This window comes from Melitaea cinxia, chromosome 23 (genome assembly GCF_905220565.1).
Source record: "Melitaea cinxia chromosome 23, ilMelCinx1.1, whole genome shotgun sequence".
Lineage (NCBI taxonomy): Eukaryota > Metazoa > Arthropoda > Insecta > Lepidoptera > Nymphalidae > Melitaea > Melitaea cinxia.
The window spans coordinates 8,732,494-8,804,582 of NC_059416.1; the positions used below are offsets into that span (position 1 = coordinate 8,732,494).

Consider the following 72,089-nt stretch of genomic DNA (forward strand, 5'->3'; position numbering starts at 1 on the left):
GAATTTTTGTCTGTTTATCCGTTTGTCTGTGCGTTTATGCACGCTAATCTACTGAGGTAGGGCACAGCAGGAATTTACTGCACAAAATCTGGAGCAGCCCAACTGGGGTAGTACCTCAACCTTACAAAAGATCACAGCTAAATAATACTGTTTTCAAGCAGTATTGTGTTCTTGTGGTGAGTAATGTGGCCGAAGCTACGCTATCCACTTACCATCTGGTAGGCCGTACGCTTGTTTGCCGACTTTAGTCGTATAAAATATGTAGTTTGATTTATATCAAATGTTTTAATATAATAAAAATATAAATAATAAAAATATCATATGTTTTATAACATATGATATTTTGGGGATTGGGTCGGCCACGCGCTTGCGATGCTTCTGGTGTTGCAGACATCTATAAGCTACGGTAATCTCTTACCATCAGGTGAGCCGTACGCTTGTTTGCCGACCTAGTGATATAAAAAAATAAAAAAATAACTCAAAAACGGCTTGTCCGATTTAGATGCGGTTTTCACTAATATATTATGATAAGCTTCACTTAAATTTAGTGGTATTTTTTTCATTTCAATCGGTTCATAAATAAAAAAGTTATACCAATTTAAAGAATCACGTTGAACATGTAAATACCCAATCGACGTTATTAGTACGCAATAAAGATTATTTCATTCTTCATAAGAATACGGTTTCTTAATTTTACATCTTTTTTTTCGGTTTTTAATAGAAATATAAATTAACGCATTTTGAATTCGATTCATTTGATTCAGCCAGTATTATCCCACTGCTGGGCATGCTCCACTGCGGAATGGCGGATATATTCCTTACTATGAGTAGCGATTGCCATCAAATGTAAATGGTAATAACCAGTGCCAACAGCATAATGTGCTCTCCGAGACCCATAATGACAGCTGGACCGAAAATAAATATTTGTATAAACGCAAATCTCCACTCCGTGCGGGGATCAAACACTAAAGCAGTCGTGAATACAAAAATGGAAAAAAATATTTTTATTACATACTCGTACAAATTTTAACCGACTTTTTAACAACAGTTTTATCATACACCAACATCAACCAATCTGTAATAAATAACAGCATATGAATATAGCAGCGTATTCGAATAATATTATTTTCGAAATTACTACTGCTGTTGGCTCAAACGGCCTTAACAGCGTCATCGCGTGGGAGGGTCGGGAACTGACACCCAGCAGAAACAATGGAAGGCCTCTTATAAGGGGTCTCGGGGTATAACGTACGTTGTCAGGGTGTCTCCTAATGAGAACTCACTTCGGCTTAAAAACGTAGGCGGTGATATTAGAATCAACTTAAAACGTCAATTACATTATTTTATTTTTAGCAACCTACTGTTCATATTTATTTATTTATACTTTATTGCACATCTACAAGTACATTAAAAAGAAACAAAAAAAAACCATACTGAATAAAGTGCAAAGGCGGTCTTATCACTGACAGCGATTTCTTTCAGACAACCCGTCGATAAAGGTAACATTTTTTGTAACAAATAATAGGCACACGGTGCAATTTATTATTCACATAGTATAAGATTTATATAAACAGCATATACAAACGTACACATACACACATTTACATAATAATATGCATAAAAAATATTTCTATACATAAACAAATAGTTATTAACAAAAAAATAATATATAAATATCATACAATAATAAATAATTGTTATTGACGGAATGTCGATACATAATATTTTTGACACTTCGCGTAAAAATACCCATTTTGGACACGAACTCGTGGAGGCCTATGTCCAGCAGTAGACTGTATTAGGCTAAAGTGATGATGATGAGTGATGAATAAAACGTAATGTACATATATAATATTCCAGATCTCAGGTTATCTACACACTAAGTTTATGTTATATTATTCCAGATCTCAGGTTATCTAACACTAACTTAAGGTTCTGAAGCTTCGCTTTAAAAGTATAAACACCCAAATACGCATATTTAACGATAACTCAAAAAGTAGATAATTATCAGATCTCAATTAAATTTAAATAGGACCAGATGACACGCGCAACCTTTCGATTTTAAAAAATCATCGAAATCTGTCCACCCACACAAAAGTTATGAGGTAAAATACATTTAAAATCAATACAGTCGAATTGAGAACTTCCTCCTTTTTTGAAATTGGTTAATACATGATAATTATAAATAATTTGCGACAAATGTAATTAACATGATAAATAAGAAGCTATCTCTCGACCCCAAGGGGATTCACATACCGCTCATGTAAGGTATGTAAACCGTATGTAACCGTACAACAATCTAGAGGTGCAGTTAAGAAAATCACTATTACATCTTAATGTAATCGAAATAAGGAACATTTTTATTAATAGTTTATTCTCAAAATAATAAAAAATGTTTGTAGAGCAATGTACTATAAATACTAGTGTAGCCTCATCAATATTGTATTCAAAATCAGTCTTTTAAACTGGTTGCTAAAGTTAATCAAAAGAAAAATACAATCAAAATGAAAATTTTTAACATTGTTTTCGTTGTCTTCGCTTGCATCATGGCTCTGAGCGCGGTGAACGCCGCTCCGTGGAATCCTTTTAAGGAATTGGTAAATATAATGTTAATAAGTATCGATTTCATACTGTACTAATAGTTATTTTATCTCCAAAAAGAAATTCGTATTCGCATATAATCGTTTCGTCTTTTCGCACCTGTAATCTTACATCAAAATAAATTTTATTGTAATTAAAACACCACCTGTTGTTACGCTTTTTATTGTTTACGATTTAATTTAAATTATAATTTCCAACATTGTTCCAACAAATTTCCAACAAAGCTTTATCGCAAGTTTTTTTTTTTTTTTTTAAATTAAGTCAGTATAATTAAAAAAAGATAATTTCATATGTTGTATAAATATACCTTCATAAAATGTACAACTATACACATGAGTTTGTGTGCTTAAGTCTTTATTTATTTATTTTCATTATACATTGTATTACACATAGGTTTATTATTGTATTACAAATAGGTTATTTACCATGTTCGTTGTTGGCCATTTTGAAGTCCTTGATTGATTGATTGATTAGTTCAGCCTGTAATATCCCGCAGCTGGGCATATGCCCTTTTCTCCATTTTAGATCAGAAGTAGGCGACGACCGTTCTGGTGAAGTGGTGCGTGTGTAATATATCTAAACCCCAGCGGCCGCGAGTTGAATTCCCGCTCGAGGTTAATATTTGTATACATATTTTTTTCCAGTCTGGATGTCTAATTTCCTTATATCGCCTATTAGTAATAGACTTGCCGTAGTAATATTATACATGTATAAAATATTTTTAATTTAATTTACAGGAAAGAGCTGGTCAAAGAGTGAGAGACGCTGTAATTTCAGCGGGCCCTGCTGTTGAGGTGGTGGGTCAAGCAGCATCAATATTGAAGGGAAAGAATTAATTAAACAACATTTTATTTTATACTAACATATCTAATGTGAGTTTCTTATTAAATATATTTTATATTATCTTATACAAGTTTTCATTTCTTAATGTAATCCTTATGTTAAGTAAACTGTTTTATGTAACAAAAGTTTTAAATGACAATTTTAATAATCGATTTGATGTGAATATGACAATTTATTTACCTAAAATTGGTTGCGGAAAAGTTAATTCGAATCATAATATTCTTATGTGTGTATCAATTTATTTCATTAGTGTCTGCAACGCTCTTGTGATGTTTCTGGGGTAGCACGTATCTATTGGCTACGCCAACCGCTTACCATCAGGTTGCAGTACGCTTGTTTACCACCTATGCAATAACTATAAAAAGTACCCGTTAAAAAATACCAATCGATCATTTTCTGGCATTTAAAGAATGAATTAAATTAGTCAAGCGTGAATTTCACCAGTAATTTAGCAGGATGCAAACGTTAAAGGACTGCGGTGACATGATACCGCGTAAGCTGACTCACGTATGATCCTGTTCATGTATTTCCATAAAAAATTATAATGATGAACCACTTAACCTGTTTCATGTAGGAAATTGTAAAATGTTTGGTTGAAGCGAATATTTTAAACTTTAGGTTTAGCTAGTCGTATTTTTTTTTTCATTCACACTAGTAAACAAGAGTAAATATATTTATTTACTAATACTTTATTGCACAATACATTAAAGAATTGTACAAAAGGCGGGCTTAATGCTACAAGCATTCTCTACCAGCCAACCTTAGGACGTACAAGAGCAGACGTTTGTAGGTGTGCAAAATCGAATATTAGTAAAATTCAGATAAAGATGAAAAAAGGGAGGGAGTATAAAGTAACGTTAGTGGCTTAATATATACATTAGCAAATAAATTCATATATATATATATATATATATATATATATATATATTATTGATTTAATATATTATTGAATAACAACTTCCGAATTGCTAATATTTTATATTTATTCAGAAAAAAGGCTATAATGGCTGTTATTGCCAGATAAGTCAATAAAACCAATAATCATTATGTATTCGAATTAAAGAATTAGAATATAATTAAATTAATTTATTTATTAGAACTCAGGATCTCATGTTCTGCTCAGTCAAAAGTTTTAGCTCAATATCATAAAGAAAATAAAAAATAAAATGTTGTGTAAATTTTTTGTTTAAAATTTATATTCATAATACACAAAGAATATTTTAAATAATAAGCATGTCAGAAATAAAATAACTTTTACTTAAATCACTTATATTTAAATAAAGAGAATATGACTAATACACAACTATTTTTTTCCTTTTAAAATATTTGACGCTTGGCCGATGACCTCAACTGCCGGTCCAGCTTTGATGATAGCGTCCCTAATTCTTTGACCAGCTCTTTCCTAAAAAGAAAATTTTTGAAAATGAAAATGTTTTAATGGACTAGAAATTAACATTTTTATATGATATGACCATGATCCCAATGTTATTGAACTTACGTTGACATTTACGGATATTGATTTCATACGATTCATAATAATTATGCTTTTAACCTAGGTATTTCGACTTTTTTTTCGACTACGTCTATACAAATGATTTTTTTTTTTTTTTTTTTTTTTTTTTTTTTATGACAAATAGGCAGGCATTTGACCACAATCTCACCTGATGTTAAGTGACGATGCGGTCGAAGGTGGAGCATGTCTGCCTAATAACAGCCTATTCACTCTGGCCTTGAAGGCACCCAGATTGTATCGTTCGGGAAACACAGACGCGGGCAACGAGTTCCATTCCTTAGCTGTGCGCATCAGAAAAGTAGAGCCAAAGCGTTTTGTGCGCGTAGGTGGCATATCGACGACATAAGGATGGAACGATCGACCGCGCCTAGTGTCCCGATGGCGGAAGGTTGTTGGGGGAATTAGATCGTGTAATTCCTTCGCACACTCACCGAAATATATTTTGTAGAACACCGACAGACGAGCTACCCTACGCCGATGATCGAGACTCTGCAACTTGGTGTCTGTCAGAGTAGGGTCACCTATGAGTCTCTTAGCTCGTTTTTCCACCGAGTCCAAAGTTGCCAGTTGGTATTTGGCGGATCCATCTTAAAGATGGCAGCAATACTCCATACAAGACCGAACTTGTGCTTGGTATAGTTGAAGCAGCTGTTCTGGAGTGAAGTATCGCCTGACCTTAGAGAGAATACCTAGTTTTTTTGCTGCAGTTTTTGCTTTGGACTCGATGTGTTGCCCAAAGTTCAGATTGGACGATAGCTCTACACCGAGGAGCTGTAGGGAGTCGGTAATTTCCACAGAAACATCCCGGAAAGTCGGAGCCAGGTGTAAAGGGCTCCGTTTAGAGGAGAACACACACGCCTGTGTTTTTGTAGCGTTGAACGTGACCAGATTGGCATCGCCCCATTCGGAGACTGCCTGGAGGGCGACGTTCAAGCGGCTGACCATATCCTCTCGACAAGACTGGATAACATCCTTACTAGCCCCTGCACTCGAAAAGTATCTGTCCGTCACTGTGCAGTCGTCAGCGTACCCAAAGGTACCGGGGACGAGCAGATCGTTAATATGCAGCAGGAAGAGGGTAGCGGACAAGACTGATCCCTGAGGAACACTAGCGTCGATAGCCTTTTGGTCCGACGAGTACCCGTCAAGGACAACTTGTATTGAACGTTCGCTCAGGAAGTCAGAAATCCAAGTGCAAAGGCCAGGTGGAATACCATATGAAGGAAGCTTGCTTATAAGGCTCGCGTGCCAAACCCTGTCAAAGGCCTTCGAGATATCGAGAGACACGGCAAGTGCTTCGCCGTGTTTGTCAATGGCCTCACTCCAAATATGTGTGGCATACACTAGAAGGTCCCCAGTCGAACGGTGCTGGCGGAAACCGTACTGCCGGTCGCTGAGGAGATCGTTACCTTCCAAGTGGGCCAAGAGTTTGTTGTTTAGTTCACGTTCCATAGTCTTACAGAGTATGGATGTGACCGAGATGGGACGGTAATTGACAGGGTCTGCACGACTACCTTTTTTGGGCACAGGCTGCACGTTGGCAAGCTTCCAAGACTTCGGCACTTTGCCAGTCTTAAGTGACAGGCGGTACAGGCGTGTAAGAGGTGGAGACAACTCAGGGGCACAGGTACGCAGGACTATCGCTGGTATACCATCCGGTCCGCTGGCCTTGTTTACGTCTAGAGTTTGCAGGATTTTAAGGATCTCCTTTTGGCGTATGCGTACTTCTGTCATAATGCAGTCAGCACGAGTTGAGATTGGTGGTGCTTTTCCTGCAACAACCAGACGCGAGTTCTCAGCAAAAAGAGATGCAAACAAATCCGCTTTCTCTTTTGCAGAATGGGCCAGTGATCCATCAGTCCTCAGCAATGGTGGAAGTGACGGCCGACAGAAGTTAGATTCAACGGCTTTTGCCATGGACCAAAACGCTTTGCTCCCAGAAGGGTAAGAAGCTAGTTTGGCCCCAATGCGGCTGATATGGTTGAATCTAGTCCTGCGTAACGTCCTTTTACATGCCTTGGCGGCTTGGTTAAAAGCTTTCTTCAAATTCCGAGAATTTGGAGACTTGCGCGCTCGAGCTTCAGCCCATGCAGTGTATGCCGACCGCTTTTTGGCTTCTGCACGATAGCATTCCGCATCAAACCATGGGCGAGCTTTTCCATTCGTCGCTACGTCAGAGTATGGTATAAAATATTCCATACCCTGACGTATTACCGCGGTAATGGCTTCAACGCAGCTCGACGGATCATCAGAAGAAAAGCATACCTCTCGCCAAGGATAGGACGAGAAAAAGTGACGCATCTCATCCCAATCCGCTGCCTTATATCGCCACACCCGTCTTGGGCCACATGGGGATTCTTCGGGTGGGGAACAGACGGATATTGATTTTACCAGACAGTGGTCAGAAGTACCCAGTGGTGCAGAAACTGTTATTGAGTACCTGTCTGGATCAGTTGTTAAAAATAGGTCTAAGCAGTTGGCGGTATGAGAGTCTACGTCTGGTACCCTGGTAGCACAATTTACAAGCTGGGTGAGGTCCAGCGTCAAGGCTAGTTTACGCACTTCTCTCCCAGCATGGTCGGTCACCTGGTATGGGTACAGCCACTCCTGGTGGTGGGCGTTGAAGTCCCCCAGGATGACTAACTGTGCCGAAGGGTAACGCTCTCGAGCCTTATCCGCCGTTAGGGTAAGATGGTCACATAACTGAGTTGTCTCCACGTCTCCACTGTGCGAACGGTAGACACAGGCATACAGGATTTTCTCCTGTCCTGTGTTCACCAGAACCCATAGGATGGAGTAACTGGATGTCTCAAGGTGCTTAAGACGCTTGATGCAAATGTCATCACGGACGTACACACAGACTCCGGCACGAGGTATGAACCTGTGCTCCAGAGAATACCCGGGGTAGCTGAGGTACGCCGTGTCAGCCGGACATCTGATCTGCGTCTCAGTGAGGAACAGCAGCTGCGGTTTTTCTGTTTCTAGGTGGTGGTGGACAGATTCGAGATTGGAGTGCAGACCTCGGATGTTAGAGAGGTGCACTTTCAGTGGGAGGACGTGCAGCCGCTGTGTATACCTTTTTTTATTTTTGTGTGCTTTCATGTGGAGTGAATAGGTGCTGGGGAATGCGAACTGGACGAGGCGGCATCCTACCTACCAGGTGTCAGACTCTACACCGCCGCACGTAGGGAGACTGACGCGGAGACTGCGGGGACGCCCGAGCCCCCCCAGAATGGCTACCTGGTCCTCCCTTCCGGTCGCCAACCGGCAAGGTAGAACATTCTGGGATTTTTCGTCAGGTGGCGGGGCAGCCTTTCACAGGTGGCTTTCCTGCTACTTGGGCCCCCAACTTCCTACGGTCGGCCAGCGGCGGCACCGTGCCTCGGATCCCGCTACCCTCCGAAGCCAGGCACCCGATGCGGCAGTGATGAGCAGACAGAATCGGTCACATAGAGTGCCACAACTACCCAAACACATCCCCCAAATAGCTGCTCTGGGACCCGCCCCGGAACACGGCAATTGCCGTTTGGCGGCGCGACTTTACCCAGAGGGTGGTAATTAAGCCACGGCCGAAGCCTACCACCTCAAGAATTTTGTCGGCTCTTACGACAGGCCTTCTTGCCGGGCCGTAGGAAATTGTATTCTACTGCCCGTCCCTACACGGGGACTGCCCGTCCCTACACGGGGATTAATATTGGAGTGTCTGTTTGTAATATTAAAATAACCGCTTTTTACTAAATGCATACGGATATTTACACAATACATATACCAAAATAACATTTTTTACAATTTTGTCTATCTTGTTGTCTGTCTGTCTGTTTTTTCCGGCTAATCTCTGAAATGGCTTGACCGATTTTGACGGGACTTTCACTGACAGATAGTTGAAATATTAAGTACGTAACTAATGTAATTACTAATATATAAAATTTATTTATTTTATAACTCTGCGAACTAAACAATAACTTTTGTTAAATTCCACGCGGACGAAATCGCGAGCACAGCTAGTTAAAAATAATAATATACAAGACTGAATAACAGAGATTATAACTTTTTAAATTTTAATCAATATAATTTGTGATAACGTAAACAATAAAAGGAATAACCTATTAAAGTTTTGTTATAGTAATATTACTAAGAGATTAATGTTAAGGAGAAAAACAAAAAAAAATCAAGTTATAAATTCACACTTTTAATTAAAAGAATAAAGTTATTAAAGTACTAAATTGTTGCAAAAATTAAGATATGCTTATAATATAACTACTTTTTAGTTTTGTAGTTATTATTATTATAATTCTCTCTCAAACTTAACGTTACTTAATTATCTGCAAAAATTAGTTTTTTTTTTTTTTTAATATTGGTATTCCATTTTAAAACGTTAAAATTGTCATTTTTACAATAATATAATAATAATTTTTTTAAGCCGCCTGAATATTATATATGAGCAAATGTGGGGGAAAAGAATATTATTTAATAATATAATGTGCGTTGCTTTTGAAATTTTCTAATTTACGTATTAAAATTTTTAATATAAAATCAAAGTACGTAATTAATAAGAACATTTTATTAAACAAATAAGATTTATATTGACTATTTCCTATGTTTTAATTTTTAAGTTATTGTATTTTAGTTGCTAAGAACTAAAAGTCTGTTCATTATTTAATTATATTACTTATTTTTTACTTATTAATTTTTAAGTGTAAGTATATAATTAAATATACTTACCAATTCTTTAAAAGGATTTCAAGGTGCAGCATTCACAGCGCTAATAGCCATGACGAAAGCAAACACAACAAAGAAAATATTGAATATCTTCATTTTGTTACGAGTTTTTCACTTCTTAACTTTACAAAGTTATAATTTTATCAATGTTGTCTGGTATTAAACTGGCTACGTTAGTATTTATGTTATTCTTTGCCAAAATATTGTACAATTGGTCAAGTAATTGCCAATCGAAATTCATCTTTTCGCGTGAGTAATAGGGTTCTATTTTTTGTTTAACCAATCGCATTAGTCATTCTCTTGCTTGGGATCTTTACGTATTTGTAGGGACCTCACAAAGAATGTAATTCCCCTTAGGTCAAGAGATAGCTTCATGTTCATTTATTATGTCTGGCTGACGTATTGAAATAGCTTTCATATCACAACAAAATTGTGTATGTTTGTGGTTACTAAAACTAACCGATTTTCAAAAGTGAGATATTTGTTAATTATAATTAAAATGTTAATACATATAATGTGTTATATATACATATATATATATATATATATATATATATCATTATGACAATAATATTTTAATATAATATATAATAAAATGTAAAATTACTCCCATCCTAAATAAAATTAAAAACCGGCCATGTGCGAGCCGCGCTCGCGCACCTTGGTTTCCGTACAAAAATTATTAAAAATATTTTTATTATGTATCTGAACTAAAAATTTCTGCTTTTCGCAATTTTTTTTTAATCTGTGCTATGATACGTTGCTTCCCACCAAATTTCAAGATTCTGAGCTCACGGGAACTACCCTGTAGGTAGATGTGTGGTTTTGATTCCCTTGCGAATGTCGAAAATATGCAGCATAAGCGGTTGTATCTTTTGATTGCGTTAGCTTAGAAGTTTGGTTTTTTCACAGATCTAAGAGACAATTGATTTGAGTATTCGATATAAATTTCAGCGTGATACCTCCACGCGTTCCTGAGAACGAGGGTCTTAACAGACAGACGGACAACAAAGTGATCCTATAAGGGTTCCATTTTTGCCTTTTGAGGTACGGAACCCTAATGACGCAAAAATTTTCGAAGTAAGACTTCAATTCCTATGACGCGCCATGTGGCACAGCGGTCACAGCACTGGCTCTTGCGCTGGCGGTCGCGGGTTCGATCCCCGCTCACGACAAACATTTGTATTAGCCACATAGATTATCGTCGTGTTCTGGGCGTTTGGGATTTTATATTGTGTTCCTGGACTCTAAATACAGGAGAAAATCCTACTGAGGTCTTGAATAATTTAACTTAAATTTATTAATTCATTTAGGCTTTATTTCATCGCCGTATGATAAATTATCTTATCGATACTTTATGTACGAGACAATTTTTTATTCCACACGGACATCATCACTTAGTATGAAGTATGTCTATGAGTATTTTATTAAAGTCTTTCGTCTTTTACTACTACTTTCTTCATCATTACAGCCTATACAGTCCACTGCTGGACATAAGCTTCCACAAGTTCGCACCAAAAATGGCGCGAACTCATGTGTTTTGCCCATAGTTACCACGCTGCACAGGCGGGTTGGTGACTACACTGACACGTGTGAAAGATTTATTTAACAGAAGAATTAGAATTTGATGGTTAAAAATAAAACCAATTATTGGAAGACTATCTGAACTTCTTCCTATATTGTTAAAAAGACAAAGGGTCTTTTAAATTTCTAGATATGTTATATATAAGTAGGTCTATAGGTTTAATTATAAATAAGGTAAAAAAGCAAAAAAAAACCGATTTAAATCAATAATAATAATTTATTAATTACTAATTAAATAACTTAACATTGAGTCTTAATGCATAATTTTAAAAATAATTTTGGTAGGCCTTCATATTATTTATTCTTTAATAGGTTATCCTTTAATCACAGTGCTTGCTTGTCCTAGAACTTCGACAGCTGGACCCGCCTTGATGAGACCATCTCGAATGCGTCGACCAAGTTTCTCCTGAAATATCAAAGTATTTTATTAAAATATAATAAATATGTAATACTATACCTAAGGATTTTTTATACAACAAGACCGGCAACAAGCTTACGTCTTGCTTGATGGTAAGTGGTTACCGTAGCTTATCTGACACATCATTACAACTAAAATAAGTTATATCTATAAAAGATAGCTTGTATCGATCTTATTGACGTGACGACGTCTAAAAAATCAATGAACGCCGGCTGCATGCACAAAAAAGATTGACTCATTATCCCGTTACGCTCATTGCACGCTTGCACCGCATCCATCTCTCTTCCACTCGATTGGCCTATGCGTCCGAGATGTTTTGTTATGACGTTGTCACGATAAACTATCTTCCGTAAACCAACTTAACAGACAACCAATTTTTGTTCTTCTAGTTTGTACCATAAAGGTAGGTGTACTACTAGAGCTTTTACAAATATTTAAACGCTATATTTTTTTTACAAACGTCTCACAAATAAAAAGTTAAAAATACCTAAAACATGTATTAAGAACTTACCAGTTTTTTAAACGGTCTAAATTTCGGAGCTGGATTGGCGTTCACTGATAAAACGGCCATTACACTCAAGAGAACAAAAACGAAAAACTTTGCGAAATTCATTGTTTATTTGAATATTTTATTTATATATCGCAACACACTGTTGACTGTTTAAGCGTTGTCAAATTAATGTATTAATGGTTTAAAAGGCCGAGTATTTATATTGAACATACGGAGTAAAATTTTCGAAATACCGATTCAAAAGAATAAAAACCTTATTTCTAAAAGCTTAAGTTCTATAATCGTTTGTTCGTAGTCTGAGGGTTAGAGGTGACTCCAGTTAAGAGTGATAAGCGACTCGGTATTTCAAAGCGCAGAGGAATCCCCTTCACACGCGGAAGTAATAAAGCAGTTTAATATTTGTATTCGTCATTGTTTTCATTTCTTCTCGTTGATATTTTTATAACTAGATGATAATGAAATTCGTATTAAGTTCATTATCTAGTTTTTAGAATGCATTATGAATAAAAGAAAATTGTAGTACTCTAAACAATATCGAATACTTCTTTATTTCTTACAATAAAGTTGTTTTCTACTAAATTTTAATTTTTTTTTGGAACGCAGTTCCTGGGTCGTTGCGAGGGGGTTACCTAGCCGGGAAAAACCGTCCATAACGTTAAATAAAAGCGTAAGATTCATATGTATAGTCATGTATGATGGATATTATTATTCTTGCAGTTTGCTATTATTATTATTATATCATGGGATGGTTACTATATATTTTTATAAATCATTATAAATAAAATAAAGGTATTAAAATTATTTTTTAAATATAGTTTTTATTTTATTTTAATCGACAAAAAAAATAATAGTAAAAAATGTATACCCGAATAATTATATTGTTTATACGTTGAATAGAACTTAAAATTAACATTTTATAATAAGGAACTTCGTTCCTATCTGGCGTCCCACGACACCACACGGTTTTTTTTTCATAACGACGCGTTGGCGCAACGGTCACAGCACTGGTTTGTGGCTGTTGCACTGGCGGTTGTGGGTTTGATATACCCGCATATAACAAACGTTTGTATTTGGCCATACAGATCTTTGCTGTGGTCTGGGCGTTTGTTCTTTTGTATTGTGTATATTTCCAGACCCTTGATACAGGATATAACCCTAGTGGGGCTGTTGAGTGTGAGGCATTATTTTTTTTTATTTTTTTTTTAGACACTTGCAACACCAGAAGCGTCGCAAGCGAATTGCCGACCCTATCCCCTAGAGTAAAAAAGGAGCTCAGGTTGCCTTACCTACCACAGGAACACAACACCGCTTGAAAGGAGTAGTATTATTAGCCGTAATCTTCTGTAAGGTCGAGGTACTTCCCATGTCGGGCCACTCCAGATTTTGAGCAGAATATTTCCTGCCTGGCCTTGACTCAGATAAAGTTAAATCTTTCAAAACTTTTGTTTTAAAGTTTATCTTATTACTGTGTCCATTTTCAATTTCTTCAGTACAGTATATAGTCAAGAATTTTTACATTCTTGAATTTTTATCAGTTTTGCATTTTGGTTAATAAGTTTAAATAATAACGAAAAATTAGTCAAGTAAATACACATTATCAAAGATTACACCAAAAGTTGTAATCAGATATCAATGAAATTTAAATGTGACCACATGATAAATATCGGCTTTTAATTAAATTAAAAATTATCAAAATCGGTACACCCAGTGAAAAGTTATGCGGATTTTCGAGAGTTTTTCTCGATTTCTCTGAAATCCCATCATCAGATCCTAGTTTCCTTATTATGGTACCACATTTGGGATATCTCCTTTCAAACAAAAAATAACATATCAAAATTGGTTCCCCCAACATACATAAAAATATATACGGTCGAATTAAGCAACCTCCTCCTTTTTTGAAGTAGGTTAAAAATAATTTTAAATAAGAGGTGAAATAGACAAATCCTATCAGAGGAGTGGATATTTTACTAATAAGTTATTTGCAAAAAAATATATATTTATTTGTTTATTTAATAAAATACGTTATGCTTGAAACTAAAGTTATTAAATTTAATTAATTTATAACCGTGACTAATAAAATTTTCAATGTACCTACTTAGGTATTTATAATTGGTTAGTAAAAAAAATGTCATAGAGACGGTTATCTGCTAAAGGGGTTTATTTTTATGATGATTAATTAGTAAAATTTCAAAAAGGTTATTTTTATGTCGTTGTTTTATTCATCCGAAAATTAAAAAAAAAATTGATTTGGAAATGTTCATGTTCTGTGTAGGCCTAATTGATGACAATGATGATGACAAACAATGATGGAGAGTAGAGATCGACAGGAAAAAGCTTGCTCGAAATCTGGAGTAACAATGGGAAGTACCTTTACCCTACAGAAGAAGATGACAGTCATATACCGTTATCAAGTAGTTACATTCCTGTTTTACGTCAGATCTTATATGTTGATAGTTTGATAGCCAATGACTATAGTTCAAAGTTCATTTATTATTGTGATAAAAGATTAAATAATATGATGTATTTCATAAACACAAATTATAGTACGTAAAATATGTAGATTTGCAAAAGAAGTGTGTCTATGAGTATTTTATTAAAGTCTTTCGTCTTTTACTACTACTTTCTTCATCATTACAACCTATACAGTCCACTGCTGGACATAGGCCTCCACAAGTTTACGCCAAAAATAACGTGAACTCATGTGTTTTGCCCATAGTCACCACGCTGGGCAGGCGGGTTGGTGACCGCAGTACTGGCTTTATCGCACTGAAGACACTGCTGCCCGTCTTCGGCCTGTGTATTTTTTACTATTTTCTTAGGTTAACCTTATTGATATTGCTGTTTTACTGTGTCAATTGAAACTTTTATTTTAAAAATGTGGCAAACGAGCGAGCAGTCTGCCTGAGAGTAAGCGGATACCGTAGCTTATGGACTTCGACAAGACCAGGAGCTATCTAGTACATCGGCTTTCTCCAAATTTTGAGCAAGACATTTCCTACTGATTCTTGTATATTGTGTTTATTATTGTGTTTTCTCGTGCAATAAAGATTTAATAATACTATACTTGTGTGACTAATCATATAAATGTGATAATAATAATTGTTTAATGGAAACGATTCATTAATCACGTTTGTCGAAGCATCTGGTAAAGGGATTTTTTTTTTATTTGAAATTTCAAAAAGGTTCTTTTTCAAGATCTTGTATTCCCTGACCAACTTTTTTGTTACCTTGAAAGGATACATTGGATCAAAAGCATCTACGAAATTTAGCATTTACGAAAGTCTATAGATTTCGCGGATTTTTTCTATTCGCTTCGAACACAGTTGATTGATTTTTCCCGTTCCATCCCATTGATGGGCAACCTTCTCCATGTATGAAAAGAGTTAAAGCAGGCTTACGCTACCAGGTGTCTATCATAGCAACCGGGACCGCTGAACGTGTTCTTCTAGGTACTGAGTGGAGATCTTTGACCCATAAGATCAGACTCCTATAAAGGAAACAAATATGACTGAGGTAGGACACAGCAGGAAATTTCCTGCTCATTTAGAGAAGCCCGACTGGCGTACCTCGACATTACAAAAGATTACAGCTAAATGATATTGCTTTCAAGCTGTGTTGTGTTACTGTTGGTGAGTAAGGTGACCAGAGCTCTTGGGGGAATTGGAGCTTGGTTCTGGTGTTGCAGGCGTCTATAAGCTACGGTAATCGCTTACCATCAGGTGAGCCTTTCGCTTTTTGCTGCCTTGGTTATATGTATAAAAAATATATTTGTACTAATATTATAATCTATTATTCTGAACGAAAACCAGCATCATCCAACAGAACAGTCAGTTTTCTAATAGATGTATAATAATAGGTGGTTATACAAGATTTGGACGATAACAATCAAAATAACAGAAAAAGATACGAGAAGATTTGAATACAGAAGACTGATAGCGCATGCGCTGGGAAATTTCATGAAAAAATCTGTATTTTAACGAATTTTAATTGCATCTATTCAAATAAATAAAATGGGGTCTAGGTATGTAATATTAAAATAACCGCATTTTTACTATATGCATCTATGTGGCATATACTTGGTACATATACTAAAATAACATTTTTAACAATTTTGTCTCTCCGTCGGTCTATCTGTTTGTTCCAGCTAATTTTTGAAACGGCTGGACCGATATTGACGGAACTTTACTGGCAAATAGCTAATGTAGTAAGAAATAAATAGGCTTATTTTAGAAATTTATTTATTTTATAATTCTGCAAACTGAAAAATAACTTTTTTGTTAAATTTCACGCGAACGAGGTCGCGGGCACAGCTAGTACTATAATATAATAATCTATATTACTCCCGCGGGACATGCAAAACCTATAAATCTTGAAAAATTTATTGATTGCATACTAAAAGCGATGGATCGAGCGACAATTGTGGCATTATTGCTGTCAAGTTTCTAAGTCAAGAAGTCGGGTTTTTCATTAGGATAATTTTCAGAAAAATAATTTTTGAAATTTTAATCAAAATACGTGGTTAGTTAGTTTGTATATACGAAGCGGTGTTCGAGAAGGCATTTTTTAATTAAGCTGGTATTTCTTATAAATATAACCCCTTGTTATCGCTATCGTAGATTAAAATTATAAACCCCTTTGAGAAAAATAATAAGACGTTAAACTACATTTTAACTTTATACTTTGTTTTTAATCGTTAATTATTAATACAGTTATGCTTTTTTTTTGGTTGTAGCATTTTATAATTGTGACTATCATATTAAATGTTACAACGTAGGCAGATAATTCATAGGTAGGTTTAATATGTTATTGAACTAATTTGTATAATTATTCATACGATTTATTTGTGTGTTACCCACACATTAGGGAATTCTAAACAATTTTTAATATCATATCAAAAATCTACCGTTTCAGCGGGGATCGAACCTGCATCTACGATTGACCGTATTGGTGCTTTAGCCAATTAAACTATGGAACGATGTAGTATGTATGTATGTTAGATCGAAATTTTTGATGTGATGATTTTATATTCGGTTCTAAACAACCGCGGCGGCATCTATAGTGAGTTCTTTATAGAACTCGTAACTATTCAAAGTTTCATATTACAATGAAATCTTGGATGGTCGATTTTTGTTATCGTATTAAAAATTGTATAATTATTATTATTATAAGAGATAATTCTACTAATACAAAAATACTACAAAATAAATAGAAATTAGAGTAAATAAATAATAAGCGAATAAAAAATTTGTGTTATGTTAACAAAAATAATTTAATATAAAAATTTTTACAAGTTATAATATTCAATTTACATACAATAATTTATTCAACTAAATTTAATATTTAAGCTTCCATTATCCTTTAATCACAGAACTGGCTTGTCCTATGACTTCGACAGCTGGACCCGCCTTGATGATGCCGTCTCTGACTCTCTGTCCAAGTTTCTCCTGAAATTAAATGAAATAATTGAATTCAAATATACTATTGTATTTCACGGTGTTACGAATTTTAAACTGTATCAAAGTTGATCCTTATTACTTAGTAGAGACGTTTGTGTTCACAATTGCAAACGTTTGTCAAATTTTCGACGATTAAGAATTTATTTTTTAGGTACATCTCTATAAAGTTATTTATATTCATAGGCAAGTTAAATCAGAATACTTATGTAGCCTTGCACTGTATATTTTAAATATGTTTATGTTTTTATATACATAAGCATATCTTTAAGATTTTTCTTTATTAGTAAGACGCTACTTCGTAACACAATATCGTTAAAGAAGTTACACTAATTTATTGTGTAATCTATTCATTAACTTTGACTTATATATTCTATAGTAAGTCGAGAATGGTTCCGAAAAGGTTTCGAAATATTTGTAGATAACAGTACTATCTATTACAAAATATTCCTTTACGAAACTGTATTATTTTTTAACTGAGGTAGGACACAGCACGAAATATCCTGCTCAAAATCTGGAGCAGCTCGACTGGGAAAGTACTTCGACCTTACAGAAGATCACAGCTAAATAACACTGCTTTGAAGCAGTGTTGTATTCCTGTGGTGAGTAAGGTGACCAAGGCCAAGGCATCTGTATTAGGGTTGGCAACACGTTTGCTTTGCTTCTGGTGTTGCAGGCGTCTTTAAGCTACGGTAATCGTGTACCGTACGATTCTTTACAGACCCTAGTTGTATAAAAAAAACATAATACAAGTCACTAAATATAGAAACATACATTAAGAACTTACCAATTTTTTAAACGGTCTAAATTTCGGAGCTGGATTGGCGTTCACTGAAAAAACAGCCATTACACTTAGTAAGACAAAAACGAAGAATTTAGCGAAATTCATTGTTATTTTTAATATTTTTTTTTTAAATATATTTATACTGTTGACTGCTTAAACTTTGTTTATAGAATGCAGCTACAACCAAGGAGGCTAGTATTTATAATTGAAAATCCTCACAATTTACATAATACTTTTTTGAACGATTATATTCCTTATCACAAGTGCGCTAAGTTCTGTAATCGTTTGAAAGTATTGTAGTAAGAATGTAAATGGCGATTCCGCTTAGAAATTATAAGCGGGTATCGAAGGAATCCCCTTCACACACTGATGTACTTAACCAGGTCGAAATAATATGCATTTGTCACCATTTCTCGTTACCTTAATATATTGATACCTGATTTTGTAAATGAGCCAAGGAGCCAATACGTATTCATTTCATAAGTTACATACCACATGCTTGATCCGACTAGCCAGGTTTGTGGGTTCGATTCTAGCCTCGAGTCTAGCTGTTATATTGATTGATAATTTGTAAACGTACTATTTAGGTTTACAATTATATATATTACTATTACACTAAAGCATATTGGAACGAAGTTCCTTACGGCAGACAACATTTGGCTGGGCGACCGAACTGAAAAAAATGTGATACTAAAACCGTGAGTAAAATATATAACGAAAGTGACGTAATATCAGTCACACGATATATAGTCATATTTGACGTATGTAAAACTAAAATATTACTAGTAAACTTTTTTTAAAACATTTGTGTAATTTTATACTGTCGACAAAAATAAATAAAGACATATGTTTTTTTATTTCACTTAATAGTTTGAATTATTATTATGATTATTATTTTGTTTGATTTATTTTATTTAACGGTATTTGTTATTTTCTAAAATACTAAATTTCCTAAATACTTTTATGTACTTAATTAAAAACCAATCTACAAAATTAAAAAAAAATTAAGAACTAGAAAATATATATAAAATTCAACATTTTTTTTCAAATTGTGTTGCTTCTATACTATCCGAAGGAACTTCGTTCCTACCCGGTGTCCCATGACACCACATAATTTTTTTATTCTGTTCAAATTAAATATATGTGGGAATTGTGAAAGAAATGAATACATTTATAACAATTGACAGTTTTTTTAATGAGTATCTGCGGAGTTCTTGCCCATTTGTTCTCTGTAAAATATACATTCCCAATCAGTGCTTCACTTTAACCGACAATAATTAGTTCATTTAAACAAATAACTATATAATTTTAATTAGTAAAATTTACGATTCAAAAGTGCTTGTACAGCCATACTTTAATAAAGTAATTCTTGAATATAATTTGGGTTATGACGACCGTGCGTGTAAACCTGTATTTAAAAATATCGAAATTAATTTCTTTAAAATTTTAAATTGTATCTTAGGAAGAATATAAAAACTACGGCAACGCAATGTAATATACACCACACACTTTTTTTAATAATTATGTAAGTTTATCATATCGTAGTTTTTACCTATTTATAATTGATCTTTACTCCTTAATTTGTGCACACCTTAACCGCTGCTACTGTATCGTGTCCTGTACCCAAAGGTTATCTGGAAGAGATCGCTATTTGGCGATAAGATCGCCTTTGTACATCTTCTATTGTGTCTTTCTTTATATGTGTCTGTATTTCGGTGTACATTAAGAATAAATAAATAAAAAAAAATACACCACTATATTATTTTGATAATATTAAAATGACTATTTTAGTCAATTATTGTAACATAAAAGAAAAAAATTTATAAATATTATTAAAATACTATTGACATAGATTCAAAGTAATTCATAAAAGAACACCAGTAATTATAGTTGTAAAAATTTCCAAAAGACACTGCTTTTTAATACATTGCTGATAATAATCTACTACTGCAGCTTAAAAGATAGTACAATTTTGTCAATGTATAGTATATCATCTAAATCATAACTTATTAAATATGAAACGAACAGAAATAGTGACGAACACAGACGTTAACCTGCTTTAGTACTTCAAAGTGAGGGGATTCCTCTGAGCTTTGAAAAATACCCGCTTGTAATTTCTAACTGGAATCGACTCTTACCGTCAGACTATTTTCAAATGATTATAAAACTTATGGAACTAGTAATAAGGATATATTCCGTCTAAACAATATAAGGGAAACTTCTTTCAGAATTTTCAAATATAAATTCTAGGTGTTTTAGTCTTAGACACATTCATTTGACAACGCTTAAGCAGTCGACAGTGTGTTACAATATACAAATAAAATATCAAGAATAACAATGAATTTCGTAAAGTTTTTTGTTTTTGTTCTATTAAGTGTAATGGCTGTTTTATCAGTGAACGCCAATCCAGCTCCGAAATTTAGACCGTTTAAAAAACTGGTAAGTTTTTGATACGTGTTTTATGTATTACGTTTATTATTTATGTTATTTGAAAATTTCATTTCAAAAGCTATTATTGTTCTCTCAATTACCGTAAAGTATATGTCTTAGTTCAAATCAAAATCAATTAACAGTTTACATACTTGTTTGATGTTACTTTTGTAATGTAACATAACATTGTAATGTAACTTTGTAACATTACCTATACAATACGTCGAAATTAATGTTTCTTGAAAAGAACACATAAAATTAACTGACTCGATTTGTTAACGGACGTATAGATTTGAAATGACATAGCAAATTAAATAATGATAATACGATACGATATATTTTAAAATATAATAAATAAATATTGTTATCTGCATGAGGAAGATGCAAACACAACTCAAACCCAACAGTTTGACTAATGTTTGTTGTAAGATAAAAAAAGTGTTTATACTCAACACAAAATTCGTTAAATCTGATTCTACTATTTATTTCAGGAGAAGCTTGGACAGAGAGTTAGAGACGGCATCATCAAGGCGGGTCCAGCTGTCGAAGTCATAGGACAAGCAAGCACTGTGATTAAAGGATAATAAAGTTTAAGAATTAGGTGTAATTGAAATAATTATTTATTGTAAATTATTTGGTTTTGTTATGTTACAAAAACTTTCAAAAACTATTTATATTAATTAAATGGAAATTCATATTTACTTCTTATTTATTTTTCTAACATCTATGATAAATGTTTTTTCGGATTTTTCTTCGTCAATAATAATTAAATTAATTGACAAATTATGATAATAATTATAAGATAATTTAAGAGGTCATTGTATTTAATATTTTTCTTGACTTTAAATTTATGGTAATAATAATTTTTTAGTTTAAAAAGCTCAACAAAATTGTATGAGAATTTATTTAATTTTGTTTGGACTTTTACACCACAAAGTCATCTCAAAAAATTTACATCCAGTAATAAAATATACATTTAACTACATATTATGTAAACGTTTTAAGTTCTTTTGTATGATAAAATTTAACGTAATACGTTTTAGTATTTGAGCTTTTTGTTTATTTTATAAAAAAAATTTAGTTAGTTAGTTTAGTTTTTTTTTTTTGTTAGTTAGTTTTAAAATGTTTTATAGAAGCATGAGACATATTTTTTTTTTAATTATTTAAAAAATAAATCGTAAAACACTACAAGTTAACTGGGGTAGGGACAGCAGGAAATATCCTGTTCAAAATCTGATGCTTAATTGGATTCTTCATTGGTCTGTTATGAATTTCTGAGTTAGACTTTATGAAAAGGTAATTGAAATTTAATTCAAAAAAGATTGAACTAGATATCCGTCTAGTGTCTTAATGTGATAATGATAATAATAATATGTCTTAGTCATAGGGGATGCAGAAACTATTTGTAGTAGGTTGTTAAATTATAATGTCATTCTAGTGTTGATATGCATGTAGGAAAAGGGTCACAGCGTAACCCGTCACGCTGCTCCACTGCGGGTCGGCGGATATTCAACCTACTATGAGCAACGATCGCAATCAGGTGTCTAAGATAATAACCGGGATCAATGTCTAACATGCTTTCCGAGGCAGAGTGAAACACACAAGGACAGATAACCAGATCGGAAAGCAATATTTGTTCAAATACATAATTATATTCATCTCGAGCAGGAATCGAAGCCGCAATCGCCGGTGTGAGAGCGCCTACACGGTACACACTACACCAGTGTCACTATTGAGTATATTGAATATAGTTTGGCAATCGGATGTATATTTTTTATGTATGTTACCTCCGAACTTTTGATTGGGTATCTAATAATATATATTTACTTGATTATTTTTTCATCTAAATTCGTTGTATTATTTGTCGATGTAATTGAAGTTGGTCTTTTTTTTCGTTTGCGAACAAACACAATTATCTCGTGTTTCTATATACCTATCTTAGTTGTAAACTTAATCTGTACAATTATTTAAGTACACAAACTCACGTGCAATAATTGAGTCATAAACAACAACGTCGATTAAAACCAGCAAAGCTTAATCTCAGTTATACCTTTGTATCTGGTTATATGTTATTTTTCTTATAATATATCACAGGCTTTGAATAATATAGTTGTACAGATTAAGTGTTGATACATCAGGCTCAGTGGAGGGTAGGTAATATAAATACAGATATATGGAAGTTGGGGGGGGATGTCGATTTCCAGTATATAATGTAATGATATAGCAGTAAGTTATAATGTAATTAGATTAATGCAACATATGTAGATAAGATTTAATACAATTAGTATATGTACGTCTTTAGAAAAAAAAAAAACATTTATAGATGGTAACACTATATTCAAGGTTCATCATCTTTTAGATTGTGTTAGCGAGACGTGTGACGTCACAGCACTGGCTCTTGCGCTGGCTCACGACAGACATCTATATATTGACCATATAGATATTTGTCGTCGTCTGAGCGTTTGTGCTTATGTATTCTATTGTGTTTGTGTTTATGTTTCCGGACCCCCGACACAGGAGAAAATCTTACTGGGGGCAGTTAATTTCAATATAAAAATATTTATTTAATTGTTGGAAGTATTTTTTGGAATTTTGTGTAAATGAGAACAAACAAAAAAAATCTTATAAAAAAAATTTATTAACATAATACTTGTATGGTTAAGACACTTGGTGCATTGAGTATTGTAAGAATTAGTCTTATTTTCTAGGCGGTACTGTTCATTTTCCTGGTCTTATGATCTTCGTCGCATCTCCTATCACCTGCACCGCGGGGCCAGCCTTGATGATACCATCACGAATGTTCCTTCCAACTTTTTCCTGAGACAAAATAATCCTAAATTAATATCTAAATCCATACAAAACAAGGCAAAAAGTTTCCTTTCTTATTTAATAGTATTTTAGTCTTTCGCTAATACTATCAGAATTTTTTGAAGTATAAAATGATAAGACTAAGACAGCCTAAAGTAAATCCATTGGGCCAATAATATTATAATAATCAAAGAAACATATTTATAGAATGAAGATTAAATTTACCAAACATGCCATTTAAAAAAATAACGTTTATACAGATACTGAACAAGTTTTACTTTATTAGTATGAGTTGTTATGAGAGACTATTGACATAGCAATTACAAACAAAATTGGATTATTGAGTATTGATATTGGTACCGAGATTGTTTATGACATTGTGATATATTCAAAATGATTACATATTTTGATACATATATGAGTAAATATTGTTTATTACGACCTTATTACGTTGATTACACGTGGCTATTATTGTATAACTGCATTGATAATGAAATTTGTTGCTGTTTATAACAGTATTGTGTTCCTGTTGGTGAGTAGGTGACCAGAGCTCCTGGGAGGGGGGGATTGGGGATTGGGTCAGTAACGCGCTTGCGATGCTTTTGGTGTTGCAGGCATCTATAAGCTACGGTAATCGCTTACCATCATGTGAGCCGTACTCTTGTTTGCCGACCTAGTGATATATAAAAAAAATAAGTGGTTCTAGTCTGACATTTTAAAGTATATATTATAACTTGAGAAACGTGGACTGATTGGTTTTTTTTTTTTTTTTTTTTGATATCGCAGGGTAACCCATTTACGGGTGATATCCAGGATGCCCGGGTAGGCATTCCTAGACCGTATGTCGGCTTAGCACTTGGGGGTGCACTACCGACCAAAACCCCTGCGGGAGCCTTCAGCCGCTTTAATTGGAGGGTCCCGGATCTGCAGGCAACAGGATCCCTCCAGCGACAGGCTGGCCTCGGCGAAAAGACCAGACTTCTCCTCCATGGGACTGTCCGGCTCACCTCTGAACAATCCCGACGACGCCATGTCTAGCAGGACCGGGTTCCCATCCCGGCCCGACATGGGCACAGGGGCGTTACTGGAAACGCATTAAGTAGCGCCTCCTACGCACCCCCGTTCGTCGCCTGCGGACGGAGGCCTCGTCGGCGGCCCCCTCTCTCATCCGCTCGTCGTTCTCCTTCTGGGACATTACTGTCTCGCAGAAGGAGACCATCGCCTTCCAGGACTCGTCGTCGCCGAGCATCGCGGTGATAACGCTCGGCAGTGACAAGTTCCCTCCGAGGACTGTCGTCAGATCGCGACGTAGCGCCGCCCATCTCGGGCACACCTCGAGGGTGTGCGGGGCAGAGTCCACCACCGCGCCACAATCGTGACATTCAGTCGTCGGCTCCCTTTGGGCCGTCCGACACAAGTATTCACCAAAGCAGCCGTGCCCGGTGAGAACCTGCGTCAGACGGAAGGTGAGGGGTTTGCGCTTACGGCGCATCCACCGCTCAAGGACCGGGCGCAAGGCAGCCGTTACGCGTGTGCCATACGGCTGCTCCGCCAGGTCCTCGCCCCACCTTCGCATTAGTGCTTCTTGCCCCATCCGGCGCACCCGTAGGATCCCGTCCAACGTGGGGTTCTCACCGAGAGCCCTCCTACCCGAGACGTATGAGTAGGTCTCGGCAAGGACCTCCGCCACGAGTTCCCACGGGGGATCGCCGGCTAGAGCAGTAGCTGCAGCCCACGATATCGTACGGTACCCCCGGATCACCCTCACCGCGATGATCCTCTGCGCAGACCGCAGCGCGGCCTTATTCCTCGCAGTGAGGCGATCCGCCCAAACCGGGGCACCGTACGTCGCCATACTCCGGCAGACTCCGGAATATAGCTGCCTGCAGGCGGCGCTGGGTCCTCCGAGGTTCGGGAGGAGTCTGCCCAGTGCACTCGCCACCTTCACGACCTTCGGTCCCACCACAGCGAAGTGTGGGCCGAAGGTCCACCCTCCGTCAAGGATGAGCCCCAGATATTTGATTTGGGAGCTCATCCTGACCCTCCCCTCTCCGATCTGCAGGGTAGCCCCCGGTGGGGGTCCCTTACGTCCGGTCCCGCGGAAGAGGAGGGCTTCGGTCTTGTCAATTCTGACCCGAAGCCCCAAACTCTTTATGCGGCTGATCACGAGGTCGAGTCCGACCTCGGCCAGCCGCGCCGCCTCCTTGTAGTCTCGTCCCCGAGAGTAAACGAGGGTGTCATCCGCGTAGCAGATGACACCCATCCCGGGGAGGAGACGGCCTCGCAGGACCCAGTCGTAACCAATGTCCCACAAGATCGGGCCCAGCACCGATCCTTGCGGGACACCACAGCCGACTCGCCGCCACTCCACGGACCCCGACCGATTCTCGAGGCCTACTTTCCGGACTGATTGGTTTAAATAAGGTTACATTATACAAAACAATAAATTTAATTATTTTTAATACGAGCATGTTATAATAAACATTTGTGTAAAATAAGTTACCACTACATATTACTTTTATGTTTTTAGAAACAATTTGTTTTTTATTACTAAAAGAAACAATTTATTTGCGTGTAAGCTTGTGGAAGATACGACTTTAATATTGAGTCATATGAGTGTAATAAAAACCACATTAAATTATAAATATCAATCATAACAGAAAAATGAAATTATTTTATACACAAAAATGACGTGTATTTTATGAAATTATAACAAAAATTAAATATATCGATATGTTTTTTATGAGTTGTATGTTAGTAAACTAATAGTAAAAAAATATTGATTTGGAAATTTATTTGAAATGAAACTAGCCGCCCGGATACGTCGTTCTGTCAAAGGTTAATAGTATTTTATTTTTGTAATATTAAAACCTTCCTTGGGACTTAATATACAAAGCCATGCTCGAGTTATGCGCTTAGCAACATTCATTTTTATTTATATAGATAACTTTAGTGTAATCTACTAATTTCAGTAAAACATTTTTTCTTACAAATAAAGAGTGATTGGCAGTAACAGTTCTTATATCTCTACGCCTAATAAACGTAATTAATTTAAAGCGTATCTTGATCGCAATAAAGAACAATCGGAAGTAGTAGGATTATCCTTTGTAAAAAAGGGGATATAAAAAATTAACTTACAATTCTTTTCAGGAATTTCCATTTGGGACTCGGCGCACTAGAAACTGTAGTCAAAGCGATGCACGCGAAAATGAAGAAGAAAACCTTAATGAAATTCATTTTCAACAATAAAATAATGTGTAAACTGTAATTTCTTTTCGTATGTCACTCGAGTAAATCAAGTTTTTATTTCTTTGTAAATCAAACTCATTAATATATTGAGAAATATTAATACATCACAAAAATATATTTGCAGTTACTGAAATTATTTTACGTAATTATTATACGTATTTGTATACGGAATATGAGTCATTTTATGAATAATTGAATTTATAAGACTATTAATTAATTTGCCGTGATAAAGGGTCAACTCGTGTTAAATGGGAACTCCCTCGGTTTGAGATAAAAGTGAATCCCTCTTTTTATTGTTTATAATTAAGAGTTATAATTAGTTTCGTTATGTTTTAATGTTTGGTTTTAGGATTTAACCTATATATATTGCAAATTAATAATTTTACGATATGGTCAGGTTTTATGATTTTTAAGATTTGTATGATGACTAATCCATTGGCGCAGTTTGTTATGTATAACACAAGCATTAAGTTGTTAATCTTAGAAGCGTGCTACAGGATGTGCATATTAAAAATATATATTTATTTAATATTTATATACAGTCATTGCGTCTAATAAGGATCTAGTTTTTATAGATTCAGAAAGTGTGTTCATTCATAAGACACCATAATCAAATAAACTATTTCTATTAGAAAAGGAAATGTACAGGATAAAGATAAAGAGCCTATGACCAGTGACTACCAAAAATATTTTTTAAAAGCTTGTCTTTAGTCCTAAATAAGACCACAATTGAACTTCAAGATTTTTTGCATTGTTTGTCAGAAAAATCGAATAAAAAAGTATATATATTTCTTTTGTTCAGAAATCACTATAGCTGTAAGTAAAATAAACGTATATAAATTTAACAATAGAATTTTTTACCCAATAATAGTTAATTCATCAAATTACTAAAAAGTAAATTATACTTATAGGAGAACAAATAAGTAACAAATATAAAAAAATCAAAATAAATAAACATCGCACACTCACAGACATTTTGAAGATCAGTTTCAGACCATCCTAAGCCCTGATGTGTTTTTTACAAAGTTTCCACTCTTATTTTTACCGAAGACAATTTGTTATATTCATGTATGATTATAATGATGATTCAATCATATCAATCAATCATTTGTATTTATGTCAAAAGCTAACTAATCATACCGATTTTAAATCATCCTACCCCTAATAAGACCATAGTTATTTGGGAATATTAATATGGACTTTATCAGGAAATTAGGGATGTCCTAAAAATGGAAAAATAGAAATAAAACCTAACTTACCATATCGATCCACGTTCTGCGAAAATACTTTGGAACATTACTATTGCGGAACTATTACATATCAATGGGATTTTATTACTAAACGACGTAAAATTGTATTGGCATATTTTTTAAATCGAGTCACGTTGACCGCCCCTGAGGTTATGCACAGATCCACTGTCAAAATGGCCAGCGCGAAAGCAATGAATAGTGGTGCACTTTTGTAATTGGTTACTAGAGAGAGGTCACACGATATCTGTTTCGGTTTAAGTATTAAGTGTGGGAAGTTTAAATATATGTGTTTTAATTGGAGCAGGCCCACCACAAGGCGAAACCACCTTATTATTTACATATTTAAGATGAAGATATCAAAAATTATTAATCCTGAGAGATTTTTTTCCGGTGTTCAATTAACCTCGCTTATCTCTTAATGTATTAATTGGGTTTTAAAAACTATTTTTTTTTTTGTAAAATCTAACTTTACTTTAAAATAACATTTATTTTAACATAACATTTTATTTTTTTATTAACATTTATTTTAACATAACATTTATTTATTATTTTTATTTTACTTGTATTGCCTTAATCACTAAAAATTCTAATGCCTAGTCTATCAACAAACTATCACAAGCATTTCAACAAATTCATCTCGTTGTCAATTTGTATTGCCCGTATAATAAAAAGTTTTTTTTTTATAGAAGAGTGGGCAAACGGACAGTTGGCTCACCTGGTGGTAAGTGGTAACAACATCCACAAAATAATATTAATAAATAATAATAATTATTATTATCATTTTTCATACAGCTAAGTCAGCAAACAAGCTTACGGCTCACCTGATGGTCAGCGATTACCGTTGCTTATAGACGCCTGTAATACCAGATGCATTGCAATCGAGTTGCTAACCCTATCCCCGAACCTCCAGGAGCTCTGGTAACCTTATCCACCACAGGAACACAACACAGTTTGAAAGCAGTATTATTTAGCTGTAATCTTATTTATTTATTTTATACTTTATTGTACACCACAAATATATTACAAACAAAGCACAAAGATAGTTAAAAACAGTGAAGTACAATGGGCGGACTTATGGCTAATTAGCCATGTCTTCCAGACAATCCATAATCTCCTGTAAGGTCGAGGTGCTTTCCCAGTTGCCTTTAGATCAGGATATTTCCTTCTGAATCAGTTAACTATTATATAACGGTTACATATTATTTGATTGTGATCCCATACCTCGACTACTAGCAAAATATTCGGTCGCTGTAATCTCAAACAATAATCTTCAAATTTAAGTGTAAAAATAAAACAAATATTAGTATCATATTTGCAAAGTTGAAATTTGTTTTTCTAAGTTGTAAAATAAAAAAAATATTTTTAAATTACAAAGTAGATTTACTTTCGTCAAATTAGATAAACGATATATATAACTACGATTATAATCAATAATACAATCATTGTTTACAGTTTTGTTGCATTTTTGTGAAAAGTAACCAAATCAAGTAATATCTGTCCTTTTAGTGAATAGTATTGATAGCTTCTTTGTCAATAACGTACTCAGCCACTATGAAATTGACACAAAGGAATCGTGCGAAACAGATCACACGATGTCTTACGACAGAGAGATAATCGTTCAAAAGGTTTTAGGAGAAAGTTAGGAAGCATGTGCTGACACACACAAATCATAGTTCACACATACGGTAAACAAGTTTCGTTAAGAAAGTAGAGAGAGTAAAAAAAATCATAGTAGGTACGTTTTTCATAATTGCTCAATTGTCAGTAAACACATAAATCCGAATACTGAAAATGCAAAAGTTAAACAGCCGACGAGACTTACTTGATCTCTGTTTTTTCTATAAAATTATGAGAAATTATCTAAGTTGCCCAGCTCTTTTGGAAAAATTTATGTTTAGAGTCCCTCTTCGGATGCCTCGCAAGCCGGTTGAGCCACTCTTTCGTCCACTTCGTAGAACAGTTTTGGGTGCAAACTCGCCAGTCTCACGAATTTGTATGCTCTATAATAGGTGTGGGGGATCGATTGACGTACACTGCATGTCTCTGACTGCATTTAAAACAGAAATTGCCAATAGGTTGATGTTTGTGTAAATAAAAGATGTAAAGCAAGTGGACTGTATTTATTTGTAGAAAATATATGCTTATAAAGACTTTGATGATATTTGATGTGAGCCTGGTGCGGCTAAGAGAAGAAGTGACCGCTCGAAGGGGAGGAGCGCGCGGGGGAACGCAACACCAGCCGTATACGCAGCAAGCCACCGCCCTGTCAGCTATGCCGGTGCGCGATGTCGCGAACATACTCCCGGGCCTTGAAGATTATGATCTTCAAATTGGTTTAACTGGAAGAGGACAGAGATTGTTAAAACTTCGAATTATAGGGCCTCTCTTTGTTTGTACTTCGGCAACTCTGCAAACTCCGTCACTGCCCTTCATCAGCTTTATTACTCTCCCCATGGACCAAAGTAATGGTGGTGCACTGGCATCCCTGATCAGGACTATGTCTCCAATTTCCAGTTTCCCAGAAGATGCGTGCCATTTCTGTTTCTGTTGAAGTTGATGTATATATTCATGTGTATAGCGGCTCCAAAAATGCTGTCTCAGCTTCTCTATTCTCTGAAAGCGTTGAAGTCTATTAATGTTCACGTCTTGAAGTGGGGGATAAGGAACAGACATGAGCGGTCGTCGTATGTGTAAAATGAATTTTTTAATCTTCCACCAACTCTTATTAAATTATCTGAGTCTAAAAAAGGTGTAAGTGCTCGTAACCTACTACCCTTTGGTATCGGTTTGGAAGACATGAGTAATGCATATTCTTCAGGGAACATTTCCTGCTGTGAATAACTGAGAAGACGTTTTTGTGACATTTGTAATTCATAAGAAGATAAAAAATTATTAAGTTTATTCAATTTATTTCGGCAATTAAAAATGAATCTATGGATGTATGCTAATACTCTTATTAATTTTTTAAAATTTGATGTTTGATGAACTAATTGATGTAATAAATTTTTATTATTTATTAATGAATTATTATTATGTACGTGATGTGTAAGCTCTGGAAGTGAAATGTTATTAAAATTTGGAGTAGAAGGAATATGAAATTCTGGTGTATGTAGAAAGTCAGGGCCTTTCCACCAAAGTGCGGAAGCGCTGAGGAAGTCAGCATTCACCCCCCGAGAAGCTAAGTCAGCAGGGTTCAGTTTAGACTGCACATAACTCCATTTCATACAACTTGTGGTCTCTTTTATCTCATTTACTCTGTTTCTTACAAATTGCTTAAGGGAACTTGACTCTGTTGAGAGCCAGCCCAAAACTATTGTAGAGTCGCACCAAAAATAGCAATCATTAAACTCTATCGTTAAGGATTTTACAACTTTTTTTATAGAGTCTTGTACCTAATAAAGCGCCGCATAGCTCTAATCGAGGTATAGTTGTAGGTTTTAGAGGCGACACTTTATTTTTTGATGTCAAAAGGCAAACATGAATTAAGCCATTGGTAGAAATAGTTCTTACATAAACACACGCACCATAACCACGTTCTGAGGCGTCTGTGAATACGTGTAGTTGCACTTCTTGGGGATTTTCTTGTAAAGTCCAACGTGGTATGCGTATTGAATTTAGATGACTGAGACAACTGATTATGTTAATGAATTCGTGTTTGATTTTAGGTGGTACTTCATCATCCCATCCACACTTTTGCGACCATAAGTGTTGTAGTAAAATTTTTGCCTGCAATATACAAGGGCCCACTAAGCCTAAAGGGTCAAAGACTTGACTGATAAATGAGAGAATGTTACGTTTTGTGTATTGATGTTCAAAAGAATTGTTTATTGAAAAATAAAAAGTATCAACTGAAGTATCCCAGTATAACCCTAATGTTTTAGAAGGTGAAGAGTCTAAATTTAGTTTTTTATTTGTACAATCGTTACTAAAATTTAAACTATCTAAAATTTCTTGACTGTTCGATTGCCACTTTCGTAAGTTAAACTTTGCGGATTCTAGAGTAGATTTTATATCCTTAGCTAGTTCAATAGCCGATTCTATTGAGTTCGCACCCCCCAAAAGGTCATCGATGTAAAAATCGTGTTTAATAGAACGCTGGGCATTTAAATTTGATGTTTCATTAGCAAGAGATACCAGACAATTTGTGGCTAAATATGGAGCTGATGAGGTTCCATATGTAACAGTATTAAGTGTGTACGTTTTAAATGGTTCATTTGAATTAAATCTGTATATAATTTGTTGTAAAGAGCGCTGTGATTCATGGACTAATACAGCTCTATACATCTTTTCGACGTCCCCAGTTACGGCGTATTTATGTTCACGGAATCTCAACAATATAGAAAAAAGGTCATCTTGAGTTTTAGGGCCTATCATTTGTATATCATTAAAGCTCTTACCAGATGTCGTAACGGCAGATGCGTCAAAAACAACGCGCAATTTCGATGTTGTACTTGACTCTCTAATTACTCCATGATGTGGCAAGTAATAATTATGTTTATTGGCCATATGTGAATTGTGTAAATTTAACGACATGTGGCCGAGATGAATTCTCTAATGAATTCATCATAGTCATGTTTAAATTTACTATTTCGTTTAAATCTATTTTCAAGTGCAAGAAATCGCCGCTTAGCTAAAGCGTATGAATCTCCTAAGCTGTCTGGTGAGCTCTTTAATGGTATAGTAACTACGAATTGACCAGTTGAAGTGCGGTAAGTAGAATTTTGAAATATATCCTCACAAGCTTTTTCTTCATGAGAAAATGAATATTGAGAAGAAATTGAATCTAACTCCCAAAATTTTGTTAAAGTGTGATCTAATTCGTGATTAGAAGTATGATAACAGACATTATTATTTTGCCTATAGTTATTATAAATACAACCCGACAGAAGCCATCCCAGCTTAGAATAATGCAACTTTGGATATGATGAACCGATGTTACAGGTTTCTGAATTTAATACTGCCCAAAATATTTCTGCGCCTACTAAAATGTCAATTGAAGAAGGTGTGTTGAATGTAGGGTCAGCTAATTTAATTTCTGGGGGAATAGGTAGATGCGTAATGTTTATGTAAGAACTAGGAAGAGCATTAGTGATTTTTGGCAAAATATAACAATTGATATCTGCCCTGTAATCACCACAACAAGACTCAAATACTAGTTCACATATCTCTATGGCACTTGTTGTATGACTATTTATTGTAGAAATAGTGGAGTTAGTGTTACGTCTTACCAAACCAAGCCTGTGACACAGCTCCTCTGTAATGAAGTTGCAAGTACTCCCATTGTCCAATAGCATTCTTGCTGTATGAAAGTAGCCGTCTTTATCTTTCACGCGCACCAAAGCTGTGGATAATATGACACAAGAGCTATAAGGAGATGATGATACATTTGTTGTAAGGGCTACATTGGAAGATGATGACGGTGATTCGTTTTTGAAACCATCTTTGTGCAAAAGAGTGTTGTGTTTAAGATTACAATATTTACAATTTGATAGTCTACACCGATTTCGATTATGACCTGGACGTAAGCAGTTGATGCATATTCTGCTTTCCGTGGCCTTTTTTATTCGTGCGTCGATATCAAGTTTAATGAATGATGGACATGAAAATAAATAATGATTTTGTGAACACATGGGGCATGAAATATTTTTATTATACTTATTATATTTATCATTACTCGTTACTATATCTTTTTTAAAGTATGAATTTTTGTTATTATTCGATAAGTTTGATTGATTTTTATTAATGTAATTCAAAGGTGGTGGTGGTGGTGGTTCAGTAGATAATGTGTCTAACAAATCACACCTATTATTTAAAAAATGTATAAATTGTTCAAGACTTGGTGAATTACAATTTAAGCTGCTTTTGTATTCCTCCCATCTTCGATTTGTAACACAATCTAATTTTTTCGACATCATGTAGATAATAATTGTGTCCCAGTGATCGACTGGTTCACCAAGCGCTCCAAGTGCTCTTAAATTTTTATTCAAAACATCAATAAGATTCCGAATCTCCGAACTCGATTCAGAAGTAATGTGATTAGTTTTAAACAAAGCTTGTAAGTGGTTATTAATTAAAAGACGTGTGTTGTCGTACCTATCTGTTAATAGTTGCCATGCTATTGGGTAATTGTTTGCTGTTATATCTAGACTTTGTATAATTAAAGATGCACTACCTTTTAACGCAGCGCGTAAATAATGAAATTTGTGTACTTGGGAAATGTTAGTATTATTATGAATAATTGAAAGATACGTATCTCGAAATTCCAACCAATCCTGGTAGTCACCTCCGAACTGTGGTACATTGATGACCGGTAAATTAAATTTAGGAGTATAGTTGACATTTTGTTCTCCCGACACCGATCCATCGCGAGAAGGTGGTGATGACGTTGCACTATTTAACATACTGCGCGCCACACCCACAAGACTATAATACTGCTCCTCGTATTGTATACGCTCGTTATATTCATCATCAACTTGTTCCGATAATGTTTCAATCTCCGCCTGTAATGCATCAAATTGGTCAAATGTAGTGTTAATTCTACTAAGACGACATTCAAGTTCACATTTTTGTCTATCCACTAATATTTCGTGACCTTTAACAAGATTTAAAAAATTTCCGAATGATGTAAGTTTAGCTTTTAGGCCTCCGCGTTTTTTAATTAAATCTTTAATAGAACTCATTTTTAAAACAAAACAGAGAATAACATAAAAATATAAGTATAATATGTATTTGTTTAATGATTATTAAATTTAATATTTTTTATTTTAATTTATTTAATTTTTGTTTTTAGAACTGAAATATGTAGGTATTTGTTTAATCACATATGTCAATTCTATAGTTTATGTAAGTATAATAATTATTGTTCTTAGCGGAACTTTACGAGTATAATAGACAAGTAAATTAAGTAGGTAGGATGCGGTTAAGCGATAAATCAATTTACGATTGTAGAAATATCGACGATTGTAATCAATTGCCGATTGTAGAAATTAATATGAAATGTTATTTAATATGTAGCAGTACCTATATAATATGAATATTATTTAAAAACTTAGGTATAATATTGTATTTAAAACGTTAAAAAAAATCGATTATTGAGGGTAGATATACCGGTCACCAACCCGCCTGCCCAGCGTGGTGACTATGGGCAAAACACATGAGTTCACGTTATTTTTGGCGTAAACTTGTGGAGGCCTATGTCCAGTAGTGGACTGTATAGGCTGTAATGATGAGGGTAGATATATATAAGTAGATAAACTGCAAGTAAAATTTGTTAAATTTACGTATGTATGTGATTTAAATATGCAATGCTTATTATTATATGCCTTCATAAATTGTGAAATGATTAGATGAAAAGATTAGTAAATTTTCTTAATGATCGATTAGATGCAATCCTAATTATTGGAAAGGGATTAAATGAAGGAATATGAAAATAATGAATTAAAGAAAGGAATTGGAACGAACTCACTCTGTACTATTTCCTTCTTGTTCCTTTAACTCCAAACGTCTTATAATGGGCTGTACGAGTTGTGGCCGGCGATCGTTTGTCCAATGTAGAAAAAATCCAATATGGCACGTGTGGCGTGTTATCTTCAATTTTTATAATTATAGGTCGCTTTCTTCATTCGAAGGACCATTTGTAAATAAAAGATGTAAAGCAAGTGGACTGTATTTATTGTAGAAAATATAAGCTTATAAAGACTTTGATGATATTTGATGTGAGCCCGGTGCGGCTAAGAGTAGAAGTGACCGCTCGAAGGGGAGGGGCGCGCGGGGGAACGCAACACCAGCCGTATACGCAGCAAGCCACCGCCCTGTCAGCTATGCCGGTGCGCGATGTCGCGAACAGTTGACTTAGTGGTTATTGTTATTATTATATATTTTTTTTATTATTAGTCTTTTTGTTTAGCACATAATTTAGTTTCTAAGAAATTTTCTTATGTATACATAATAATATTATGTATACATAAGAAAATTTCATGAAAAGCACGTGGAGTATACCTGTAATTGGTTGTGCAATTAGCACAAATAAATTAAATATTATACTGTAGATGTAAGTAACATTGTAACAATCGTTGGTGTACCAAATAAATAAATAAATAAATAAATAAATAAATCCGTATAAAGAGAAATTAAACGGCCCTCAAAAACAATTATCTAATTGTTAGAGATTAAATGATGAAACTGTTGTATCTTTTTTATTTCTTTTGCGTGTAATCCGTAAAAAATAAACACTATATACCGGTGTTCGTTGCAATATACCACAATTATAAAGTTTATAACCTTAGTTCACAATCTATTCCTAATTCAATTCAAATTCCTTCTAATTCCATTCCCTGAGAATAACGTTCATACTTTCAGCCTAATAGTGTGTGTATGTATTCAATCAGTTTACAAATGCTAAATATTTCCAGTTCCGAAATTCAAAATCAAAAACAACTTTATTCAAATAGGCCCCAAGAGCACTTTTGAATCGTCATTTTACAAATTACTTACGATACGTTTAAATAATTTATCAGTAACTAGCTGAATCGTTCCCACTTCGTTGGGCGTTAATTATTATTTTTGTTGCAAATATATACTAAAGTTTTCATCTCGCTCACATTTCTCCTACACATTACATTTCCTGATATATACCATTATTTTTCACTGAAATTTTTTGTTCAATAAGAATACAATATAGCCTATATCCTGAACAGTGTAGCTTTCTGTTGGAAGAATTTTCATGATCGGATCAGTAGTTGTGAAGATGACCCCATACATACAAACAAAGCTAGAAACTTTACCTCTTTATAATATTATTAGCTTTAACTTTGTTTGGTAGCTACTATGCATTTTAGAAGAAAAAACTACAACCATTATTTATGGAAAATAAACTTGTGATGACAAGTTCTATTAATAGATGTAAAGGTATCAAGGGAATACAAACATTTTAATCCATAAGTATCTCTTAAATGATATTCATACACTATTATTTTCCCACTAGACTATCAAAATAAAATAATATGAAGCTAGCTACTTACGTGTACGTAAACATGTTGGTCGAAGCATTTGTTTAAACACGTTATACACAAACTCTATTTATTCTACCACACGGCGCCCCAAGCGGCTTGGACCCATAAATCTCTTCATGGTATTATTAACTTTTATAACGTTGCGGGAAAATTCAAACATTTCGTTAATTTATACGCTTTATTACAGAAACTAGATGTTTTTATTAAATAAATGTTAATATCGTTATTTCTATGTGAAACAAATTATTTAGTCACAAATATTTAATGTTATATAAAGTTCGTGTATTATTTCTGGTGAGTAGCTTTGTTCACGTGATACAAATATACAATGCTTATAATTTAAGAATGTTAGTTTAATTCTAGACGAGGATAAGATCAATCAAAAGGACAATATATTTAATAAGGTTAGGCTATAAAACCTTACATTACGGCACGTACGTCTCGTCGTGTGGTGTCCCAACGTTAGTATTTAGTACCACTCCCATTCTTCCCGTGGATATCGTAAGAGGCGATCGAGGGAAAATTCCAGGAGATGGGCAGCAGTGTTTCCTGAGTATTATACCATCCACTACGGTCACCAACACGCAGTGCCAAGTGACTACGGCAAACCTTCTTATGATAGTCACGAATATACCCCATGAAAATACGAAATGGTCGTGAGCGACAACTTATATTTGAAGATTTAAATATGTTTGTGCAAGATTACACCAAGAAATTTATAATTTTTTGATGCAGAGAGATAAGAGAACATTATCAACAGGAACATTAATGAAAGACAAGGTTTTCAGTAATTTATATTGATTTTTTTTTTTTTTTTAATGTCACTAGGTCGGCAAACAAGCGTACGGCTCACCTGATGGAAAGCGATTACCGTAGCTTATAGACGCCTACAACACCAGAAGCATCGCAGGCGCGCTGCCGACCCAATCCCCAATCCCCCCCCTCCAGGAGCTCTGGTCACCTTACTCACCAACAGGAACACAATACTGCTTGAAAACAGTATTATTTTGCTGTGATCTTCTGTAAGGTCGAGGTACTACCCCAGTCGGGCTGCTCCATATTTCGAGCAGGAAATTCCTGCTGTGCCCTACCTCAGTTAAAATTTTTAGTTTAAAGATTAATTTATAAAAATAATAATGTTAATTGGTCTATTATGTATTATGTTGACTTTTTTCTTGCAGTATTGATTAAATCTCCATAAATTAAATTATAATTCGCAAACTAACTAGTAAATACTCGTAACTAAAGAATTTATTAGAAGAGCGGTATGACGAATTGAACTGTAAGCCTCTTTCTACGCTTTTTGTTGGTCGTACCAACTCAAAAACTATATATATATTAAGTTGTAATAGATTGTACATTGTAATGAAATGAAACAAAAATCAAAAAATATTCGAGTAGATTTCAAAATCAATTGTAAATCGTCAATCTCGTCATTCAGTCTTAAGAACATAATTATGTATCACTACGACCTATTCGTTTGTTATTTTCATCAGACCCCACGAGAAGCGATTGCATTTTTATTTGGTTTTGAGTGAAATACTATTTCGTTTTGAAAAGTTATGAGGCGGTAATAAAAGACAGAAATGGAAAATAAATAATTGTAATTTATTGTAACTTATTAATACATTTTAATCTCAGGACTAGAGTAAAGCAATTAGAGGCGATCATAACACTATTTTCATTATTATTGAACAGAAAATAAGGTTGTTTATCCCTTGGCGATGGTGGCAGCTTGACCAACCACCTGTACAGCTGGCCCGGCCTTAATAAGACCATTACGCACATTTCTTCCGACTTTTTCCTGAAATATGGAAATGTATTAGTTATACGTTTATAGAATATTATTAACACAAAGGATTTGTATGTAACAATGGAAATTTGAACATTTTATTGCTAGTCATACTAAAAAGCTATCCTTTATAATACACAACATTTCTCATAAATATAACTTTAGTTTTATGTCATGTACAAAGTACATTACAAAAGGGAATGCAACTGAATACTCCTTTATATTTTGAAATAATAATTTAGTTTTTAACGTATACTTACGATTCTCTTGAATAACTTAAACTTAGGGTTTGGAGCACCAGAGACGGTACTGAGTGCCAAAAAGCAGGCGAACGCGAAGAAGAAAATCTTAGCGAAGTTCATTTTTCTGTTTTTATTGTACTTAAAAAATAACTGTTGAAGACGATGAAGAACGAATGACTCTGGACGAGAGAACCTTGTTTTAAATACTAGAAAATGAACCAAATTATATTTGTACTTCGTAAAGTGTTGTGCTAATCAAATGTGAACTTTAATGTGAAGAGTTAAGAGTCATATTATTGTCTCATTTTCTTTACCAGTTGCAGACGAGTCTTGCGAGATAAGGGGTCACGAGCGGTCAAAGTCGGGGATCATTTATGCAGTACGATGTGAATCCCCTTACAATATAGTAAGGGACTTTTGCGGTATCGTTAAACAATTATTGGTTTAAATTATTTTGAACCGTAAACATAACCGTTATCGGAATGCGACGTAAATGTTATGATTTAATTTGCGTTTATTATGCTATAGTTGAGGATAAAGATTTTATTATTGGTCTTTAATGGGAATAGAATTATTTTGTGGTTAGGTACTAGATATCTCTCGTATTTTCATTTACTTTGATTTTCAGTGTTAATGTGTATCATTTAGCTGATATAAGTTTTGACTAGCCCGTTGGCGCAGTTTGTAGTGACCCTGCTTTCTGCTCCGAGGGTTGTGGATTCGATTCCCACCCGAGTCTGGGTGTAATATAAATATTTATATATAAATTTATATATGTATTATTTATAAGTATGTTTATCGAAAAAAAAATGTAGCTATACCAGTCGGCTGTTATCTATAACACAAGCATTAAGTTGCTTGCTTTAAGAACAGACGACCGTGTGTGTGTTGTATAATTAATATTTATTTATAAATATTTATTTATTTAACCTAATGTTATAAAACCTACGTATGTATGAAAGATATCATTTTTTAGCGAAAATAAGGCTTTATGTAGATATACATTTTTTAAATAGAAGTTTTTTTATTTTATTATAAAAATATGTGTGTTTTATTTTATTTTTACTTTAGGATAATGTAGTTTTCTAAACATAACATGATTAATGGTATTATTCATGTAATAATGATATACACGTGCAATTTTTTGCATAGATATTTTAGGGATCGTCTTATATATGTATTTTATATATGATACAAAAAAGTAGAAGGTTCACAATTCGACTGTATGCTTATTAATCTTTCTTAAAGTTATTTACGCTAATGACACATAAAATTATGACGAACAAATGATCTCAGTACTAAATTAATAATGTTTTATGCAATCTCGAACCTTGAAATATGTGTATACATGTCCGGATAATAAACGTTTAGATGATAGAGTCTAAGATAACGTACATTAAAAATACAGCTAAAATTTCGGGTATAAAATATCAATGTTTACACTGCATAGTTATGATTTTATACATAATACTAGCTGCTGCCCGCGACGTCGTCTGCGTGAACGCTATACAGCACCAAAAATACCTACGATTATACCCTTTAAAATAAGGAAACATTTTAGTATGGTAAAAAATTATAACACATTTAAGTTGTTACTTTACACGATTTTAACATAAAACAAATGGCTGTGTGTGAGTAAAAAAAACCTAGCTAGTTTCACATCTCACTTAAGTTTATATGAGACATGAAAATATATAAATTAAGAAGTTGAATGAAGAAGTCAATGTTTATTTTGTACTAACTCTATTACTATTTATTCTGTACTGTAAAAAATATAAGCATGTCTTATCTTTATGATATGTATGGCATGCTTAATTTTCCTCTTTCTTCGTTATTTAGCTCAAATTGCTTACAGCAATTAGCGTGCCGTTTTCGAGTTTAAATTTTGTTATTAATTTATGCCGTTTCTTTTTGAGTTCTGTTTGTTATTATTATTAGATACAGACAAACTCCATGAATTTTATAAGACATAGATGAACCAGCTTAAAACTTATATAAACACATTTTTTTTAATTTTGTACCTCATCTCTGAAACAAATTAACTACTAACTAAAATACACATCTTCATCTATGACTTTTAAAAACAACTATTAACCTCACCTACATGATCAATTTTAAATTATATCCAAAAAGGGATTGATGATGATGTTTTTGTAATCTCATAGATGGCGCTGCTTTAAAATTGTCTTGATACTACTTATATTCATTTAATTATGTTTATCGGCCTAAGTTACTCATATTGCGTGATATTTATAGTGTGAAGCTAGCTTATAGCTTGGTTATAAACATAATAACAACAACATTCAAATATGCGTCGTTAGATTACACGTTGTTACAGAATGCGTTAAAGAAATAAAGGTTCACTGCTCGTTCCCCGTAGGTGATAGCATGATAATATGTAGCCTATATGTTGACCCTACTTCTTAATAATATTCGTGCCAAATTTGAAGTAAATCCATGCAGTACTTTCTGAGTTTATCCCGGACATACGTACAGACAAACATAAAAACAGACAGACAAACTTCGGTATCGATTGTAGATCACACCCCAAGTATTCTTTTAAAAAAATATTCAATGTACAGTTTTGACTTTCCTACCATTTTATTATATGTATAGATTATCTGTGACTTGATGTACCTACTACTTAGCCAATATAATGTTAATATAAATTACGCTCCAGGAAAAGATAATTTAGAAGAGGATTACCTTAGCACCACACACCATTTAGGAAACCCAGTATTAGAATCAGATGAAAATAAGGAATTACAACTAAAGATTGTAAACTTAATTAATCTCGAAGATATTTTAATGGATTAGAATGGAAATTAAGATTTACAAAAGAACAAAATTATAGTAGTGTTTGCTCGCAAACGAAGTAGACGACAAAAATTAACAAACGCACTAGTCGTCACTACGATTTTCGAGGGTTTCCCTCGATTTCTCTGGGATCTCATCATCAAATCCTGACTTCCTTATTATGGTACCACACTTGGGATATCTCCTTTCCAACAAAAAAAATTATTAAAATCATAAACAACGAAGTTATCCCCGAACTTACATTAAATATATATATAGTCGTAATAGGCGAATTGAGTAACCTTTTTTTCTTGAGTGTCCTTTTTTGAAGTCGGTCAAAACTCATGAAGAAACGAAATATATAATATATGTATACAGTATAAATTGCATGATGCATCTTATAAAAAATGGCACCACTAACTAAAAGACATGGAGATTTCTTTGTATTGTTTGTTTGTGTAAATTAAAAAAGGAACATAATAAAATCTTGAAATAATTTACCAAATGTATCAAACAAATCCCATTAATTCATAAAGTAATTATTAAAATTACTTTAATACAGGTAGATTGCAGATTATTATTACTACTATTGGAGAAGAAAATAAAGTTTTATAAAGGCATGAAACGATTTGTCACTTACCATAATTTGCCAAAAGAAACTCTAGATTAAATCCGCCGTGCGTGTCAAGAACGTGCGTGTTTCAAAAAATATAAAAGTACCTAAGCTTAGGTCTCGCAAATGATTCAATGGGTATAATGGAAAAACTTTTTACAAAATTCTTACCATCTTGGTATGTAACGGCAAAATCAGAATAAAAATTAATGATAGTATAATAGTACGATAAAATTATATGTATATTTTATTATATTCTATTATGGCATGGCATAAAAAAAGCAGAATTTGAAATATTAAGTTTGATATTTAATTTTGTTAATATCGGATTTTTTTTATACTAAGCGTATGAAAAATTGATATACATATATACCTTTCCATATAAATAAAAATGAATGTTGCTAAGCGCATAACTCGAGAATGGCTCGACAATTCGGCTAATTTAAGTTTTTATATGTTCCTTAACGCTCATGGAAGATTTTAATATATTTTTTTTTTAATTATTTTTTTTGTATGTACTATTAACTTTTGACAGAACGAAGTCTGTCCGGGCTGCTAGCATGATTATAGATTTTACTAGCTATGCCCCGACGTCGTCCGCGTGGAATTTACCAAAAAGTTATTGTTCAGTTCGCAGAGTTATGAAACAAATAGATTTCTAAAATAAAAGTAGCCTAAGTTACTCCCATCAGCTATCTGCCAGTGAAAGTCCCGTCAAAATCGATCCAGTCATTTTAGAAATTAGCCGGAACAAACAGACAAACAGACAGACAGACAAAATTGTAAAAATTTTTGTTGTGATATATGTATACACAGATCCTATGCATTTAGTAAAAAGCGGCTATTTTGATATTACAACCAGACACTTCAATTTTATTTATTTTTGTAGATTGCTCAATTCAGAGTTACATATTTGTCTTCTTGTAATCTCGTTCTTTATTGAGATTTTCGAACAAAACGTAGAAAAAATTACTGTCAATTAACTGTCACTAAAAAAATTTAACAAATTTGTGGTTACGGCAGTAAAAAATAAAGCCAACTCCGCTCTTCCCGTGGGTGTCGTAAGAGGCGACTAAGGGATAACACGGTTCCATTACCACCTTAGAACTTAAAAAGTCGACAAATTTTAAAATACACAGGCCGTAGACTGACAGCAGCGTCTTCGGTGCAACAAAGCCAGCCCCGCGGTCACCAACCCGCCTGCTCAGCGGGGTGACTATAGGCAAAACACATGAGTTCACGCGGTGGAGAGGCCTATGTCCAGCAGTCGACGGCGATAGGCTGAAGTGAAACATGAAAAAACAAAATTAACAAAAAAAAAGAAATTGGTAATTTGTGTATAAAAATACAAAAAAAAAAGTTATTTTATTTTTTATTTTACTTTATTTTGGAAACAAACGGTATTACATAAATATACAGGAATACACAACACAATAGTATCATTTAACCAAAATAGTTTCCGATATTAAAAAAGAACATATGACAAAGTTCAGAAGAGATGCTTCACATCAAGAGTTCAATATCAAAAAACTTAATAATAATACTAAAAACATTACTATAAATTGATTAACAATCAATTGAGAGAAAAAAAGTAATCAATAAAGAAATTCAAAAATCATTACGGGCATTATGAAACAAATAAATTAAAAAAAAAAACAGTTTAAAAAATCACAAATCAAATAATTAAGGATCAAAGCTACAATTAAAATCATAATTAAATTAAAATCAAAAAATAAAATCAAATTAAGAAGAACATCACGAATATCATCCATCAAAGAGACATTAAATCAACGTATTCATCACATGCAATTTAAATTGATTGAGAGAGAGATAGTTAAGAAGTTATATAAACAAAACTAAATAAATAAAGATTAATTTAAACCACGTGTCAACGAATTCATAATCTAACCTTACTTCATGCTTATAATCGTGTTAATATATTAGGTATGTGTAGGTAAAAAATAACTTTGTCTATATATACGAGTATTTACGCCTCATAAAAAAAATAAGAACAGACACGAATAATCGTAAAAGAAATCTGTTATGCGGTAACGTTATATTATACGCCTTTTTTTCTTTTGTTTGGTTATACTTTGTATACTTGTTATAAATGCAGGAACACGCGACTAAGGAATAATACAATGTTATTACCGTACATAAACATACATTTCTAAATCTTCAGATGACTTTAAATGTTATCAATTCAAGATGTTTTTGAAGTGCTCAACTTTAGTTAATTCTGTAACTATAATAATATCTTGCAATAGCATTTTTGTTACCAAAGTTATACAAAGTATGTTTCTAAGGCTCCCAAGTACTCGTCGTATGTTCTAACTTTTATAATTAGGTGTATATTTTCAATAATATTCATTTGTATAATGACAAATCAAAAGCACTTTCGAAGTCTACTTTAAAAATAAGCATTGCAGTTTAAGGTAAATTTTGGTTTTGGTTTATAAACAATACTAATTTTATTAGTAATTTTCGTATACTCTTTTTTTATTTATTTATTTTTTTTCTAAATTAATCAGCTTAACGTCTCTTTGAGAATTCACATTGTTATTTGTTGCTTAATTTCAATGATCACGCGTTAGCGTAGCGGTTACGACGCTGGCTGTTAGGCTAGCGATTCGATTCCCGCACACGGTATACATTATTTTGTATTAGCCATATAGATGTTTACCGTGGTCTGGGCGTATGTGCTAGTATATTGTGTTTCCGGACCCCCGACACAGGAGAAACACCTACTGAGGGACGTTGAGTGTGGGGCGTTTATTTAATCATTATTATTTATAATGTAAACGAAATAAACTACTACATTATAATTTTGAGAAGTTTATTAGGCTTAGTATAGTTTTTAGTAAAAGTACTGTAGCGTTATGAAACAAATAATAATAATAATAATAATAAATAACTTTATTGCACACAGTAACATATAACAATTACATAAGTATAAAGCTTAAAGGGAAAAAATAATAATTACGTCGCATGCAACGGGCGGTCTTATCACTAGATAGTGATCTCTTCCAGACAACCCACCAGAAAGGAGCTTGTTGAATTTAAGGGCTTGTGCAATATAACAATATAATAATATCTTAAATGTGATAAGAATTATTTTTTGATTCTGGCAACTTTATTTGTAATATAATACAACTTAATTATACCTACATAAATATGTAACTAACAAATATTTAAAAAATTATTATTTACTTAGTTAAAAAATAAAATTTTACAAGTTGAAGGGATTTCTTTTTAAATGTTTCATTTTATATCAAATATTATTTATTATAATAAACAATCGGCTTAATTAATATTAATCGAATATCACAAAAACACGCTTAAAATAGTAATTGAATAATGTGACTGTGTTTTATTGAATATAAATTAATAAGAAAACAAAAGTCATAGGAAAAAAGGAAAGATTGAATTTTACAAAAAAAAAAAACAGAATTTCTATAAAATACTATAATAATTTTGCCAAACTTACGATTTCAGGACACGTGTTCGTGTGCGAAACATTAGCAACTAACTTGCAAACAAAAGTAATAGTTGCAATAATAAAATGGATTTAGAAGTACATAATATATACAATGAATATAACACAATTTATACAGACTCTAATACAGGCTGTACTTAAAATAAAAATTATTGCTAATTGCCTTTTGAAAAGTTCTATTATAAAGTAAATTAAAAATATTGTACACGCTTCAGTCTGTAATACGCCAAAGCTGGGCATAGGCCTCTTTCCCCATGTAGGAGAAGGGTCAAAGCTTTATCCACTACGCTGCTCCAATGCGGGTTGGCATATATATTTCCTAATACAAGTAACGATCGCTATCAGAGTGCCTAGTGTGAGTTTTGTTTAATCCGTCTCGCAATAACGGGCGTAAATTTTAACTTCATTTTGTATCGGAAATTCGGGATTTCAACCTAGTTCTCGCGTTTGCCGCTAGATGACTCTGTGTCGATTGTATCGTATACTATTCTTTATCGTCTGGGCTGCACTGTTTAAATTTCCATACAAAATAATCTTCACGTATAAACGCGTTTCTGTCATGTTTCTGTGAATAAAACTCGCACTAGGCACTCAGGTGTATGCGATAACACCCGGAACCGACGGCTTAACATGCTCTCTGGGGGCAATCTTTATTGCCAGTAAAAATATTTGTCATGTGCAGGATCGAACTCGCAACCCGTCGTAACAATCGCTCATTTCCAATTTCATTTATCTTGAACTAATCAGCCTGTGGACAAAAATCTTCTTCTCTGTATAGCATACAGGTAAGAACTTAGGTAATCCACTGTCGGTTAATAATTTACGTGCGTTTTACATTACTCTGAGTTTTCTTCGAGGAATGGTGCAGATACCCGCAAAGACATACCCTTAGACCCAGAAAGAAACATTTGTACAAATTCAAATATGTGTATATTAGGAGTCAAATCCGCTACCGTTAGTTTTAGGCGTTAATGTGGAACACCGGAATTTTATCTTAATGTTTATCTTAATTGTATACGATATCATGATATCATATAAAATAATGCTAAAAAAATATTTATATTATTAGAAAGTTAAAATCTCGGCAAAAATATCCGACTTAAAACGTTACTATATGTGTTTTTAACGTTACAATGTTTTTTAACGATAGGCTATAAAGTATTCGGGATTGATACAAGTGGAGCTAGTTAAAGATTTAACAGATATTTACAATTGATAACTTAAGAACTAAATACAATGTGCAACCTTAATATAACGTACCTCAATATAACGACTTCCTCGATTTAACAAATTTTTCGTAATCCCTTTGAATTGTCCATAAGAGTCCACATAAAATATACCTATACATTGCGAAAATTTTTTGCGAACAATCTCTTTATAACGAATTTTCAACTATCAAGAAAAAGTATAAATACGAATTTTGTCAACCCAAAACTTTTATAGAAAGTCCCCGCCAATGATAACTCTTAATCTCATAGTTTGTGATTCATGTCGCGTCATGTTTCGACACGCTTTTGTTCATAAAACAATCATTGTTGTTTGATGGAAAGTAATGTAAACACTTCTGCTCTTCACTATTGTTAAAGATTTAAGTTAAAATGGTTCAGAAACGTAAAAGGTGTTCCTTATCTGTCGCAGAAAAGCGAAACATCATTAATTTACGGATTTTTTTTCTATTATATTCTACGGATTTTACTGCATTTAATTTTGATTATTAATGCAAGAAAAAAAATTTCTTACCGACCTAATTGTTTTTAAATAGAAAATACATGCAATAATTTGATAAAAATGTGTTATCATTTGTTAGTAAAAGCTGTTCGCTATAACAAGATGAGTACTTACATAATGTTGAGGTATGTAAATAAAACTATTTTTTTACCTCTTTTTTTTAGACCAATTACTAACTTCAACATAACAAACCTCAGTTCAACGAATTGCTTGATATAACGAATATTTTCTTGTCCATAGTCATAACTCTACTAGTACTGTGTGGCTACGGTACTAAAGAATATAGCCACCCCCTCTTTTCCCGTGGGTGTCGTAAGAGACGACTAAGAGATAACACAGTTACGCTACCACCTTGGAACTTAAAAAGCCGACCGGTGGCGGGATAACCATCCAACTGCTGGCTTTGAAATACACAGGCCGAAGACGGGCAGCAGCGTCTTCGGTGCGACAAAGCCAGCCCTGCGGTCACCAACCCGCCTGCCCAGCGTGGTGACTATGGGCAAAACACATGAGTTCACGTTGTTTTTGGCGTGAACTTGTGGAGGCCTATGTCCAGCAGTGGACTGTATAGGCTGTAATGACTGACTGATGAGTCATAACTCATTTCGCCTACTCGTATATACAAAAATGAATGTATGTATGTACGCGCCATGTACGCGCATAACGTTTGAACGACTGATCCAAATTGAATAGCAAATGTTTTATTGTTTTTATTGTAAGGAAAAGGCTGGCTTATAATAAAGAGACATTTTAACATTGATAAATTAATGAAAAACTATAAATATGGCGGTACCAAGTTCACCGGGTCAGCTAGTTTTATATAAAATCAAATTTAAAACTAATTCATTGACTACGTAAAAGGAAGAATAAAACGTCATTTTGCAATTATTTGCACAATACCAGTAGCGATACATCCTGTACAGCCATTACAGTTAATTGTGGCGATAAGAAAGATACGAGGTACTTTACCGTAGGCTTCTAATACTTTTGATATACAATTGATCGAAAAAGTATTACAATTTGTTTGCGGTAGAATACAGCAGGAAATATACTTTTTTTATATATACTTTATTTGCATAATCTAGTAGTAGATTGCAGCAGAAAACATCTTATTTAAAATCTAAACCAGCACAATATGGGAAGTATATCTCAGACAACAGTCAAATAATACTGCTACCAAGTATTGTTTTTTGAAGTGATAACTTCTTATGAGAGGGTAAACCGTTTCGTTATCTAACGCGTTACGGCACCAGTATGTCTGGCTTCCCGCACGCACGCACGCATACGGCAGCGGTAGGCAGGTCACTCTAGCCCACAGTGCTAGCCGTATTTCTGACAGACGCTTCTATCTCTTTTAGATAACTTTAAGTTATCACTTCTGCGGGCGTTCCGAGACACGTGTGTATTTTTTTTTAATTAGGGCGTTAGTATTGTTAAGTAGTGTTTTATTATTTATTGTATATGGACGAAATACATTTTTAGTCTTTAAATTTTTTTTTTATCGTATTATTTTTTACAATGTCCACAATAGTTTTATAATTATTTTATATTTTTTCTAAATCAAGTTTATAAATAGCAATACTAGTAAAAATTAATAAACTTTATTTATTATTATCATGATACCTAACTAGTATCTATTTAAAATTCAGTCATTTTCAATTGTTAATGACGTTATCATGTATGATGACTTTGTAAAGTATTGTTGCTTTAATTACTATTCTAGTTTACTATCTAAGACCAACAACTTTAATTCTAGATATTTTTCCTTTGTCGTATAATAGTTTTTAAGGGCCTAAATCTTACTAAATACATAAAAATATTTTTTTATTACAAGCGCCTACAGTTATTTTTATAGCAATAACGCATAAACACGTTTTTAAATAGAATAGGTACTCGTTGAGCTTATATTATGAATAATATGGTATTAACCTCGACGTGAAGTAACTTATTTTTATAAAATAAGATAATATAATATTTTATAAAAACATTGTGTTCTAAAATTACATAAATATTTTGGTCTCAACCTATTTGTATTTATATAAGTACCTAATTACCTATCTACTATAATACTTGTTGATGCAAAATGCATTCTGATTTTTTTGGAGCTTACTCCTTAAAAATCGATTTTCATATAAGGCCCCCGGTATGAAAACAATATCAGAGGAAAATCTACTGAACGAATGACCTCGTTACGTTTTTCGTAACGGCATTTACGTGTTATTTGATTCGTTTATCTACCATTTGATATGGTATTAATAATTTTCTTAGACTAGTAAGCCTTTTTTGTGCCTATTTAGACAGTCGATCTGAAGGAGTAAACTACAGTCATGCGTCGGAGCTGATACACACACTTTTTTTAGTTTATTTGACACAATAATTGTAACAAAATTATTTATACTGACATGAATATGTAACCTGACCAAAACTTAATTACAAGGACAAATTTAGATACATTTTTTAATTGTTTTTTAAACATATTAACTAATATACTAGCAGAAGTGGATGTTGGCTCTGCTGAAAGATATATTTTTTGAGACATAATGTAAAGATGATTATTTTTGAAATTGATTAAAACGTCGTATGCATCTTCCGTCTACAACAAATAAATGCAAAAGTTTTTATAGATGCTATCGATCTCGCTAAAGCAGTTAAATCGATCTCGATAGAATTTGCCACCACTATAACCAGTAGTCTGGTATTCCAACTACCGCACAAGACTATTTTTTATTTTTTATAACTAGGTCGGCAAACAAGCGTGCGGCTCAACTGATGGTAAGCGATTACCGTAGCTTACTGCCTCCAACACTAGAAGTATCGCAAGCGCGCTGCCGACCCTATCCCCAATTCCCCCAGGAACTCTGGCCACCTTACTCACCAACACGCACATAACACTGCTTGAAAACAGTATCATTTAGCTGTGATCCTCTGTAAGATCGACCCCAGTCGGGCTGCTCCATATTATGAGCTGGAAATTCCCTGCAGTGACTGAAAAATATTATCTCCCCTAAAAAGTATGAGGTGACCCTAAACAATATGACCTAGTGCATATACGACATAACAGACTGACTATATATATTTTTATTTATTTTATTAATTTAATATAAATTTGTTAAATCGTAAGTAGAATCTTCAATATAAATTATTTGTATAAAGTAGATGAGAAGAGATTTTCATAATCAAGTCTTTATCAATAATGTTTTTTATTATTAATTATTATAAGTACCGTTGCGAAACTTTTGCTATTTTATGTTCACTGAAGTACTTTAGTACTTTATGAATGTGTTAAGAAATGCTATTTAACCTATTTTGTTATAGATAAGGAGAATACTGGTAATTTCCAGTAAAACAAATTACCCAATAAAGAAAAAAAATCGTTTTTTTTCTCATTATTATATGCTTTCAAATTAAGAACATATTATGTAACTGAACGAACTGAACAATAGCATTTTTGTTAACTTCCACGCCATTAAAGTCGCAGGCACGGCTAGTAATATAAATATAATAATCATAATAGATAAATAAAACAAAGGATTAAAAGAATAGTTGATAAAACCCCTAAAAGATAAAAGGGTCTGGCTGACCAATCTCTGTTTCGGTAGAAATAATGGAAACCATAATTTTTTCCAGCTATGATAGCTAGCTACATCAATTTTTCGCCTTGTAAAACTGTATTACAAGTTTCATACAAATAATAATTAAAGTTGTTTTCGAGAAGATGACGACAAACATTGTACAAATATTGCACAGTAGGATGGGTATGGTATAAGCAATTAATAATAATAATAATAATAATATACTTTATTGCACATTTAAATAAAGAACAAAATTTATATTACAAGCAATTATAGTAACAAATTGTACAACCAGGCGATCTTATTGCTAAAAAGCAATCTCTTCCAGACAACCTGATAATGAAAGGGATATTGCTTTTCAGATGGTATATAAATATAAATAAGTAAAAGAAAAAAAATAGAATATATAACAATTATATATACATACACATTGTACACATACGTACGCAATAATTACACAAGCAAATCTAAAGGTACTCTTAAAATACCAAACATAATCTCATTTGTTTTTTAGATAAGAAAAAACAATATTACATTATAAAGAGATAAGTAAAGGATAATAATATATAAAACCTTGTCTGTTTTGATCCCTCACCAATACGAGTACTCGTCTTTACACTAATCAACTCTGTCAATAATTTTATTATCTAAAAACAAAATAAGATGGAATTTAAAAAGTTTTTTCTGTTATTCGTTGCACTTTTCATGATGTTATCTCTTGCAACGTCTGCACCTGCACCGGCTCCTAAATGGAAGTTTTGGAAAAAAGTTGTAAGTTTTATTTTTCTGATTTTTTTTTTATGTCACTAGGTCGGTAAATAAGCGTACGGCTCACCTAATGGTAAGCGATTACCGTAGCTTATAGACGCCTGCGACACCAGAAGCATCGCAAGCGCGTTGCCGACCCGAACCCCAATCCCCCCAGGAGCTCTGGTCACCTTACTCACCAACAGGAACACAATACTGCTTGAAAACAGTATTATTTTGCTGTGATCTTCTGTAAGGTCGAGGTACTACCCCAGTCGGGCTGCTCCATATTTTGAGCAGGGAATTCCTGCTGTGCCCTACCTCAGTTAGATTTAATGTTTTTATTTAAAATGACAGGACTGTTAAATCAATTTCAAATCTCGACAGTATTTATTATGGATGTGTAAAGAATACCAATTTGTATATGCATTACGTTGGTAATGCTATATTGAGTGTTTGACTCCTAAATGCGTTCCTGATTACGTTATAAGGGAAAAAAATCCTAGTCCTTTTTTATTACTTTGTCTTAATATACGAGCTACTCTGGCAACATACTTCTGCATAAACGTCGATAACGTGAAATATTAATACTAACTGCCTGGACAGGAATTCTTTTTCTCGTAGAATATTTGTGTAAAATTAATTAATTTGTAAATTACAGCCGTTCTTACGTTTTCACGAAAGGTATTATGCGGAACGAATCTATCAAAATAGGTCTTCTATTTAAACAAAGACAAATTTTAATTTAGGCTAGGATTTTTTTTACACGTGGGACTTGATAAATTACACCTACAGAACTCCCATTACTATTTGAAAAAACTATAAAAAAGAAGGAAATATAAACAAATTAATTCATAACACCACCACTACATATTAACTTCAGTTATATAATGACACCACTGCTTTCATAGTTGAAATATTCGAAGATGAACTTATGTACCGAAAAAGTATTATATTAATTTACAGCTTGACCTTATCATATTACATTTAAATTCATATACCTAACACTAAAATATGGCACTGACGTTATTATTGACAAAAAATTTCGATTCAGTCATAAAAGCTGCTGACTTATCTTTTTTTTAAGCGTAAAAATACTTACAGCTTATATATATTATATCCTTATATTAAAACATAACATTTCAGTGGACCTACGATTTTATTTGAATCTTATATATTCCAAATGTATAAAGAACACAACATATGGTTTTAAATTTTATATTCGGGCTGGATAGTCAAGATATTTTTACCACGCTCTTGCAGATTTTCATACAAAAATTGCACTTGAATTTTGTATCAAATATCACGGTAAAAATAAAATATGATACATATTACCATAAATTTTAGTTGTAAAATTCTAAGGTGAAGCAAAAATCACTTTTATCTTGTATTCGATCCGTGTACTGGATTTTAGGAATCGGTGAAAGAATTTAAACGACAGGTGAGCGTTACAAAGAAGTCATTCACGGAATTTTTCAACACGAATTTTATCATATTATTTAAATGAAAGTAATTTGCTAAAATTTATTTCTGTACGTAAAGAAAAAAACTAATGATATTGGCAGCAAAATATTTTCTTTTATTGACAGTAAATTATATATTCTGATTTATTATCATAAATGATATTATTGTCCTATATACTACGCCTACTAGATGTACGTTTTATTATTAACATTGATATTTGATTAACAATTTAATATAAGAAAGAATTGATCGTAAAAAAAAAACATTTCTTTGTTCTAGGAACACGTTGGTCAAAACATCAGAGACGGAATCATTAAGGCTGGACCTGCGGTGGCGGTTGTGGGATCAGCTGCGAGCCTCGGAAAATAAATCTTCATCTTTATAAAATATAACACTGGCTTGTTAGATAGTTTGGACTATTCAGCTGTACCTTGTAAATAGAAAATATATCATCTTTCCTTATTATCTGTTATTATTTCTAAGATTTTATTTTTCCATTATTCTGCTTTCGGTTTATTGTTTCTTGGACTATTATTCATGAACAACGACTTTTTTAAACTTCAGCTAGGAAGAAGTTAGACTCTAAACCGTACCATAACTGAATAAAGACAACATTTAATAATACTTAAACCAAACCAAATACTCATATTTGTTCATAAAAAGTTCACTTAAAAGCTAAAGCAAGTTAAAATGACTAAAACAACATCTGGGGGCACGGTAGTGCATTTGGTATTTAAGTTTTGGCGGTGGTCACGGTTTGCATATCAGTTCAACATAAAATCAAAAACAGCGTACTAAATGCTGGCAGGCTGTCGATGTTATAGATGACGACTTTCCTGTCTCATTTATATATACATATATATATATATATATATATATATATATATATATATATATATATATATATACATATATATATATATTCTCTTTTTATTTTTATTTGTATTATATGTATATCAATTATTCTTCTTCTTTTTATTTTTTCTTTAATAGAACTCTATTGTATAACAGAAAAGTAATAAACAGTGAATAAATTTTTCACCTTACGCCCACGTGACGGTAGCGAAACGGCCAAGCCACATATTTTGACTAAGATGTAGAGTTTGTGAAGTTAGGGCTTGCAGAGTTAGGGCGTGTAGAATTAGAAGCTTGGCTCTACATGAGATCTGATAACTTTTTGACAGTGCGAGCCATATGATCTCGTCTTGACAACATTTTACATGAAAATGTTTTTGGTGGGATAATCTATTCTTAAACAATCCTAACCTAACAGCTATACAATTAAGTACTTGAATTAAACTCAATCTTGTAAAATTTCTACTTTTATTATGTCAACCTTCGATATATATAACAAATATCAGCCTGATTACAATGTGCAAATGACTTGTTCAGATTTGTTTCTCGGTCCTCGACTGAACTGAGAGTGGAGCATCCCTTTTTTTCGGAGTGTCTAATGCTTTTGGCCCTATCGGTCTTGACAGCGTCACCGGGTGGGGTGGCTGGGTACTGAGAATCAGCCGTGACAGGAAAGAGGAGCCCTACTAAAGGACTCAGGAAGGCCGTTCGTCCTAACGGTGCCTTCTAGCGAGATTACACCCCAGCTTAGGACGAAATCGGAAGGGAGGGAACGTCATGAGTTTCATATAAAATTAATTAAATAAATATATATTTAAATTGTAAATAAAAATAATCAAATACAATCCAAAATTAAACTGCCAAATAAACCTGACAATTTATTAATCGATTGTTATAATATATTGATTGGGCTAACACTTGTTAATTTAAACAAGTTTGGCTATAACCCTTAACTTCTATTAAAATGTTAGTAGCGCTTCCTCTAAAGTTAATACTCTAATCCTCCTAAATTGTAGATCCAGGCCCGCAGCTCGTTTTAGAACACATTTAATGGAGTATTATCATAAAGTTAGTACCTAGTTACGGGCACCTGTCTCACAGGATAGAGTTTAATGTAGCCAAGCCAGCTTAAACGTCTCTATTAGAAGAACGTTCTTATTTATTTATTTTTATTTAAACTTTAGTACACAACTTAACATAACATATTCCTTAAAAAGTGGACTTTAAGCCTTAAAGCCTTATCTACCAGTCAACCTTAAGGCTTATAAAATTAAAAAAAAAATGTGTATAATTTTTTTTTCAATGTTTATATACATATATATGGTATAGAGAATTCTCAAATTTTTCGATTCTCTGATGGACAACTATTGCAGTTGGGATCGATAAGACGAAATATCAGCAAGTCATACAACATAGGTATACGAACAAACAGTCAAGTAAATACGCGTTATCAAAGATCATAGAACTTGATAAATTTAAATGGGACCACAAAAAAATATCAGCTTTCGATTAAAACAAGAATCACAAAAATCGTTATAATCCAGTTAAAATTTATGAGGCATATAGGTCGGCGACAAAATAGTCAAGTAAATTCGCATTATTAGATATAACTTGAAAAGTACTTGTCAGATTTCGATTAAATTTAAATAGCATCAAATGACATGCACCACCTTTCGATTAAAAAGGAACCAATGAAATCGGTCAACCAAGTAAAAGGTTCTGAGGTAACGTGAGGTAAGTACATTGAAAAAAAAATACAGTCGAATCGACAAGACCCTCCTTTTTTGGAACTCGGTTAAAATGCGTTGTCTTCACCACCTCTAATACCTATGCTAATAAAAAAACAAACGATTCTAACAATTTATTGAAACAAAACATTTTTTTATATATTATTCTTTCGTATATACGTATATACGAGAATTGCTTGCTTAATAGTATTAGATAAACATAGAAAGTCTTGTAACTTATAAAGTGTACCTTATAAGTGTAACTTATAAGTATACATGTAACTTACAAATCTAGAACTTCGTTTGAAATAAGAACGCCTGTGAGCTTAAGATAAGCTGTTTCGGTTACTTCCATGACTTATGTATATTAACATGCCACAAATACTATACGCATAGTAAAACTATACAGTAATTCGTTGTATGAGAAAAATATTTATGAAATTATTTATGGTTGCCATTACCGTTATTGATTCAATTATATTTTTTTTATATTCGCGCAAGATACAAATTCTGGTCGACAAAATAAGACAAATCTATCGAATTAAAAAAAAGTTATTCAAAAAGATAATATTAGTAACCTTTATTGTAAAATGGTAGGGGAACACCGAGCAAGAAAGGTGTTGGTGAACAAGATGGGCTGATAGGCTGAAGCTTACCCGACCTATCGGGCATGATGGGATGATATGTCATATTTTACATTTTGTTATATTATTAATAATTCTACAGCTTTGTATTCCTGATTTAAATTTAATATGTAAGATTGGTAATGTCTGATGAAGAATAAAAATGATTATGAAACCATGAATCCCTATGATTTCTGAAGCTTTAAACCTGAACTACCCCGTCTTGCCCGATGTTCCTCTAAATATACTTAGTAGCTTACCACACACATTTTCTTAAAAAAAATTATTCCTTTATGATTTTAGTCAAATAAACAAACTCATCTGAAACACACACGGTCATCTGTTCCTATGGTAAGCAACTTAATGCTTATGTTACATGTAACAGCCGACTGTGTTAACTATATTTTTTTTTGATAAATATACATAGAAATAATACACATATGTATATACAAATAATATATTCCACCCAGACTCAGGCGGGAATCGAACCCGCAAGCCGCGGCACAGAAAGCAGGGCCACTACAAACTGCGCCAACGGGCTAGTCAATAATCATTAACGTAGTACTATAATCATTAAAAATATTAAAAGAAAATCGTTTACAAACCTTTGCGTGTGCTTAGTCTACAATCTTGATTACGTAATGAAATAACTAATGACACCCCTACACTATCGTTTTTCAAATCGATTGCGTGCTAAAAAATCATAGAGGTTATGTAAGCGATACTTATCAGTAACTACGCGGTAAAAATTCGAACTTAATAATGAATTAGTATATTTCTTTATGACTGGCGAAAATGAAAGGTTCGCATGCGTTGATACGATTGAATTTAATTGTTTTAAAGTCTAGTACAGTAAATACTAAAAATGTTTCTATTTTTGAAATATAATTGTGTTCGTTATCAAACTATTAAAACCGACTTCAACTTACTTCTTGTATAATAAAAGTACGTTTTAAATCGTTTAATATTAAACAATAATTTCTGCGATATTTCCTTAATCTTTTGTTTCGTAAGAAATTTCTACAAAGTACTCACTAATCGGATTGCTCCAGATATTCTCGAGGTTGCGCGCCTGGCAACACATTCAGGGATTCATTTTTATTCATATGTTGTAGATAGATTAATAATCTTTATATTGTGTAAATTTTTGTAACAACTAGAAAATTGACTAATGCATTTCATCATACAGTAAATAATATTAGAGACTAGCGTTCCCCTGCTCTGATCTCAACTAATGTAGGGTCGACGCAATACATTTTATTTTTTCATTATCTCCTTCAGCGGTCATCTCATCACTTACTCCTTCATAAGTCATATTAAGCTTTCGCGTGACATGGTGTATTTATTTCTGAAGATATTCATTTCATTATTTCCAATCGTAAAAGTGTGTTGTAGACTTTATTGGTAATGGTTGTTTTTTTTTTCAAAAAATTCAAATGTGTGTAAATTAAAAATTCATTTATTGCCACAATAAACTTAAGGAATACGAACAAAAAAATATATAAATCTGACAGAAGATCGTAAAAAATGATTGATGAAATGATCACTTTTTCTGTTCATATCGTTCTACATACATAAATACTCAAAATTATTCGTTAATTTACAGAGTAGGCCATTTTTCGCTGCTACAAATAATCATAAAGTTATAAAAGAATATTGGGCACTATAAACTAACTGGGTAAGGCTATATTTCAAGCAAATGTCAGGCTAAAGCCGTATAATGGTTAAAGGTCAGCACTCAAATAATGTAAAATTACAATAATTGACGTATTTCGTTTCATTAATTTTATTTTTGTAACTAAAACTTCTTTACGCGCGCTTGATTTAAGCTAATGAATGCGTGACGAGAGTGTTACGAAAAGTGTGATCGGTCGAGGCGAACGGAGCAAGAAAGAGGTGCGAGCACACATTTTCTTTCTCTCTTTCTCTCATAGCCAGTTACGTTTCGTATATCTAAGACACAGTGCAGGCCAATTATGCAGTACTTTTATTTCAGTCGTGTTGTCTAAAGTATACTTGTTTTTTTATTATATACCACTACAAGGATATAAGGTTTTTATATCATCATCATCATCATCACTTCAGCCTATCCCAGTACACGGCAGGACATAGGCCTCCACAAGTACGCGCCAAAAAAGTTTTTTGTGTTCAGAATGTTTTTTTTTATATTTAATTTATAATAAGCAGGCCATTATATGTGATTTTGAACGAACAAATCGTAAGACAAATTCTATATTTGTGCATTACGTAAAATGTTAAAATTGCTGGTACAACAGCTTTTTGCCAATAAGGCTACGTGTTTGCTGGAAGCGAAAGCAATTTCGTTTAGAGGTCAGTTTGAAACCAGCCACATCTGTGCAATGAAGCAGCTGTAGCGGTTTTGTTTTAGATATTCCAGAACAAGTTTGCAATTGTTCGTGTATCAGAGTTCGAAGTTATTTGATTTGAAATTAATTGAATTGAATACGAACTTTCGATATAATTTATGATATCATAGCTTTGTAAAGATAAAAACTGTTTTAATTTATTGCATTCATCGCTACTGCGGGGTAAAATACACAGTAGGCACATAAGTAGAAAAATATATTTTGTGTATATTTTATATGTAAACAATAGGTCCGGCAGAAAAGCCATAAAAAAATATTATTGCAACTGCATGGTGGGTCGACGGACAGTAGGCTTTTGTGCCCATGTCATGACAATTATTTGGTTTTTGGGCTGGAAAAGGTACCAAGATTTTATAAATCCACCTGCCCAGTTTTTAGGTAACATTCTGTTAACGTACGAAGCCGATTAATAAAACAAAAATAACAAAAACAATGATTTTTTTATGTTAGAAACCTTCTTGTAATTATCCACAAAAAAAAAACAAAAAATGAAACACCTGGACACAAAACTGTATTATTTTTCTAATTCCTAATTGTCAGTACTACTAAATATATTTCAACATTCAAACTGGGCTTTTCTTTACACTTTCTTAATTTAATTGTTTCAGTTTCATTTATTTTTATATATTAATTACTAGCTGTGCCCGCGGCTTCGCCCGCGTTTAAATCAGTGAGTCACAAAGTTTTCCCGGCAAACTTCCAGTGAAACTCAAAATCTCATCAAAATCGGCTTAGTCGTTCCGTAAACCTTCCTCTTGAAGCCCTCTCTCCATTGGTAAAACCGCATGAAAAGCCGTTCAGTAAATTTTGAGGGAATCGATCACATACACTTTTGGGGACTTATTGTTATAATACACTAACTGTTGCCCGCGACTACGTTCGCATGGTTATAAAGATATGCATTACTATCAAGATGTTTAAGCAAATTATTTTTTTATTTCAGTCACTTGAAATGCTTATCACGCTGAGTAATTTTTTAAAAGGCACAATTTAGTATAATTTATTAGTTATTTTTATAAAACCTCTCTATACACCACATTTTTAGTTTTATTTTCAGGCTGCAGTATAAAAAACCTATCAGGCGAACTTATAGCTATTGTAAATGTTTAATACAAACTATCAACCCCAATTACACCCCTTTAACGGTGGAATATCGCAAAATCCGTTCTTAGCGGACGTCTACTAACTATAATCTACCTCCCTGCCAAATTTCATCTTTGTCCATCCTGGATGGATGGGACCATCCAGCGATTTTTGAGTTCTCGCGATGAGTGAGTCAGTGACCTTTATTTTATATATATATACATTGCTATGCATTATTTAAACAACTCCTCACCATCTATAGAGCATACATTTTAAATTTCAAGCCTCTTACTTCAAAAACATAGGATTTTCATACAAACTTCCAACCCCCGTTTTATCCCCTTGGGGGTCGAGTTTCGTAAAATCCGTTCTTAGCGAATGTTTACGCCCTATAAGAAACCTCTTTGCCAAATTTCAAGTTTATAGCTGTTATAGTTTCGGAGATTTTGTGATGAGGGAGTCAACCTACCATCCCCCGTTTTAACCCCAAAAGGGAGTTACTTTCTAAAGATACATTATTTGGACACCTCACCATCTAAAGAGCGAACACTTTAAATTTCAAGTCTCTTACTTCAAAAACATGGGACTTTCACACAAACTTCCAACCCCCGTTTTACCCCTTTAAGGGTCAATTTCGTAAAATTCGTTCTTAATGGATGTCTACGCCCTATAAGGAGCCTTCCTGCCAAATTTCAAGTTTGTAAGTGTTATAGTTTCGGAGATTTTGTGATGAGTGAGTCAACCTACCATCCCCCGTTTTAACCCCAAAAAAGAGTTGATTTCTAAAGATAAGTACATTATTTGGACACCTTTTCATCATCTATAGAGCATACATTTTAAATTTCAAGTCTCTTACGTCGAGTTTCGTAAAATCCGTTCTTAGCGGATGTCTACGTCCTATAAGGAGCCTACCTGCCAAATTTCAAGTCTGTAGGAGTTATAGTTTCGGAGATTCCGTGATAAGTGAGTGACCTTTCGCTTTTATATATATTATAGATTATAGATAGACGAGTAAAAAGTATTTTCAAATTCCAATTATATTTAAAACTGTCACGAGTATAAGGTTATGTGGCGAGAAATATAGAACTAAATATTCTGGTTTTGATTTCTAATTAATTAATTACAGTCAACTCTTTTTATATGCTTTAACTGAGGTAGGGCACAGCAGGAATTTCCTGTTCAAAAACTAGAGCAGCCTGACTGGGATACCTCGACCTTACAAAAGATCACAGCTAAATAATATTGTTTTCAAGCAGTATTGTGTTCCTGTTGGTGAGTAAAGACCAGATATCCTGGGGGGAGGGGATTGGGGATTGGGTCGGCAACGCGTTCGCGATGCTTTTGGTGTTGCAGGCGTCTATAAGCTACGGTAATCTCTTACCATCAGGTGAGCCGTACGCTTGTTTGCCGACCTAGTGACATAAAAAAATGCTAGTTTTTAATTACGTTTTATAGTATGAATAAATATTATTTACTTACCTGATTAATAATTTAACTATTTTTTTTAATGAATACACTCTTAATTAGAAATATTATTTAATTTAAGCATTTTTATACTTTTTATTTTCGAAAGAAAATGATAAAGTTCACCATTTCATAAAGTCAACGTCATTTTGACTTTAATAAAAGAGGTAGTATTTTCTGCTTAATGGCGTCGCTGCTTTACATTACGACACGCACATGAAATAATTGGTACGACACAATGGTTACAAAGAAAAAGTATTACGGAGATTTGCTATATAAACCAAATTAAAACACATATAGCTTCCAAAGGGTGACTGACGATAGTAAAAACTAAAACTTTCTTTTTCTTAATTAATAGCTTATTTACTAATATTTTATGTAAATATAAAATAAATAATTATTAATAATAAATATATGCCTGCCACTCTACTACTAGGATTTAGTCCTGTGTCGAGGGTCCGGAAACACATACAATAAAAAAGCACAAATGCCCAGACAACGATAAACATCTGTATGGACTATACAAATGATTGCCATGACCAGGGTATTGAAACTGGGACCATTGGAGTAATAATCAATTATTGTAATTGAAAGGCTATTAACATTTTACTGAGGTAATCACAGCAAAAAATATTCTCCTCAAAATCTGGAGCAACCGGACTGGGGAATAACCCTGACCTTACAAAATATCACAGATAAATAATAGTGCTCTCAAGCAATATTGTATTCCTGTGGTGTTTAAGATGACCAGAGCTTTCGGTGGGCATTCGGAATAGGATCGGCAACGCGCTTGCGATGCTTTTGGTATTGCAAGCGTCTATAAGCTAATGGCTTACCGTAACGTGGGTTGTACGCTTGTTTGTCGAAATTTGTATAAAAAAAAAAACATAAAAAATTATCGATTGTAATCTAATAACTATGTTGTGCGTTGTAGCAACTGCAACGTAAAGACATAGACATAGCGCTTTAATCGTAGTTAATTTTTGTTGAGACCTAATGAAGAACGATCATCAACCCACCCAAACCACAAATCCTTAGTCACAGCAAGGCTTATAATGAGTTTTCCATCAAGGGTTATCATAATCACGTCTTTATGATAATATTCAAAAACGATAATGATTGTCTTCACATGATGATTGATTTCTAAAAGTAATCAGTATCGCCAAATCAATATAGTGTACTGTAATGATGGTATCACGAATTGTAATTTCACCATTTGTTACCTGTCAATGCAGCTATGAAAAAAAATGTGTTTTTTAAGTACAAAGTCGAAATAATGTTGTCATTTATTCTTAGGAAAATGTTCAATTTAAAGCTATTATTTATGTTCCATTGTTTTTATTATGCCATTTTTTATTCACATTTACTTACTAACGAGATAGATATAATATTATAATACTAAAGTGTTTGTTCGTTTATTTGAACTCGTTTATATCGTATCAGGATATTTTAGTCGATTAAAAAATAAAGTTGATAATACTAGTGTTTGTTATCAAATACCAGTCATTTTTCAATGAGTTTTTTTAAAGATATGATACTATATATATGTTTTCATTTTTATATATTAAATTTAATGATAAAATTTACTCACAATGCATAGCCTAAAATTTAGTTTTATTGCAGTAATTTAATAATAAAAAAAAAACTTCCTCCATAACACATATTTTTTACTATGAAATTAAATTAGTAGAATGAACGTTAAGGTCTAATAAACTACTAATGATAACATACAAACGATATAGAAAGTACATTCATCATATTATTTGTTGATTCGACATCCATTATATCCGTTTCAACAAGAACGTGGAAGTCATTTCGCTCGTAAAGTATTTTTTGACGGGAAATAGTGATTGGACGTCGTAATCGTTTTATCAATATCGATATCGACTATAAAAAAATATAAATGTTTTTTCTTTATCACTCATCAGCATTATGTATCGTAGTGTCATTTATTTTTATTATTGTTAGTTTTACTTAGTTATTATTATAGTGATAAACATCAAAACTAACAATAACACGAAAAATTGTTATTTGAGCCACAGCGGTAACAACAACTGATAAAAATGATTTTTGTTAAAAATATTCATGCATTTGATCGCACAACAAATATTTACGTAGTTCATACAAATTTTCGTCCGTGTCAGGAGGTATATATATGCTTGTGAGCTGTGTGCTAAACCTAGGAGATTATATCCTCCAATCATTTAGTATGAGAAATTTAGGTATACAAGCATCAAAAATAGTTGACCCAAACGTATATTGAGATATTGCAAAAAAAAATTATTAACAAAATTAATAAAACAGATGTAGTAGATGTAGTGTACGCGCTCCTGTCTTTGAACGGAATCATTTAAGCTTTCAAATGATAAATAAAAGCCACTAACGATGTTTACTTCAACACAATAATTTAGAAAGTCAACAAACAAAATGAATACGGAATGGCAATGTAGCAAATTCCTGATTATGACCCTATTAACATATTATGTTCAAGAAAAAGAAAATTTTCCTTAACAATGAAAGTAAATAGTACAATAAAACCCTAATTATGGAATTTTATGGAAAAGTATCCAACATATTGATATAAAAACCTTCTCCTCATTTAACTTAAGTTAAAGATCATGTTTAAGCTTAGAAATGAAGTTATATTTCTTATATTCTTATCAAAACTAAGGTGTAAATATTATAATGATATTTTTTATTTTATTTTTATCATATTTTGCGCTTTTACTTGTATAGAAACTAAATGAATAGATAAAGTTTTCCGCTTAAATCAAAAATGATTTTTTTTTTCTAAATGTTTTACTTTATATTATGTAAATGTACTATAACTCACTTCAGCCTATCGCAGTCAACTGATGTACATTGGCCTCCACAAGTTCAAAAATGGCGTGAACTCATGTGGGCAGGCGGGTTGGTGATCGTAGGCCTGGCTTTGTCGCACCGAAGACGCTGCTGCGTACTTGACTAATGAATGCAAACAACACAATTCATACTACACAGTGCAACTACTACATTTTGTTCTGTTTATTAGTTTTACGTCTATATTTCATCATCATGTATCACTCGACACTCGAAACTTTTTACGGAAATTATAACTACATTGACCCCTGTAACAAAAAAAAAAATTCAAAATTAGAATAAGAAGGGAAGAAATGAAACAATAGTTACGTAATATTACACATTACTAGTCAAAGAATTTACATGAGTAAACGTTTAAAACAAAACTTTTTCAACGATATACGTCCCAACACTACTGCAGTTTTAGTAATGATTAGTGTGACAGCCACCGTAATTTAGTAAAAGATCCGACGGACCATATCGATATAATATTACATTTTACTAAGAAAATGTAATGCTTTTTTTTTTTTCGTGTACTTATTTCCTATTTATAAATAAATGGTTTTATATTTTGACAGGATTGTATTGACATAGTTGCTTACAATGCAATATTTACGTAGCGGTAGGGAGGATAAAGTAACCGTAACAGGTTAAACGCAAACGCCTTCATAACGACATAAAACGCATTTTTCCAATAACTAATGGTCGCCCAGTGGTCAAAATTTGACAAAAATCAATTGAAATTAAGAGTTTAAAAACTAGTGGCATTCTGCACTCCTTTTCTATATAAACTATGATTGTGCGAAATTTCATACTCCGTTCGCGCAATTTTTGTAAAAAGGGGTATAAAGTTTTTGCTTCGCGTATTATCACGTATAGTTATTAATTTATAGATAACTACAACATAATTATTTATTAATAACTAGCTGCCGGAGAGACTTCTTTCTGTCAAAAGCTAATAGTACTTTTTTTTTTGGATTAAAACCTTCTGTTGGCCTGTTGAACATACAAAAAAGTAAATTAGCCGAATTGGTCGAGCCATTCTCAAGTTATGCGCTTAGCAATATTCATGTTTATTTATGTAGATAAGAAGATATATTCCTATTAATTAAAATTCTACTTTATGATACATCTATAGACGTAACATATTAAAGGCTGAAAGGTAAACCCTGAGAAAAACTAATAGAATCAATGGAATATAATCACAACGATTTTTTATTAAACTATTTTTTGGAAACTTAATAATCTAGAGCATTTTAAAGCGCGTCCGCCTGACTAAAGTATATATTGATGATCTCAAAACCAATAATATATTTAACTTATTTAATCGACTTCGGTAAAAATTTGAAGATTAATCCTTAATAATTACCTCATTATAGCGATTTTTTATTATTAATAGGGAAGTGGTGCTTGTTTTGTCGTCCCATTTTAATTTGAGCGAATTCTTACAAATAGTTTTTGAGTTACTCTTAATAATATGTATTGTTCTATGCTTGTTTATGCAAATATAAGTCCTTTTCATTGATTTACAACAAACAATTATAATAATCTTATATATGTAATTCTCGTGCTACAATGATAGTTTTTTTTTTATGCCACTAGGTCGGCAAACAAGCGTACGGCTCACCTGATGGTAAGCGATTACCGTAGCTTATAGACGCCTGCAACACCAGAAGCATCGCAAGCGCGTTGCCGACCCAATCCCCAATCCCCTCAGGAGCTCTGGTCACCTTACTCACCAACAGGAACACAATACTGCTTGAAAACAGTATTATTTAGCTGTGATCTTACAATACTCCTCCAAAACGGTTGGACCGATTTTTATGAAACTTTGTGTGCATATCGCGGGTAGGTCTGAGAATCGCCCAAAATCTATTTTTAATACCCCTAAGTTATAGGGGTTTAAAGGGTTAGTAAAATATAATAATGGCAAAACAACGTTTGCGTGGTCAGCTAGTTAATAAATAATATAAGCCTTGCCTAACATCAGAAAACCAAAATATTAGAACATTACACAGGATTTTTTTTTATGAATAATCTCGTTTGTCGTTTATTGTGCGTGCAGTGGCCATAACACCGACAGTCACTGGTTCTATTCTAGCTCTAGACAGACATCTTAATTTATACAAATATTTGTTTCTGGTCTGGACGCTTTTCCTTGTAGATTTCTCACAAGGACTGCCTTGAAGTGCACGTTAAGCTGTCAGTCCCGCTATTATTGACAACTGATAGTGATTATAGTAGAGTATATTATAGTAGCTTGGTGGTGGTGGATTGAACACTAATCCTACTTCTATACAGAAAAGAGACCTTTGTCCAACAGTGAGATGTTACAGGAAGACCGTTTCAGTTCAGCTTAAATGTTAATTGTTCAGATTTTCCATTTTACGTTCTTGACACTCGAAAATTAAAAAAAAATATTAAATCATATTTTGATTTCAAATACGTAATCACACCCAGTAAATGTAACGTGTATATCCCAGATTCATCCTAACAATTACCTTGTTTTGGTTATTTATGAAAATATTCCGTGAGCGAGATTCCAGCCAGTTAAAATAATAACTCCGTGGTTTGATTGATGAAGAAGCCTTAATAGATAATAATAATATAATTTACTGTAATTTAGATATCGAGTAACGGTAATTATGACTAATTTTGATAGATTGCTTTCATAATTGTAAATAAATTGATTTTAATGTACAAGGAGAAGTAATCTTAAAGGTCACGTTTCTTTGTTTCAAAATTTTCGAACCATTGAAGTAATAAGCAAATGTATGTAAAAATTAGTAATGAAAAAAAAACAAATATATAAGCGTAGTAAAAGTTGTTGTTAATTTGAATTCAAAACACTTTTATATGTTACTAGCTGTTCCCCGCGATTTCACCCGCGTTGATTTGAGGAAAAAATAGCTCCTCCAAAACATGCAGCATCTTATGGTATGAGTATTATTCCGATCGGTTTAGTAGTTTTGCAATATAACCGAAGAAAAAAACCAGCTCTCCATTTACTAGTATATAATATAGAAGACTATCTGGATCCCGCGGGATCGTCCGCGTTGATTAAGAAAAAAATAGCCTTCGTTCTTCTTAAAGCATACCTAGCCTTCGTATTTAAATAGTTATTCTTTTTGTTGTGGATTCCGGTAGAGCAAGCAATAATCTATAGAATGATATATAATTTATGTGGAGTAATTGTGAGTTTTTTTTTAAAGGGAGGCAAACATCTTAACCTTAGCGTTTTAATATATACTAGCTATACTTGTGCGAATAATTCGCACTAAATAAGTATAATAATTATCACTTTACAAAATTACAAAAAAACTATTTATAAGCGAGTTGATTTGAAATTAAACAAAAAATTTACCGACTGTCAATCACGTTGACGTTGTTTCAAAATTAAATTCGTCACATATATAATTTTATAATTAGTTAGTTTACAAAAACAAAAGCAATAACAATTTTTTTTTGTCGTTGATGCCGGTAGAGCAAGTAATTGTCTATAAAACCTATATAATTTACGTGAAAAAATTCTGCGGTTTTTTTCTAAAAAGGGAATGTCAGAGGCAAACATCTTAGCTTTAGTATATTAATATATATGATGTAAGAAGATAGATATATAAATTATATACACAAATATTATTACTTCACTTCACACATATAGAATTTAATAATACTTCTAATAACACATCAGAAGTCTTAAGAAGTGGTATATAAAAAGCTTTTATTTCATTTCTATACATATATACCTGTAACATAAATAATGTTCCTCCAAACATTTTTTAATATCATATAAAAAATCGAACGTTCCAGCGGGGATCGAAACTCTCCGACTGAACATGTAGCTAGATCGAAATTTTTGATATGACGATTTTTATATTCGGCTTAAGCGAACCGTGGCGCCGTCTATAATGAGTTCTTTACAGAAACCCTTAAATATTCAAAGTTTCATATTACAATGAAAATCTTCAACAGGAGACGACACCATTCTATTTTTAATTTGTACGATTTTATTTTTGTGCTACCCACACATTAGGAATTCTAAACATTTTTTAATATCACATAAACAATGTTTCTCCATCTATTACCTCAAACGTTTACCCATATTTCAATATACTAGACCGTTTATTAAGTACAATGTAAGTTTTATGGCTTCCGGCTTTCACACGCAATATAAAACAAGATTGCTTTAATTGATGATATTGATAAATGATTGATACAAGAAATTGGTGTTGGGTGATAACTCAAAAAACGTGTTTACAACAATTTTATTTACCACAATTTAATATACGAAGTACTATTGTTGAAATTGTTGTTTATTGATAATATTCTCCAATAATAATTTTATGGAAAAGAAAAGTACCCGTAGACCTTATTGAAACAAGAACGAAAGAGAGTGGCTTAGGAATAGTTGTGTTTTATTTTTTATTTTATTTTTTATTAAACTTTATTGCACACACAAAAAAGAAGATACATTTTAAAACGATTAGGTACAAAAACAAATAATGTATGCAAAGGCGGCCTTATCGCTTATAGCGATCTCTTCCAGACAACCTTTAATAAAAGTAGTATAAAAAAAATATGTTGGTAATAGTGCGCAATCAACAACGCTAGTTTTGTACATATAATTAAATTTACAATACATTTAAACGGTATATACCTACATAAACATATAAACACATACAAAATATGTAAATACATACAAAATATATTTACACAAACATACAAATAAAAACAATACACCAATAGAATACATATATATATTTAAAACTATGTAAGAGTTAAGTAGTATTTGTGCAAACGATTGTTAAAAATATTTATAGACTCTGCTTGACGGATGTTATTGGGCAGGGAATTCCAAAGTTTGATCACTTTATTAGTGAAGGAATTACCATACGCATTAGAGTGACAAAGAGGTACCACAAGCAAGTTATTACTACGGGAACGCAAGTGACATTCAGTGTCACGCAAACAATTGTACGCAAACAAAAAAAAAAACCGACTTCAATTACATCGCCAAGTGATAAAACGTAGATAGGCGAAAAAATAGTCAAGTAAATACGCATTATTAAAGATTACTCCTAAAGTTGTAATCAGATCTTGATGAAATTTAAATGTGACCACATGATAATCATTGGCTTTCGATTAAATTAAATAAAAATCGGTACAGTCAGTAAAAAGTTATGCGGATTTTCGAGGGTTTCCCTTGATTTCTCTGGGATCCCATCATCAGATCCAGGTTTCATTATTTCATTAACCTCCTCCTTTTTTGAAATTGGTCAATAGTTCCTCATTAATTCAAATGTGTATAGTTATAAAAATATACTTAAACATTCGCAATAATTGATAAGCCAGAGCAACCACAAAATATTCAATATGTGGTACAAAAGTTTCGTGAAGTTAAATGTCTAGCAAATACAGCGCTGAATACGTTCAACCGAATATAAAATTTTAAAATGATATTGCTGTTTGAAAAGTCCTCTCAGCTTAGGTTATTGAATTTTGGCAAAGGGAAGATCGTCTAGAGACAGACAGATCTAATAACACGGTATGAATATTTCAGGACAACATAATTATGTTTTGATAATGCATTAGTGATAAGTTGTTAACATTAAAATATTATTTATGTTCTCATCGATATTGATTACCTACTCATGAACATATACAGTACGTTCCTTTATTTAACGGTTGGTTATTGCTTCACTGATATCATTAGATACTATCAATAAAATTTATGGGTATCTTTGTCTGATTGTCCACATATATACTAATATTATAAGAGGAAACATTTGATTGTTTGTTTGAATTTATAGTCTCCGAAACTACTGAACCGATTTGAAAAATTCTTTCATTGTTGGGAAGGTACACTATCCGCAGTTGACATAGGCTATATTATATATATTTTCAAAAAAAAAAAATAATAAGGAAAGAATGGGTTTCAATATTATTATTAAATAAATTTTAGATAAGTACGAGTATTAATCAGGGCTTGGGCAAGGAGACTGGTTCCACAATGTCCCTAAAGACCGCTAAAAATATAAAAATAATTGGAAACTAACATTAAATAAAATAAAAAATAGAAACAAAATAACGTTTTCGAGCATTTCCAGACTTTTTTGTTTTGTTTTAAGTTAGTTGAATTGCGAATAAAAAACTATAGAAAAATAAAGTAAAGAAAGAGACAAACCTTTATATTTAGCAGTAATAGATACTAATATACGCAATTTTTTTTTCATAGGTAATGAAATGAATGAAAAAGTCAATCTCAACGCAAAGTACGAAACAAATACGTGTAGGCAGTAATAAACTTACTTCGAGGCTCATCAATGACCTGAACAATATTATTTCAAATCCAATACGATTAATTTTTTGTGACATATTGCTTATTAAAAAATTAAAGTTAAGGAAAACTCTTCCGAGAACCATTTCTATTTGCAAGACTAGCACTATTCTATTCAAGTTAAAACGGCACTTCATGTCACGAACTGTCTCACAAATAAATATTTATGCTTGTCGTTGTATCTTAGTAAATTATGTTGTCCAAGATAACTTAAATACAAATCTATAATTGAGTATTGATACAATACTTAAAATGTATAATTATTTATTTTTTGTACTTTTTTGTACACCACAGCGACATCATCTATACAAATAAATATAATTGTGTTTGCAGGCAAACGAAGAAAAACCGACTTCAATTATAAATTATATCTGTCGATCTATCTGTTTGTTCCAACTAATCTCTGAAACGGCTGGACCAACTTTCACGGGACTTTCACTGCCAGATAGCTGATGTAGTAAGTAGTAACTTAAGCTACATTTATTTTAGAATTTTATTTATTTTATAACTCTGCGAACTGAACAATAACATTTTTGGTAAATTCCACGCGAACGAATTCGCAGGCACAGCTAGTTAAATATAAAACTGTCTGATTGGTACAGATTGTGTTTTATGACAGGCTAATTAGCCATTTCTTTTAGACGTCGAATAAATAAATAATTAACTGGCTTAACCTGGTCAGTATTTTACTTATACAAACTAGTCCATCATTAGAGCTTAACATAGGTCAGGACTAATTAGTTGTGGTAGCATTGGTAAGGAGATTAAGAGGTACAAGTTTGTTAGTGAACACCCCAGATACATCTAAATGTTTGTTAGATTGTAATTTCAATTACAATTTTGGTAACCATATCATGCGAGAGAGAGAAAAATTTTTTTTTTTTTATATCACTAGGTCGGCAAACAAGCGTACGGTTCACCTGATGGTAAGCGATTACCGTAGCTTATAGACACCTGCAACACCAGAAGCATCGCAAGCGCGTTGCCGACCCAATTCCTAATCCCCCCAGGAGCTCTGGTCACCTTACTCACCAACAGGAACACAATCACAGCAAAATAATACTGTTTTCAAGCAGTAGCTTGAAAACAGTATTATTTTGCTGTGATCTTCTGTAAGGTCGAGGTACTACCCCAGTCGGGCTGCTCCATAT

The 72,089-nt window shown here is 33.1% G+C and overlaps 1 protein-coding gene across 1 annotated transcript; it reads right to left on the reverse strand.

The window, feature by feature from the left end:
• Positions 1–17,464: 17,464 nt before the first annotated feature.
• Positions 17,465–26,930, reverse strand: LOC123665040 (cecropin-like). Its single transcript, XM_045599397.1, has 2 exons — positions 26,803–26,930; positions 17,465–17,633 (listed from the first exon to the last, which is right to left on the reverse strand). Exons 1-2 carry the CDS (start codon positions 26,899–26,901, stop codon positions 17,541–17,543), a joined length of 192 nt encoding a protein of 63 aa, XP_045455353.1. The 5' UTR covers positions 26,902–26,930; the 3' UTR covers positions 17,465–17,540.
• Between the last annotated feature and the right edge of the window lie 45,159 nt (positions 26,931–72,089).

What these genes read in the sequence shown, in the direction of transcription:
- LOC123665040 (XM_045599397.1), bottom strand. Translation starts at nt 26,901, where the DNA reads ATGAATTTCATTAAGGTTTTCTTCTTCATTTTCGCGTGCATCGCTTTG. An exon ending in GGAAATTCCTGAAAAGAATT is followed by an intron (nt 17,634 to 26,802) that starts GTAAGTTAATTT and finishes ATTTAATTTCAG; the next exon opens with GAGAAACTTGGACAGAGAGT.